The sequence below is a fragment of the Amphiura filiformis genome, chromosome 1 (assembly GCF_039555335.1).
Source record: "Amphiura filiformis chromosome 1, Afil_fr2py, whole genome shotgun sequence".
NCBI lineage: Eukaryota > Metazoa > Echinodermata > Ophiuroidea > Amphilepidida > Amphiuridae > Amphiura > Amphiura filiformis.
Window position 1 is genome coordinate 69,851,303 of NC_092628.1, and position 72,089 is coordinate 69,923,391.

General features: G+C 35.2%; 3 protein-coding genes across 4 annotated transcripts in view; 1 reads left to right on the plus strand and 2 right to left on the minus strand.

Moving 5' to 3' along the window:
* Positions 1–990: 990 nt before the first annotated feature.
* Positions 991–23,651, minus strand: LOC140152195 (uncharacterized). The gene is made up of 13 exons (XM_072174497.1): positions 23,463–23,651; positions 18,608–18,752; positions 16,942–17,107; positions 13,847–14,043; positions 13,146–13,305; positions 12,656–12,727; positions 11,863–12,030; positions 10,131–10,199; positions 9,620–9,709; positions 8,402–8,452; positions 7,325–7,375; positions 4,339–4,445; positions 991–3,058 (listed from the first exon to the last, which is right to left on the minus strand). The coding sequence occupies exons 1-13, from the start codon at positions 23,558–23,560 to the stop codon at positions 2,987–2,989; spliced, it is 1,446 nt and encodes a 481-aa protein (XP_072030598.1). The 5' UTR covers positions 23,561–23,651; the 3' UTR covers positions 991–2,986.
* Positions 23,652–24,131: 480 nt separating this feature from the next.
* LOC140152205 (uncharacterized) lies at positions 24,132–38,875 on the plus strand. The gene is made up of 6 exons (XM_072174505.1): positions 24,132–24,393; positions 29,554–29,648; positions 29,794–29,910; positions 32,120–32,224; positions 32,617–32,721; positions 33,660–38,875. Exons 2-6 carry the CDS (start codon positions 29,580–29,582, stop codon positions 34,755–34,757), a joined length of 1,494 nt encoding a protein of 497 aa, XP_072030606.1. The 5' UTR covers positions 24,132–24,393; positions 29,554–29,579; the 3' UTR covers positions 34,758–38,875.
* An 8,086-nt stretch (positions 38,876–46,961) lies between these two features.
* LOC140152225 (uncharacterized) overlaps positions 46,962–72,089 on the minus strand; it is a 36,407-nt gene continuing 11,279 nt past the window's right edge. For both annotated transcript variants that reach the window (XM_072174529.1, XM_072174537.1), the window contains 11 exons: positions 71,368–71,504; positions 70,789–70,897; positions 67,922–68,005; positions 66,467–66,647; positions 65,002–65,085; positions 63,649–63,720; positions 61,859–61,919; positions 60,168–60,230; positions 58,138–58,325; positions 53,854–54,053; positions 46,962–52,252 (listed from right to left, as the gene is read on the minus strand). In XM_072174529.1, coding sequence (XP_072030630.1) covers positions 51,863–52,252; positions 53,854–54,053; positions 58,138–58,325; positions 60,168–60,230; positions 61,859–61,919; positions 63,649–63,720; positions 65,002–65,085; positions 66,467–66,647; positions 67,922–68,005; positions 70,789–70,897; positions 71,368–71,504 — 1,569 coding nt within the window. In that variant the 3' untranslated portion in view covers positions 46,962–51,862. The remainder of the gene's footprint in view (positions 52,253–53,853; positions 54,054–58,137; positions 58,326–60,167; positions 60,231–61,858; positions 61,920–63,648; positions 63,721–65,001; positions 65,086–66,466; positions 66,648–67,921; positions 68,006–70,788; positions 70,898–71,367; positions 71,505–72,089) is intronic.

Below are 72,089 nucleotides of genomic sequence, written 5' to 3' on the forward strand. Positions count from 1 at the left end.
TACAATCGTTATCGAGTATTGTTACCCCCTCCCTCCCCTAAACGAAACTAGGCGTTTATAGGACGTCATCGATCTTTTGGTTTGTTCCCAAAATTAAGATATTTTCGCCGATGTTTTAATACACGCGTGTTAAAACTGTACGATTTCCGTCAACTTATAATTTTGTTATTCTTTATTCAAAATGTTGAAATAATATTACTAATAGGTCTAACTGCCAGAAAGTGTTGCTGTCCATTTTAAGCGGAAACAACAAGGTAAAGTGAAATAAATCTTGCTGGTTATTTTGAGAAAAAACTTTCTAGATTTGTGTCTTTAGAACACAGATATGACATTTTTGTCAATTTTGATATTTAGGGTAAGTTGTTATGGTGGACCGAAAAAAATTGGCATGGAAAATCAATTTTGGTGCTTTTCTCAAAAACTGCTAGTTGGATTTCTTGTGTCATTTCCTCAAAATTTGGATTATTGTGATCGGGCTGTTGATTAAGAGGAAGCAAAATTTACATCACCCCGAAGCAGCCACGGTACACCACTGTTCATGATGTGGTTCTTGTAGACACTAATCTGTTCTTTACATAGTACAAGTAGCTTCAAATGTGATCCCCTTCTGAAAATTTGCTATTCTGTATGCCTTCCCCCAGGCAGTCAAGTAAAATTTAAAAAAAATTGATTTTCTCAAAAAATTCCTTTTTTGCCGGAATCTGTCATGGTAGTTGGATTGCTTGCATCATTACCGTTCTGAAAAAGCATTCCAATTCCATTACAAACTTATCATCATTCCTTCTGAGATACAATAAAAACAATGTCTGAATGTCTGCCTTAAGAAAGACATACAGACTATAATTCCAGAACACTTGAAACCATGTGTTACAAATAATTTCCTACCCCATCTTGCCAATCAGGGAAGATGGATGGCTGTCTTATAACACTAAAATAATCACAAAAATGAAAAATTAACTTGATTACAATTTTTATTATATTCATCACCACACCATTTAAGCACTGTGTACCTTGCACAGATACAGATTAAACATAATATTCCTAGCCTATTACAATTATATCTTAGATCCTGTTTACACACAGAGAAGATTGTTCCTAAAGGACTAGCATTATCATTTTGTTGACAATATGTTTGCATGGTAGTTGACTTAACAAATTGTGAATTTGACTTTAACGTCATCACTTGCTCGTGCTTAAAATAACCATTATGAACTCCGCTTCTAACTGAGTGTTCATTTACACTGCAAAAATTGAGTTTGAATCAACAAAAAGTTGCTCTGGGTCATCATAAGAAGTTGATTCCTGTAGTCAAATTCAAAATGCAACACTCTTGTTATATACAAATTCAAGTTCAAATTTGAATAAAGTCAACGGTAGGCTCTGTAAACGGCGCCATATACACCCTTTTTATGTACTCTAATGGACCGAGTGTTGCTATTCAAATCTGGACAACATGCAAAGAGGACATATACCATATTATATCAAAGATGATAACATGTATTCATTGCTTTCGATGGTGAAATTGTATCTTCGCACTTCTGCCCAATGTCAGGCTTGTAAACGGTCCACAGAAAAGCACACTTAATAGGTTAAAAAACATCTGAAGTTTTGCATTCAGTATTGTAAATAACAAAGGAAATAATGTGAAAGAGTGGGAAATGCCAACATTAATTTTCCAAGATTATTTTTATGTCTAACAAGTCCCCTTAATACTCAATACATATTAGAAAGACTCTGCACTCATGATAGGGTAAAAGATGTTGTTAAAGAAATTATCCCAATTTCTGACAACAATACCCCTCAACTATTACATATTATATTTAAACACACCCATCATTTAATGATTCAAGATGAAATAAAAGTGGTATAATCATTTTCAAATCAACATCGGAAAGCATTTTTTATACACTTCATATTCACATAACTAGGGAATAACAGTGACACTCACAACGTCAAGTGCAACTAGCAAAAGTGCGGTGCACAACAACTGCATGCGGTAACCAGTAATTATAAACAACTAGCTTGGGAAAACATTGATTAATCACGTGTCGATGTAATTTGCTTGACACCTCTTTACTTACTTTCACTTCATGATAATTGTTAGCCCTTTGCTACAAGTATACATAACTACTGGACTGTATTTCCAAATAAAAGTGCAAATTTTTGAAGACAGTACAAAAAACAATCCACCTTACAATAGCATTTGTAAACAATTTTGTAATTATCATTAATAGGCCCCCCGATTAAAAATATCAATATGCAGATCCCCAATTCAAAAATGTGACAATCCATTAAAAAATCATTTGTTAAAGAAACATTTTATTCCATTTACTAAACCTAAAATTATGATGCTTGTGATATTTGAAAAACGACCCACTCCAAAATAAATCCTGGCTACAGGCCTGGAGAAGATGATCAGTTAGCTTCATTATTAACTACAATTGTCATCGTATTTAAAAACCTGAAATCTATTAAAATTAAATCTATGGCAGGTCCCGGACGGAACCAGTCATAAGCTATCTCATTAGGCAATGAAAATAATATATACGAAAAAGACAAAAATATCCAAAACTATGGAACAATTCAGAGAGATTTTTATATGCAATGAGGGCAGATTGGGGTATCCCATTTGAAATTCATACACCCCTATGGACTTGGATCTCAAACTTTTACACTGGGAGTATAGATTTCACTGCCTTTTTGGGAAGTTAAGGTAAAGTATTCCTCTTGTTTATGGATTTCAAATTGAATAGCACAATGCTGCTCCATGATTAACTGAATTTCTGTGATCATTTATTTTATAGTTAATTTATTCATACAAAAAGGTTGATTAAAACTTGTGGTTCATTATGTTACACAACACAATAGCTACAGTGAATCTCATCAATTAAAAATCCAGCATAATACAGTTTATGGAATACCAATATATCACCATTTTTACAACTTTTGTGCTGTTTTTGTGAAGTGTCAGCTACACCTGATTTCTTCACTTATTCAGACTGCTCTTTGAACCATTTTTTCTGCCTTTCAATGTGCGTCCTTTTCCTTCTGTCTTGACCTGCAATGAATATAAAAAAATAAAGTCACCGATCAACCTTGCTGCCTGTTAGCAAGAAAGTCCCTGTAATAAACAAAATATCTCTTCAATCTTATTATCACTTTCAATATTATTATTAAAGATGGAAGTTAAATTTGTATACTCTAATTCATGATAGTAGGGTAACCCATCAGAACATGCAATAAACATTAGTGTTGTACCATGTTCCATTTTAATTCAAAAGGTTTTTTGTTGTTTTGGGGTGCTACAGATTGCGTCACAGTAATACACCTAGGTAATACTTAGCTATAGCCTATGAGTTATAGGGATTATCAGTGACTTGCTTTGAAGAATATATTTATTTTCACATTTACAGTCCAAACATCCCTTGTTAGGTAAATGCAGATGAGGAATAATAAACCTAGTTCTTAATTTCCTGCAATTTCATAGGTTTGTTGTGTAATATTAGACAATTGAGTACGGTTTCAGATTATGCGTAGTATCAGACTATCTGCATAGAAACATGTGTTGCGCAACATTAAGTGTAGTACTTTGAGCCAATGAAGGCTATGTTATTGATCTATTTCAGAATGATAATTGATACAACACAAGATAGCATTTTTTTTGCATGGAACAATTCCACTTAAAAAATGCAGTTTCCTAATATATCAGGTGCTAGATTCACAGCTAGGTCTCAAGAAATACTTTGATTCTCTAAATAATTTACAGGGATGGTGTTCAAACTCAAACAGAAAATTAAAACGTGGATGAGTAGTAAAACCACTGGAGAAAATTTGAATTTGAATTTACATTTTGCAGCAAAAAATCATACACAAAGCTGCTTATGTCAGCACAAGCATAAATGGCTGCATTTGAGCATTTGCATTCATGTAGGTCATGTTTAGCCTCTTTTGAACATGAGTTTGAATAACCCACACACACTCTCTGCTTTATTCAAACTTAAGACGTCCTATTTTCTCTAATGAACTGTTTTCCGCTAAACCACTTGCAGGCTATATTAGGATACGCAAGCCTCTACAAAAATCAACAAATCTGATTCTGCTGGAACTTTTCAAGAATGCAAATCTGAACAAACTCATGATTTATTAAAACCTGAATGGCATGCTTATAAATCCCATTCCATTAATATGAAGAAACCATAAAACGGCATGTTGTTTCATTTTATCTTTAATACACCAATTTTGGCTGAACCACTTGCACATTATATTTAGTGCACCAGTGCTTCTACTAAAAATGCTCAAATCTGATATCAGCAAAACACTGATGATTCAGGAACATACCTTCTTTGCCTTTCTGTTTTGATCTTCCTCGTAGCTTTGAAGCGATTTTCCACTCGCCATAGATACCTTATCTATTCTTAAAATTGGCATCGCTGCAGCTGGAAGTGCTAAAAGTAAAAGTATTATGACATAATATTAGGATGGCCACAATGCTATGCTACTGTGTATACTCATGACATATGTTGGAAATGCAACAAAATCTGCAGTAATTGGAAAACCAATTCATTAAATTTTGTCTCCCAATAACTTCGGTGCACACCTGACCACTGAAGTGGATAGAAAATATTTTTCTTATAATTTCCATACAGCAGTTTTGTACACATCAAATAAATCTATTTTCCCAAAGTTTTATAATTATGCTGTATTAATTTTTTAAATCTCGACCCTCAGAGCAAAATACTGTGCAAAAATCAGACAATTTGGTGGTGCGGTTTGGGAAATACAAGCATTTAAAGGTCATATTTGGCACAACAGAACGCCCGCAACAGCAATAATCACACATACAGGGTGATTTAAAATGAACTGTACCCAACTTCACCCAATTTTTATATATATATTTGCGGAGATTGTACATATCAAAAAACTATCATTGAAAGCAGTAATAAGTGTTCTGTAGTAGAAATTTTGAATTTTGATAATAAGTGGTTTTAGTCAGAAGATATCGTATTTTCAAGTTATCATCCCATTTTTAGACCAACACACGGAACTAAGTTTATCCGTGTTCTCTACCGCATTAACAAAATTCAACTACCATGACTACGTACCGGTACATGTACAGCAAAACCAAGACAAATGTTATTTCGCATTATTAAATCAATAATATTGATATTCAATTACAATGTCAGGTTTGCAAAGATTACATGTTAAATAATACATGTAGAACAAAGGACCCTTTGACTTGAAATTGTAGAGGGAAATTTGAATTCAAATAGAAATTGTGCTGGTGCAATATCCCTCGTAATTGAGACCTGATTTTTTCACCAATAATAGGAAACATAACCTACTACCATATTACAGCTTGCAATATAAAATTATTTAAATGTCGGTAAGTATTTAATTTTAATTCTATTTATTTATCAATTCATCTTATTTTTTCATTTAAAAAAAAACACGTGTAATTTATGTCGAAATGAAAGTGTCTGAGGGCAGTTGAGTGAGCAAAATGCTGTAGAACAGATAGTTTGAATAAAATACTCATCCGTGTGCAACATCGTTTTTGGTGCGTTTTCTAAGAATGTACTTTTCTTCAAACCGTTAGAGGTAAAGACATGATTTTTTCACCAATAATAGGAAACATACTATCCTGTTACAGTTTTCAAACCCAAATTATTTAAATGTCGGTAAGTATTTTATTTTAATTTTTGAAATTGGGTACAGTTCATTTTAAATCACCCTGTATTACCTCCAAAAGTGTTATATTTGTGAGTTCAGCCATTTTCAAAGTGTTGTAAAATAGAAAATATCACCCTTATGACCCTGCATTATTAATATTTACATAAAATAACAGTAAATAAACAAATAACAATCATACATCTCATGTATTTTCATGTTTATTGCTTCGTTAATATGCAAATCTATGGTAAAATAGGATTTATCTTAAAAATGGGGTAAAAATTGTCAATTTTGTGGATCTTTAGAAGGCTGTATCTTTGCAAACGGATTGTCCGATTCTGGTGATTCAAACGGCTTTTTTAATCTTTTGCAGAAGAAACAATCCTGGCAAGAAAAGAAATTCCAGGGGTAGATTTCAAATTTTCACATGGCACCCTAATAATAATTATGTACATTTAGTTGTCACAAGTGGTACAAAGATAAGTCTTTGATAACTATAATTTGGATGTCATTGAACTTCAGCTTGCTAACTATTGGTTTTTCACTTCAGTGGTGTGCACATGAGTGGGGGCCAGATGCTGCTTTCCCTGACAGCACTAGCCTAAGAACTAACAGCACCCTGTGCAAAGCGGATACATTAGTATTGTATATAGCATCTAACTGCAAAGAAAAGGGTGTACAATATCAGTGTTTACTCAGAGGCTGTATGTCTCAATTTGAGGAATTACTGAGCCAAAATTGGGCCAGTTTGGGAAGGAAATGTTTCATTTGGCGCACCCATTTCCAGAGAGAGTAAACATTGCACAATATAGGTAGGGTTTGTGGTGTCCATGCCATGCACGCCCGTCATGAACAAGCCGGGGGATTTCTTAATTCTTATAATCACCCCGGGTAATCACTAAGATATCGAGCCAGGTACTGTTTTGCTATCCGACCTTTCTTTCTTTCTTCTTTCTTATAACCAGGGGAACATTTTTGGAACATTTTGCAGTGGTCAGATACCCCCAAAACACCAACATACCCCAGCTAGGTTTGTGGTCTAAGACCACCATTTGCCACTAGTTTTACTTGTAACAGATAAAATACAACTCTTCATATATCCGCCGACCTTTTCTTAATATAAACTCATTATTTTACTCTTTCCAACTCAAGTCACATGGGTCAAGATAAAAGCAAATTGACGGAAAATAATGAGTCCACAATGAGATGATGTAAAATAATGTGATTATGTGCGTGTTTGGTATCACATGCCAAGTTGTAAGAAACGTGCAACAGTTATGTTTTGGCCCATTGTCCCTGAAATTTTAAAAATATTCAAATTTGACCTACATGTATGTTACCAGTAAGAACTAACTGAAGGATTAGGATTTAGCTATGTTCCATTTGGCAAAACAAATAACATCTTTTTATTTCCCAAAATTTAGTGCTATATTTTCCTTGAATAAGAAGTACAACACTATGCAAATAAGGAATATGAAGTATTTGATCTATTTGGATTGATGTTACATTTACCAAAATCAATGATGTTTAAAATTCTAACTGAAATTGAATTCCAATACCACATAATTTGCATACATTTCTAGGACACAAGCGAGCAGTTACGATATTAGTAATCATATCAATATTTCTAAAAGGAAATCATAGAATGCATTACCTGATCCACTTGCCAAACTGTAGTTGATTCTTTCTAAAATAGTTGTTGGGTCTGTTGTTTGGAAAATTGAAACATAATTAAAAACAAAAATTAAAATCAATGTAATGTAGCATAATGGGAGCAACAACAAAAACATGTTTTATAGTTGCATACATAACCAGGTTATGCATAGGCGAGTGGGATGGCAGGAGCCTTATCTTTCCAGTTTACCATTTTCTCCCTCCCAAGAAAAATCAAATGACACAAACATTGGTTTGGTACACAAATGCTCTTCATTAAAATACATTTTCTTTCTTTTTTTAATTCTCTAACCAGTTTGGCTATACACTGTCGAAGTGATGATGTAACAGGATTAATTACCATAGCAATAGAGGAATACAATTTTTGAATAGATCGTCCAGCACTACAACCTTCACAAGGTACCTATGCATTGAACCATATAGATGTCAAAGAAAGGCTGATCACTCGCACCTGTAAGATTAGCATTTTTGCAAAGAGCGGTATTGTATTCAATCTATGTTTGCAGACATACACATGTGATTAGTGCAATCTGCTTGTAGTGCAGGGCGATCTATACAAAAATTGTGTTCCTCTATTGCTATGGTAGTTAATCTGATTATTACGTAACTTCGACAGTGTATGACAACAACTTCTAGATAACATTTTATATACATATTTATATATTTGGGACTTCTTCATAACACACACCTAAAATATGAAAAATAAAACTGCATTAGAAAAAATGAGTTACCACATTATATCTAATAAACAGTTGGGTGTTCAAGGGCTCTTCAAATTTTTCCCATCACAATGCACGCCCCTTTGGGGTCATGCTTTAATTTTGTTACAAAAATTAAAGGGCTTGTGAATTGACTTAAAATTGTCATTTTCATCACAACACAATCAGTATATGAAGGTTATGTGCAAAATTTACACACTTGAGAATATTGTACTCTGATTGTGGAACAACCTCGCAATGCACATTACAAAACATGTAACTTATTTGTATTTAACAATGCATTGCCTTTTGTTCTTGAAAGTTTAATAAACAATTTAATATCATACATAGTTACATACCTAGACTTTCAACTTGAAACTCCATATCATCTGGGTCCTGATTCTCCTCACCTAATTTAAAGAGAACACAGATATATACATTATCAAAGTGTAATATTTATTCAAAACAAAACAAAAATGGCATTTCTTCACAAACAGCAGTTACAGCACACAAGTACAGAATATTGCCAACATCATCAAGTAATTTTATTATACTTTTGAAAAAGGTACCATTTCAAACTTTACATGTAGCAATGTGTACATTGTATACCTTTGTAGATGGTATCAACCACACACGAAGTAAATGCAGGTTGCTGCCCATCAATGACATATGTTGATGGACACTCAATTGCTACAAAAAACTACTCTGGAAACAATTTTCTGTCAAATCAAGAACTTCACGTGAAAACCAAGGAAACAAAGTGGCGTAATAAAACCAAGGAGAGGCGGCTCCTTTTGTTAGGACACCTAACTAACTTGCGACTACCAGATGATACCCCAGCAAAGCTAGCTCTACAAGAAGATGAACGACACATAAACCAAAAACTATGTGGATATCAGTAATTCAAAAAGAGACCATAAAGAAAGCGACTGAACTTTTGAGAGAGAGACCTACTTGGGGAAACTTTATTGACTGCGCTATGTCAAACTGCTGACGAGAAGCGTTTATGATGACCTTTCGGGGGGAAAAATAGATCGTGTCCAGAATTCATTGAAATATCCGTAACATTTTTCCACTCGCCATATACACTAAATATAACATGCTGCGAATTCCACAACTAGCCCTTAAAGACTATCCATGGCTTTGTGGTAAAATAAACCTACTCGTGGCTTGTCTTCCTGGGAAACAATGATTTCTAATGTGGAGGTTTATAGCTCACTTTCTGGAGTCCTCCATATGGTGTTAATTTTTTTTAATGTTGCATATTGTTCTTTTTTAGTTGAATATTGTTAAAAAGAGGAAGCCCCGCTATAGAGCAGTTCATCTGGGGTGAACCAAACTTGCCTGGTTATCAAATTAATCAGTGACAAGGTTATCTCTGAATTTGACAGGTTTTAATTAGGTTTTCATATTATTGCATCAATGAGCCCCTGACAAATTTGATAACTGTATCACTGATTATTTTGATAACCAGGCAGGTTTAGTTCACCCCAGAAGAACTGCTCTGACAGGGCTTCCACTTTAAGCTGTATCAGATAAATAAAGAGAATTAATGTAAATTTAATCAGAAAACAAACCTGTGAGGTCTTCAACTTCATCTCGGCTACGTTGGGTCTCACTACTGCTAAGAGTACTGCTGTGTGGATCGTCTTCAGTAGTTGTTGAGCCTAGATGGATTGGATATCAATTAAATTGAAGTTTTTTATTTAGCAACCTCACATAATCTATACTTACTACATGTACAAGATACATAACATACTAGTTTGGTTTCCTTGAAATCCAATTAAATATGTATACTTAGAGTAGACACCAGTTGTAGTGCTACTGATGAATGGCATATTGAATGGCCTAGCAGAAAGTTAGCCCATATTTGCAAGACTATCCATGGCTTTGTGGTAAAATAAACCTACTCATGTTACCATCTGGCCATGGTATGGCTTCTGTCTTCCTGGGAAACAATGATTTCCAATGTGGAGGTACTAGGTTTATATCCCACTTTGTTGAATATTGTTCTTTTTTTAGTTGAATATTGTCAAGCTGTACCAGATAATTAAAGAGAATAAATGTAAATTTAATCAGAAAACAAACCTGTGAGGTCTTCAAATTCATAACTACTACTACTTCTGGTGCGTGGAACTTCTTCATCATTTCTTGTGACTAGATGGATTGGATATAAATTAAATATAAAGTTTTTGTTTAGTAACCTCACATATTATATGGCTATATCGAGGGCTTAGAGCAAGAACTAGCTATGTCCACAATTAAATGTTACTCATTTCGGCAACAAATGGACAGTTAATTCTACCCTCTATAATATAATTAAGTGACTTCACTTTGGGGGTATGTACATGGTCACTTGCGTCTAACTAACCATGCTAACTGTTTAACCATCCATATACCCCAAAGTCACTTGCATTTATTATGGAAGGCAGAATTAACCATCCATTTGTTGCCGAAATTAGTAACATGTAATTGTGGACATAGCTAGTTCTTACTCTAAGCCCTCGATATGTACGAGTTACACATCACATGGTACACACAGGCCTTTGCGACTCCTATACGCTCTCAATACAAAACTGTGTGGACGGTGTAATGCATACTTTGTGAATAATGCAAGGCTAGGCAGTGCATTTGAAAGGTCAAAGGTCATGAAACAGTAGAACCTGAATGTAAATGGTAACATATCTGCAGCCTTAAATTCAGACTTCCACTCTCCCCATAGTGCATTTAGAGTTGGGTAAATGAACCATGCCAGAATTCCGTCTTTGTAAGGGGATGTTAAGCAGTCGTCTCATGTATAAGACAAGGATGTAAGTAAAAATCCTGAAAATCTGGAAAAAATCCTGAAAAGGCACATGAATTTGGGCTAAGGAGCCCCCAAACCAGCTGATAATAAATAAAAGTGTGGAAATTTGGACATAAAAAAATCCTGAATTCAGGATTAACCCTACAAACTTACACCCCTGATAAGAGAGCCATACATGTACCTCAAGTAAGTTTTGAGAAGAGTAGGGTGTTAAACCCTCGCAGTGTTCAAATAGAAATATGTTTCATAAGAGACTTTCTTGGATTATCCAGGGTTGTTAAACCTGAGCAAGTCAAATCAAATCTAATTCAAAATCACATCCCCATATAAACACCATTCACACACTTGCACATGGTATATGGTGCAGTGAGACCCTTTATTACTTAAAGATGTAACAATTACATCATTTATGATGCAAAATGTAGCTTAAATAATTAGTGTCAAAATGAACCACTTTTTGTGACACAATGATAAGTTTGATTTTGGTAGTCGTGTGCCACTGAGAATGTATATCTTTACCAATTTTTCAAGAAATTTCTTAACTTTCTTGAGCACTCTGGGTGCTAATTTAGTCAAAAACGTATTCTAAGCAAGTTTTTTACTGGATCAAACTGTACAACCCAATGAAATGTGAAGCACAAAGTGCAAGCTTATCCAATGGGGAACAAGGTCACTGTTGGAGTTCAGGGCTTTTAACAAAATTAAGGTTGAAAAATTAAAAGATTTTTACAAGAAAGATCTTCCTTGATGCCTCTCCTGCTCCACCTTATCAAGAATCACTGAGAACTTGGTGTCAGTATCATGACCAATGTCTTTAAGGTGGAGGGTCAGTTGCCTGATGAAGTCTGATGTATCAGACGCAATGTAGGAAGTTGTAAAAGTAGGCTCCAATAAAGATTTAATTCAACTTAAATGACTGGTGACTGAGAATATATTCACGATATTTTTGTTATCACTATGGATCTCTGTGTACTAGTAATAAAATCATTACAATGATGTATTGAAGAGGCTTACCATGAAACTTAAGTCTGCCTTTAACAGCTACTATATCTGCCAATGTTTTGTTATTGTAGAAGCAGGGCTTCTTAAATTCCACATCGGGTGGAAAACCCTCCACTTCGACATGCACTCTTCCCTCTTGTATTGCACTATACTGCACATGCTTCTTCCCTGTGTGCTTGTCTGTGGGGAAAAAATGTACAAAAATAGAATTAGAGGGATAACATTGACAAGGTGGAACATTGGGTTGTTCCACAAGAAAATAACAAAAAAAACAAAAAAAAAACAAAAAACAGTGCTATCATGTCTTACATGTAAATTGCTTCCTACATGTTTGAGTAAAGCCAAACTTTACTTTACCATCAATTTTCATCATAAATAACTGTGTAAGGCCAAAAAAAAAGTCTGCCTCATGACCCCTGAGCGATTACAATTCCAATGCGGTATGCATTTTTATATTTTCATTTTATCAATAAATCAGGTGCTCAGGGGGGTTACCCCTTTGAAAACTAACCAGTTTTGGCCCAATATGTTTTGCCAATGGCAATTTGTCTTCATTTTTCATGTTTTTTTTAAAATAAAATAACTATGGAAAAACAGTGGCATGATCGACAGGACCCCAGGTTGAAATTCGAACCCATAAGCGGTCACTTTATTATGTTTATTTAATAAAATAACAATTGTGAAATATGAAATCATGAAATCCAATGCGTGCAGACGGTGCAGGGGACATAAGACAAATCCATTTTTTTGGCCTAACATAATTACGTATATAGTTTCTTAAAAGAACATTTCACAATGTACATACCATAATGTTCATTAAATATATCCTGCACTGACGTAATCAACTCTGCTCTCAACCCTTTACCAGATACACCTTCTGTTGAAATAATAAAAGCTATTGTAATACAAAATATTGTTGTACACCATATCATACTTCACAAATATAGCTTCATGTCATAAATGTAGCAAACTGAAATACTCATAAAAGAGTATGACCTTCATATTTAACAACATGACCATTAATTGCTTCTGACTTGCAAACATTATAAGGAACTGCAACATTATTGCAAATACATTATAGATCACCCATCATGCCCAAATGAGTTATTTTGATCCTTCAAAATACAAAATAAAATGTAGCATCATCATCTTCATGTTTAATTATGTACTTCTGTCACATCAGCAACACATGTTTCTTATAGTAGGTAGTGCAGTGAAACCAACATTTTTTTCTAAAATGCTTACCAAGTTCAAAACAATGACAGGTCTAAACAAGCTTTTCTTTTGCTACATACCTCTGCCTCCAACCTTATACTGAAACTCCCTGATCTTCCCTTTGTCATCCTCTTTCAAATACTCCAGTCCAAGCATACTTCCTGCATACGAATTCCCATCTTTCTCATGAGCCGCTATAAAGTAGGACTCATAGTCCAACTCCTCCTTTAAAAATGAGCACTGTAAGACGGGGAGAGTGGGTGTGACATGACAGGTTAATGGATAAGATAGGGTCAATTTATACAAGTTTGGTATTACGCAATCTGAACACTAATGATGACATGGTCGTCTACAGCCTGAAACCATGAAATTGTCCAATCAGATTATATGTCTTCGAACAAGGCCACTCCCACTGACTAAGAATATTATGTTATCAAGTATGTGGTATCATTTACACAGGCTTGGTTTGAAGACAAATGTTCAGTCTTTATGTGTTCATTAAGAATTTTTGTCAAAACAATCCATATATTGGGTCAATGCTTAATTTCTTGCTTAGGTCGACTCTTGTAGTCGGACTCCCATATATATATTTTACAAACTGTTTTATCCAGCAAACAATTTTTGATGTCTGGTCTTGTTAATTCTGTATCATCTGCCATTGGGTCAATGGCCAAACTTCATTACATATTTATCACCGCTCATAATTTCAACATTTCCAGCTTAGGTGTCTGACAGGGAGGGCCTTCAAACAAAACAGTATATTGACACAGTTTCTACATACCAATTTCGAAATTTGTCTTGTAACATGAATAGCAATTGTTCTTCTCCTTGAAGGATCAATTGGAGTAGGCAATTCCTCCTCTCTGTTCTGGACAGATGCCCTCAATGTTGCCATTGTGTCCAGGTCTTCTTTGGCCTCAGCCCAAGCTTCATGCATTTCTGAAAACAATTGCCTTTTGTCTTCCTCAGATTTCTGTTCTGTAATGTAAGAGATACACTATTACCAGTTATACTCTCATTCAATTAGTTTGCTGGGAAGTCTGAATTTCAAACCTAATAACATGCAAGTTTGTATGGGACCATCTCATGAAATACATAATTACAATCAAATTCCTTGCTCAACCCTTTATACTCCCTTTTCAATGTACTATTGTACTCCCTATACATGTTTGTTTCAGCCTGTGGTTCTAGTTTTTTATTCAGATACTTCAACTCCTGGGACTTAAATTGTCTGTGTGATGAAAGTCATATCCTCACCTTGTGACCCTAATATTATGTAATGGTAACACACACTTACTACAACTTTGGTTAACTTGTACTTAAATGGTGAAATAAACTGAACTGAACAAAATGATCAATGACTTTCATAAAAGTTGTAGGAATATTTTTGTTACACAGACTACGAAGAGGGGGGGGGGGCATGTTGCAACCCCCTAATTTTCAATTATAAAAGTCATATAGTACCATTATATTTGGTACCAATGTCTAGATATGGTCCTGTGTCACAACCTGGGGTACCTTTGTGTTACATAGTAAAAAAATGAAATGGTTCAAACATTTTACCTACACATCTCATTTGAAGTGGTTCATTCTTCTGAGCATTTTGACACCTTTTTTATGGAAATCGGTTAAAAAATGAGAGAGTGCGGGCAAAAACAATCACAAAGTAGGGAGGATGTAACCCCACCTCTTTTTTCCACATTTACAATCATTCTGAGCAAGTATTGGTCTTTTAAATAAACTTCTGTATTTATATACTTGGTTTAGATTTCTGGGAGTTCATTTAGACATTTTTTTACTAGATTCAAATTTTTAAAGGGAGTTTTAAGTCAAATTTACAATATGAATCCCTCCCCTAATCCTCCTCCCCCTAATCCTCAGCCACCCTTGGCACATTTCATTTCAATCTTCATAAGAAAATAATTAAAAAATATTTTAAAACAGGATAAAAACATGAGTAATATAGAATAAATTAGCCTCAATTTAAGACCTAATTGAATCTTCTAAGTGAAGGAATACTCAAGAGACAGTGTTTTGAAATCCAAACTGCACATCAAAATGTAACAAAGCCACCTTTTTGGGTACCCCAGTATATGGCACAGGATCATATGGGTCTCCTCAAATTGCTGTTGAGTGAAGTGACAATTTCGTATAAATTGTGCAATATATTTTTGTGAAGTACTTATTGTAGCAGGGTATCCAGCAGTGTCTACAGTATCCAAGCCAGGCAGCAGAGAAGGAGTTTAATATATGGTGTTTGTCAATTAAGAAGTTATGCTTTTGCTGTTGAGTGATCCAGTGCAATACATTTTTGTGATGTACCAAAAAAACTTATTATAGCAGTGTATGCATCAGTGGCTTTGTTTGCAGTATCCAAGCCAGGTAGCAGAGGAGGAGTATTTTATATTGGTCAGTGTCAGTAAAGAAGTTAAGTATTTTGCTGTCGAGTGAAGTGGCATTTCTGTGATAGTGCATCATATTTTTAGAAATGTAGCAGAGTATCCAGCGGTGACGATGTCTATGTGTAATAGCAGCAGCTAAGTTAGACAGTGGTGAACAGTATCAAATTTTTATGTTGTGGAGTATTAAAAGACTTGTATTTCGTGTAAGTGGAATATATTTTACGAGAGCAAAAGTAATCATTGTAGCAGTGGCAACGAGCAGTGTCAACGTGTGCAACATCCAGGTTAAGTGCTGGGGTAAATATTACCAAAATAGAGTGCAAAGGATGAATCTATGATTATTATTTATTTATTTTTTATGTCGGGCATATCTAGGCATTAACAGCTGAAATCTAGCAGATAACGCTGACGAAACTTCGGCCAGGCACAAGTGACCTGGTGAACGAAGGGGGTCGCCGTAGATAGCACGCTGCTCCCTTAGCTTAGGTCATTTGAGTGCAAACGTATGCCCTTTTTAATGACACATAAAAAATCTGAAAGGGGGTTGGTACTATGTGAAAAACTAAAACAAAACAAAAACAAGAATCAGTATGTCTGTCATTCATATCTTACTATAAATAGGCTAATGTTGTGACTATCTATCTATCTATCTATCTATGTATGAAAGTGAAAAGGCTACGGGAGATCGGGAATATACGGGAATATCCTGTTATTAATTTGGTGGAAAATGGTCAAGAATTGGCCTCAAAATCAGTGAAAATGTGGTCTGTTGCTATCCTAGGTAAACAAAGAAAAGCACGGATGTCCCGCTAGTTTATTTCAATTTACAAGAATGTTGCTTGTAAAGTTTTTATACAGAAGCGAATCTTTTGACTGGTATCCATGATCTATTTACTGATTAATTGGAGTAGTAAATGCCCCTACCTTCATCATGTTCATAAAAGTACAGAAGATAAATTACTGCATAAAGGTTTCAAAAGTCAATATCATAAGCCAAGTACAGACATAGACAATGCATAGTTTTAAAACAAGGCTTATTGATTTCCTACATTTTTGACTTAGGCTGAGTAAAAAAATACATGTTTCTCGTCCGCGCCCTCCTCCTTTTTTGAAGATTTTTCAAATTTTTTTTTTATTTTGTAAATTTACAGTTATAACTTGTTGAAAAAGATGTTTCAGAACGTGAAACTTATTTTACAGCTTCGTAAATACAAAATACATCATTTAAGAAGTTTTGTGATCACTAGAGGGGCCTACCTCTCAAAACAATAAATTAAAAAGGGCCTCCTCCTTTTCTCCGATATCAATCTTTATGTCGAATACCCACAATATGGTGCCAAATACCTGCATTTAGTGTCGTTTTCCAATAAAAAAAATAGAAAATAAAAAAACCCTTGTCCTCCTAATTTTCAAAAACCCGGACGAGAAACATATTTTTATTTTTACTTGGCCTTATACAAAGCAACTTTCTTACCTTTGCCATTCATGTATTTTTTTTTTTTTTCAGCATGCATCTTCTGCATTTCAGTTGGCTCTTTCCCTGCCTTCTTTTTAAGGGCATTTGTTAAATTAAAAGGTTTTGGTCGTGTAGCCCTATCTTCATCTTCCCGATGTGAGCGGTTTTTCCCTCCGATCCAATTCTAGCGATGTTATAAAATAAAATAAACAAATGAAGATGGAAAACCAGTTAAAGGTTGGTAACCGAATTTACAGCATTACCCCCTAACCTTGTTATTGGTTAAATTTTGGTATTATATGATAGTCTAATAGTAATAGTCTATCATATTTTTTCCGACTATACATGTATTCTAAAATGAGATATTGGTACATTGTATATATCTGAAGATATCATAAAAATCATTCTATGGTAATTAACCACACTTACCCGAAATCAAGCATTTTTAGGAATTCTCCTGAATTTTTTAGTAATATTTTGTGATCCTAGCATCCTTTTTATAAAAATTTCAGCTGGTATCCACACAAAAAAGCCTATTCCCGAAAAGTTCAGTTGATGCCAATTTTGCATTTCTGAGTTATGGGCGATTATGTGTATTACACTGGTCCATGATAGGCCACTGTTGAAATTTTGGAACACAATTAAAATTTGGCAATATTTTTGCTAAACGAATTAATCTGCGAGAAAATGTTTCCAGTGGTATAAAAATCTCTACTTTATTTGAGATAAGTGTGGGGAATGAGGCTACAATGTATGTATCACAAAAAGCCCTTTTAACAATATTTTCTGAGGGAATCAGAAAATCAATACCGGCACTTGCAATGATTCTTCAAAGTTTAGTTTCAGAAGATCAAACTTGGATTCTCTGAAAATCATGCATATTCTAGACCACAACACCTCTTTTGGAATTTGCAGGAGAGCATTAACGTTGATACATGCAAAGTTTAAATTGACAACCTCATCCCCAACTTTACCCTATCAAAATGCAGATTTTGGTATCAGGTGAAAGTTCATATTTTTCTCATTAACATACATATCGAAATTAGGCATTCCAAATTGGTATAGTTCTGAAGATATCGACAAAAAATTGTCGAAAAATCTCAAATGTGGCATACAACATTTTCGACTAATTCAGCAGTTTTCTGATGATATTTTCGGAAATACACACAATTTGGAACTCCTAATTTCAGTATGTTAATGATAAAAATAGGATCTTTCATTTAAATATATAAATTTATTACATGATTATGATAATTATCTTTAACAAAAACACTGTAGACTACCATTTTTATGCTGTGTTTAATGTCAGTAATTCCATAAAGAATTACGCATTTACAAGGAACATTTGCATGAATGATTGAAAGGGACAACAGTTTACGTTATACATAAGTTTTAAAGAATTTGAGTTTCCAAAAATATCAGGTCACCTTCCTTTAACATATTGTACCCATGCCAAGTGCCAACTTCCAATACTTACAATAAAATATTACATACTTGGACAGGTACATGTAGCAAACAAAACTGGAAAGGTACGTACAACATGCAATGACTATGACTTGTACATTTTAAATTATCTGGAAGTCACAATGTCTATGCATACATCAAATAAGTAAATTGAGGATAAATTATTGAAACAGGAATCACTGCAGATTATATTTTCCATATAAATTATAAGTACATGTACCTGTATCTGTTTTTTGGTCAGTTCATTGTTGGTCCTCTGTCTAGCCTCTTCCATTAACTTCTTCGCCTTGTCAGAGCTGGTGTTTGTTAATCCTTTGTTCCACAACTCTTCAAGGATTGTTTTATGATCCATCTGCAGTCGAAATCTGTATTATAAAAAGAAACATTAACACCTTTCTTCACCAAAGTTTTGCTACACAAGAAACAGCTGTTTGAGAGTTTGTTGGCGACAGTGTGCGGGGTGTGCGCACAATTACAATATGTCACACATATGCCAACCAACATATCACTCTGTTTCACACAAGTTTACACATAAAAATGTCTATAAAAACATGGCAAATATTATGTTTACATTCTAATGCAATGCAGATATATTGTTGAGTAATTAATCACATGGCTAGACTTCTCGAGCAAGTAAATGGGGGGGGGAGGAGAATCCATAAATATTTGTGAAATGCTGTTGACAAAAGTGGATTCTCGCATGGTGAACTGAAATTCTACCCCTGGCCCTGCATTATGATAAGCATGAATGTAGGCTAGCATGATTTATTTAGCTTTATACCATTTTTCAGGCTGATGTGGCAGTGACATCAACGCATCGCTCTGTTTTGCGTGTGCATCTATGTGGCATCTTTAATCCCATAACCCACATGTGACATGTACAATGGACACATGTGTTTAATTTAAGCTAGCGATTAGAAACTAAGCCCAGCATGGTTCCTACTAGGTCCAAATATTATGGGGTCCAATTTTAAAACTATGGGGGCTTTGGACCTAAATTCTGACATGCTTATAAAATCATGTTTTAGTCTCAATTGATGGGATATATATGATCCAGGTGGACCCCATAATTTTCAAAATTTGACAAAGTTAATGAAGATTCAAGATTTCAATGTGCGAAGACCCAAAGACTTGGTGAAGCGGGAACCCAGTCACTGCCACATCAGCAGCTGATCATTCAGGGTTACATTTGTTCTCTGGAATATGGTATTATACATTGTAGGCAAGACTGCGGAACTCAGTCTTCATATGATAATCAGTTGTTATGGAGGACTGAGTTCTTATGATACATCCATCTTGGTGCAGTTTGAAACAATAGCTTGGGATTATTGGGGCAGAGGTTATCTTTTGAATTCTTTCATGACCACTCGGCGTGAATTGGAAGACCATGTCACTTGCCACAAAAGAATGTCAAATGTCATAATCATAAAACACCAATTTAGTGTCTTCTGCTCCCAAGAAGGCCTACATATAATAGGCCTATTCACTTTGGTTCACCTTAGTCACTTATCCTGTTGTCCAAAAATCACTGGGGACAACTATGATTAGCTACATGTACATGTATGCACTTGTCCGATAGACAACAAGATACACATATTTTATCTCAATAATCATGATTAGTAAAAAAAAATACAGAATTTGAAGCGAATCAATGTGTACAGGAAGAGTCAAACCCTGTGAATGTTAACTTGTCATTATCAGAGCTATTTGAAAAGGGAGGCAATCCCCGGTTCGGTTCTGATAATACATGTATATGCTGTAATCTGCATTTAAACAACTCTTTGTAAGTATGCAAACGCAAGTTAGTTAACAGAAGCATGCATTAAGCATTAGCACATAAGATTTACAATGCCTGGAACTTGTGTGCATTATTACGCAATTACATATTGAATTCATTAATATTTTGGAGGAAGCGACTTGCTCGAGAAGTCTAGCCACAAATTTGCTCACTGATAGCTTCACATTCGAGGCTAGTAGAGACCTTTGCATTCAAAATCTAGTCTGATTTGCTGAAGCATGACACTGTGCAAAACAATTGAATCTCAGAAGTAAACACAGCCGATCACGATGGGCAATCACATCAAAAAAGGTACTAAAATTGCACTTCAACACAATTTTAGACTGTTCTTTTACTCAAAAGATACAGTTGACTCATGATCCAAATATCAACAATAAACAGGATAGATAACATCCGTTGCAAAAAATGTCAACACTGTCTGACCGAAAACCGAACGCAATGATAAACTCTAGCATCAAATACATAACTACTAAAAACTATTGTGTGCAAATCCGAAACTAGAGTTCTCAAGTAAGAAGCAGCTAACCCGGCCGCTATAAACATTGCCGTTATATTTTGGACTGTACTGAATACTACTGATATTGATGATATACATGCATCAGCAAAATAATCATCAATTTTCTTGTAGAGCGAATTATTAATTGTTAAATACTTAACTGGATATTTATGATAAAACTAATCATGTGAATTGGAAATGTAGACAATCTTCATCTGAAGAGCTTGTTGTCGTTGAGTTCATTTCAATCTAATGTTTCACATTTGCAATACCAATGGTTCTTTACAACCGTTTAATAACAACTCCTGTGTGTGCATGTGGTTAAAGCTGCCCTCGCAAAACCATGCTGACGATGTGGACGAATTGTTGTTTTAAAAACTGTTATGAACAATTTTGCACAACCATAAACATGATCATGATTGAATCCAAAATCTTGATTCTACTAACTATAGTTTTCAGCAGAGAAAGTTACTTCAGCGGTCTGCCACTTGACGCAGTTTATAACTTTATGGCGCATACGGAAGTGTGGTTCTGATTGTCTCATTGAATCACCTCATCATAACATCGGCACTTCATTCGCCGGTCAAGCTGTGTTTACAACGTGTGACCTCACATGTACAAGAGACAAGAGAATTATAGTCAGCATGACATTTATTCGAGAACTCTAGCTTCAAATTTGCACACGGTAGTTACGCATTTGATAGAGTGCGTTGCTTTTATTGCTTTTCGGTAGGACACCGGTGCAATTTTTTTGCACCAGAGGTCATTTTATTTATTCTGTTAATGTGGAAATTTGGATAACAGTTATTTCGATGAGTCAACTGTATCTTTTGAGGAAGATTTGCCTTATAGTATTTTCTGTGATCGGCTGTGTTAACTTCTGAACTTCCATTGCCATTTTTGACACAAAAGATATAGGATGATGATGCTGTGTGACACTCACTGTCATGAATGTGCATGATGTATTAATAGTCCGAATAATCAGACCCAGAACAAAATATTAATTTCTGACATGATCGTGTACTGGGTCTGAACTGTTTCCATATGTGAAATCTTGATGGCAAATTGGACAATAGAAGCACATGGTTCTACATGACAGGTTTTTAATCTCTATTCATGTTACGTGAATCACGCTAATATTGTGGACCATCCTTCTGATACTTGAGTGTTTGGACAAGCGGAACGGTCTTTTGTCTACCTCTCTGTTTGTAAACAAACCAGTAGGTCGAAATCCCGGAGGGGGTTCTCCCTGGTTGAAGGTGTACGGGGATGTGCCACGGTTTTGGGGTACCTTTTCAGCAATTTTGGTAGACCAATGCGCCCACTTGGGCGCATTTGGGCAAAAATGCCCCTAAAAGCGATCAATTAGGGCAAATTTTGGGTGCTTTTTGGGTGTATTTTGCGAAAAATTGGTATACTGATGGGTGGCAAAAACAGCAAAAAGTAGGTATAGAGAAAGTCAGCATCCGAAAATCTGCGTGGCACATCCCCGTAAATTTTTTCGAAGAACCCCCCCGGGGTCGAAATCGTCCTCCTCGCCGAATACAAAAGTCCGCAGCGTAATAGTACGGCACTACATGATGTACACGGTGTCATCACCAGGCCAGGGTTCGAATTCGGCTGTATCGCATAGCAGGCAGATTTTGAAGTAACTGCTACCCAGTTTTGCATTTGTATAGATAGCACTTTTTATAGTGCTTTTTTAAATAGTACCCGGTATTGAAAGTTTCGTATCCTGATTATGATGAATTAGCCAAAAACTGCTACACAAATTTTTTAAACGAATTCGAACCCTGGGGCCCTGGTCATCACTCATGCTTCAGCGAATCCAACTCTACATGTAGACTGCGGAACTCAGTCCTCAATGATAGTCAGTCATTTATCTTTTGGTCGTTACTTATATGACTATCATTTGAGGGACTGAGTTGTTATAATATATCTTCCGAGGTGCAATTTCAGACAATAGCTGGGGATTAGTGGGGCAGAGGTTATCTATTGAATCCTTTCATGACCACTGAAGCATAGTCAAGACTGCCAAGGACACTCGGCACAAATTGAAAGACCATCACAAAAGAATGCATGCATGTCAGGTCATCGACACCAATTTGGTGTTTGTTATGTGACAAATTTTGTGTCTGTTATGCACCTCGAAATATGTACCTTAAAGTCTGTATCTACTCTACATGTAGCCCCGGGCTCTAGCCTATTTGAAGCTATGGTGAGCCAGGCCTGCGGCTGCGGTGAGCAAATGAAATTCTGACTTGGCTAGACTTCTCGAGCAACATCTGACTTGAACATGCATGCATGATAATCACAAAAAATAACAATGAATTGACATGAACTTTGATGCAACGCATGTATTCCATAAACATGATAAATGCACCTGAATGAACATGATGAACATGATGAATGACATGTTGAGTGATTTCATGGATTTATCACATGATCATGTATATAATTAGTGCCGTACTATTACGCTGACTTTCGTATTCGGCGAGGAGGACGATTTCGACCTCCTGGTTTGTTTACAAACAGAGAGGTAGACAAAAGACCGTTCCGCTTGTCCAAACACTCAAGTATCAGAAGGATGGTCCACAATAGCGTGATTCACGTAACATGAATAGGGATTAAAAAGCTGTCACGTAGAACCATGTGCTTCTATTGTCCAATTTGCCATCAAGATTTCATATGGAAACAGTTCAGACCCAGTACATGATCATGTCAGAAATTAATATTTTGTTCTGGGTCTGATTATTCGGACTAGTATATAATAATATTTACCGTGAAGTTCCAACTTGAGCTTCCGCTTGAAGATGTTGGCTTTGAGTTTGACCTTCTTCGTCGTCAGTGACAGTAGTACCACGATCAGTAGACATCATGAACACACACACACACGTAACGTGTCAAAATTGTTGTCAACGCCACAACGGTGCAAGAAAGATAGAAATTAGATGACTTTCTTTTCGGTCGGGAGCCTGGGAGGCAAGAAATCAGAACTAAAATCAGTACGTAGTTATCAATACAATGTACAATACCAGAATACCAATCAATATGTGCCATCATATGCATGATGGGATATGCCTATTTGTGAGTCTGTGTTCTGATTGGCCCAAATCACAAAGCCGCACAAGTTGGTGGCTCCCGATAAAAGTTTTTTGCCCGAACGCAATCAGGTTTACCAAATCCGTGGTTTGGTATCACAATTGGGCTACTTTTGAAGATTTTATAGCGTCTTTTAACAACTTCTTTCAGTTATTGATTCATAGAAAAGAAGTTGTTTAAAAACAATTTACGTCTTCTGACTTGTCAACTTTGGCTACTACGATTTCAGTAGTTTCCTGTATCCATAGCATAGTAGTTTATGAGTTCAGAGAAAATTTGGGCTTGTTTTTGTTTACTTGACCCGCCATTCGGGCTGAAATTATTTGGTAACCCTGAGCAAAATTTATCACAAATTCATGAACATATGACAGAACTTGGATCTTGGATTCAATCAGGAATCAGAACCGGATCCGGAATCAGAAAAATACTGCTGATGCCCGCTCATTTCCAATTTCTCCCGGCAATTTCTATGAAACGAATTTGTTCGTTTTCACGATTTAATTTCATGGGTTTGGATAACCGCAGACTGATCTGACATCACGAGATTCAATACTAATCCGTCAGGAGTGTGATCCCTGAGTGAAAACCGTGGTGATACTGCAGCGTGTGTGTGAGTACTTTTTAAATAAATTTAAATCTAAATACATCATGTTCATGATGTTGTGTACACATCACATGTACATGATGTACATGAAATAAGCTTACTGTAGACAACAGTAATGTACCGTACTAAAAACACAAGCGGCTAGGGGACGCAGGGGTAACCTTGTCAATCAGTGGTTATTCTATTGTCCGCCAAAGTTTATAGCCAGTGACATATCACCGATAGGTATATAATTATAAATAAATACCTCGACCATGGTAGGGACAGGCATAAAAATTTAAAATTAATTCTATTAACATGAATTGTTGTTTATTGGAAGAGAGAACTTCTCGGAAACAATTTGACACCAAAACCAATCTTCTACTGTATTCCTAAGTGAAGTTATGATGAAATTACTGTCGGAACATTGGGTCGCATGTCATGAGGTGGTCCATTTTGTGTTACATGGTCAAAATGGTCCAAAAAATTATTTTTTAATATGTTATAGATATTGTAAAACTGCAACATCTCATACCATTTTTACTTCAAAAATGTTTATCGTTTTGGCGTAATTGCCTAATTAATAACTAATTAGCCCATAGGCCGCAATGTAAATCAAAATGTTCAAATGCGTTTTTCTCAAATTGGACCTTATTCACATAAAATACCCCACAACAAATGTCTGAAGTTGGATTTTGTCCAATGTTCCAGGATATGTTCACAACATAGTGATGCATCAGTCTCACCCTTTAAAAAAATTTTATGTAATCGCGTTCACGATATACAGGGTGCGTCAAAAAAGTTTATATTTTTTAATTAAAATTTAATTAATCATTCATATTTTCCCAACACTACTTCCTACCATTTTCATAATGCAAAAATTAGTTTCCTTGTGCAATTTCCTTTCAGAAAATGCATACATTTATCATGATACAATGAATATTAAAGGAGATATGGACCTTTGCAGTTTTTGCACGTGATTGCATTGACTTCTGTGCATTTAGAGGCAACCTGTGATACAAAATGTAATGAGAAACTAATATGGAATATGAAATTGATCAATTTTGAAGTCAATCTTGTTTCTTTGAGTAATTGCCTCTAAAATGAGACATTGAAAAGCTCAATATGACAAGGAGTTATGAAGATACAATAATTTATTCAAACCAACACTATGGAAATCTTACATTTTCCTATGCTAATACATACTCCTCACCCACCTGCTCCTCACCCACCTGCTCCTCCACCCCATCAATTTTCAATTCCAGCTGATGCCATTTATTTAGTTTGACTCACTTTTCAGTACTAGTTTACACAGTTTTAGCCCTGTTCTTTAGCTTTAAAATGAGACCCAAAGTAGCTCAATAGGACAAGGGGTTGGTTCAAAATGACATAAATCATTCACCTACATTCGAAAAATTGTAACACCTCCACCTTTTTGGGGTACCAACTTGTGACATGCGACCATTGGCCAATTGGGCCATTTTCTCTGATAAACTTAATACCATAGGAGTGCATGGGGGGACTTGATAATTTTTGTGCCCCCCTGTCAATTTTTTGTTTAAAAAAAAAAAAAAAAATAAATGTTGTTTGATTTAACGTGCGCTTCAGCTAGGCATACCCCAATTATCAGCACACTTCAACAATTATTCCGCTGCCATAAGGATATATCAGAATCATTTCCGCTTCACCAAGTCCGCAACTGATGCGCAGGTACTCTCAGCGACTTAGATTGTAATTACCCCCAGCAGCTCCCCATTTTACACCTGTCCTGGGTGGAGTGAAGCAATTGGGAATTAAGCTATCTTGCTCAAGGACGCAACACACTGGCCGTGGTGGGGCTCGAACCCGCAACCTTCCGATCATGAAGCTCGCGCCCTAACCAATGGGCCACCGTGCTTCCCACTGTGCTCGTGCTCGCGCCCTAACCATTAATATTGGGCCACCGTGTTTTCACTGTAATTTAATCTAATTTTTGTTGAATATTATGTATGTTATCATTTTCAACACATCTGTGAAATTTTGTATGAAAATTCAAATTTTAAGGTGGTAAAAAGTGATTTTGTGCTAATTTTGGTCAAATTTTGCCATTTTTCGCCATTTTGGGCCCATTTTAGGCAAAAACAATGATTTTTCCCAGCGATAACAAAAAGTGCTTTCTCCCAGCAAATAAGTAAACTGGAATTGTTATGTGAAAAGGATGAAAGTTTTTTTTATACTATGTTTCCCTTTTGTCAGAAGATGAATTTTGGGTCAAAATAGAATTTTTTCCCAAAAATGCCCCTTTTTGACCCCTTTTTGACTAAAACGGTGATTTTCACCAAGGAATAAATAAAAAAAAAAAATATTCTGCTTCCTAAAGCATTGAATCTGTTGTCAATGCAAACTAGAGCATCTGAAACAGATTAATTTTGGTTTTATTCATCATTTTCTCCAAAAATGGTGTTTTCAGTGGCACAAAATGGCACAGATTTACATAGGGCTTTATTATCAAGTAAAATAAATAGCACCCTCGCTCAGATGTGCCTGTCCCTAACCATGGTTCATGGGTTTATCCATCATAATCAATCCAATCGATAGGCAATTATCCCACCAAAGTATATTAGTACTCGAGAATCCTTGGTTAAATCGACTGCATCACCGTCACGGTAGAGCACGACTGTGCAAAATTGACCAAGTTTAACTCGTGCGCACATAACATAAACTTGCATGGAATAAAAGTTAAATATAAAATATTACAATTTGAAATGAAATAAAAAATTAATAATGATAACAATGAAAAATGTAAAGTTTAAAAAAAAAGCATGCCGCCATAGCTCATCCACGATCTTGACCCTATTTTTATCGATATACATCGATCACTTATCGGGTTAAGTACAATGAGTATTGGACACAATAGATGAAATATTTGATTGACAAGGACGGTTACCCCTTCGCCCGGCCCCTGCGTCCCCTAGCCGCTTGTCTAAAAACATGACCATGTGACTTGTCTTGTGTTGCAAGTTGGTCAACTCAAATAGGAAATTTGTAAAAAATTTAGGCGTCAAGTGTTCAGATTTTCAAGTTATGCCAGAAATGTGTCTATAATGATGTACATTGGTGATTGTATGTCTGTAACAGTGTATGTCCAATTTTTCGGAGAGGACACATTTTGACGATGACTGAACTATTCCAACTTTCAAACATGTCATGCATGGATGATGTGATTTGATTGTGAATTTATTGCAGAGATGTAGACTTGAGCTGAGTCGTGTCTGTGTTCATACATACACGCTATTAGGAATGTATATGTAACAGCGCGCGTGATTGGTCGAGAGCCGGGCATAAATAGCGTTTATGCCCGGTGTCCCGGATGTTAGATCGCCGGGTAGGGAAAGTGCAAGAAAATCGTGTATTTTAGTAACTTTTTTGTTATTATTTTGATGAAATAAGAATCACAAAATGTTCTGGTATGTATGAACAGGTTTCATTCATATATTTTCATGACTAAACGGTTGTTTATGCCCTCGCCCTCGGGCATAAACAACCGTTTAGTCATGAAAATAAATCATATGAATGACCCCTAATCCTCATTCACAAACTGATACTATCTGTCCATCGTATAAGACTATTACCGACTTTTCCGTACGGCAGCCGGCAGCGTGGTGAAGGAATTATATACACAGTCAAGTATATGCTCTGTCATTTTTTATTTGGATCCCTCCCAGGCTCCCAAAACATCAAAACATCAAAAGCGTTGCACGTACATGTATACTTAATTAAGACTGTCCTTTTTCACATAATGCAGACAAAGTAGGGCCAACTTGCCTAGAAATTTCAAATTTTGGCAAGAAATATCTCTGTGTAAAGTCCCTTATCACATCGTTATCGGCCATCGTGTTTTTTTTCTTCTGAAGTTTGGCTGTTGCTGGTACCCACCAGCGTCATGCATGGAAATCAGGAATCATTAAAACGTCAACAAATTTCAAAACACAGAAATCAGTCAACTTAATGGCGAGCGGTCCGAATTTTGAACCATACAAGTTTACGTGGTGAACTAGATTTTTGGGACTTGTGACTTGACTTGCAACTTTTGCAAAATGACTTGACTTACTTAGACAAGATGACTTGTTTAACCCATATTTTAATTATTTCTTTATTTTTGCAAAGTCCACTGACATTTTTTAGTGCTGAAATTGTCTATACAGAGGACCTTTATAATATACCATACCACAAACAAAAAAATACTATATTTTGTGATCATTAGAAGGGGCCTATCTTTCAGAACAACAAATAAAAAGAGGCCTACTTCTTTTTCTAGGCATTATTGTGTGCGCTAACACAGCTCTAATTATGGGTATTTACACAGATTTAGCGATAAAAAATAAAAGCCCCCTCTTCCTCCTTTTTTTTTCAGAAGGACGTGAAACATGTAAATTGTTTTTCATTTCACTTGGCCTTAGTGTTTTTCAAGAAAATATAATTTTTTAGTCTTGGGTCAATTTCGGAGAGGACATTTTTTGATCGAATTTTCAACATAAATTTCTTCAATCTTACATGGTTCTCAATTTTGAACAATCATGTTTCAAACATTATTTCTGAACTGTCAAAATATGTTTTTATATGTTAATGCTGGCAGTGATACCATATTGCAAAGTTCACAAAGGTCAAATGAGATGGCTATTTTGTCCCAAAATCATACAGAAATGTATATTTTCAACTGAAGGTCCTGTACAAACCATGGTACATGTAAGTACTTTTAGTGCACATAAATGGAACAACCTGACCGAGCAAATGAGGTTATTCAATTAGCCAATCAGAACCCAACCACAAATGATACTGATACATGTTGAAATCATAGTTGTCTTCCAATTAAAACTTAGATATACACCACACGCTGTCCTCTGGACACTGAAAGTTTTGTATACAAACCGAATCAATTATACCAACTATAATTATATTGAAGCAAGTACTTTGAAGCATGAATATTGAACTTTAGAAAACACAAAAAAATTGAAAAATATATATATAAAAAACTATTAAAAAAGGTTTTATTTTATCGATGTTACATTTTTTACAAACATAATCGGACTTTCTGACCCCCTAACGAAAGGACTCTCGTTTATAGGGCTTCATAGAACTTTTGGGTTGTTCCCTAAGATAAAATAGTGTTGTGATACCAAATATTTGTGTTTTTTACTTGCATTTTAGGTTGATGTTGTTATGTGACCATCATTATGTCATCATCTTCTGACTGTGATATATTTCCACCTACACCAAACAATGACTCGAATGAGCAAGTGCATGTAAGTATTTCTTAGATAAATACTAAATAGAAATTTGATATATTTTGCTTCAAATACTGCTCATCACTGCTGAAATGTTGATTACCGATACATTGATGTACCATTTTACACATCTGAATTTATTATTTTTGTTTTCCCATTTAAGGAAGGTGTCAGCATGCAAAAGAAGAGGAAGAAGAAGAAGAATGACTCCTACAAAAGAAAGAGTAAGAATTGGAAGACTGAAAAACGTAGGCAAGCAAGACAGAAGGAGAGGGAAGAGGTAGGTCTATAGATTTATAATGTTGTGAATGTGAGTGACAACAAATCATTGTGCATAGCTTATAACATAGCATTAACCAACTATAAAAGCAACAGTAGGCCTACATGTATAAGAGACCTGTACAAATTAAATAAAATTGATCACAAAATTCTGTTCGGCCACATTATGGTACTTTTGCCGCTCAGGCCAAATATAAAGGAACGGTGCTCAACAGAGGATGATTTAAGCACTTCCCAGCAAGTCTTGCGGTTAGCACAGCTGTGTGAGTGAACATGACACCACTGCCATGCGTGCATGGTTAAATTTGAATTTGGACAGATATATTTACAATAAAAACACCTTCAAAAAGTTGGTCGATTTCACATTTTATGTTATCTACAGAAGGTGTGAATTATCCTTCATGCATACATCACTTTAAATCTGAAATCGACCAAGTAATAATGACACACGGGCAATTCTAAAACAACATCTTTTGCACAGAGTTCAATGGGATTTGAAAAGTAAAGTGGCAGTTGAAACTCTAGTGATAACACTTTTACAGTGCATGATGGGGCTTCCTTAAATCATCCTCTGGGTGCTCAATGAGCTACATGTACTGTATGGCCATTAAAATACTCAATATTAAATTAATATCTATATTCTCTGGTACCGGTACATGTACAGCAGGTGCAACTGTATACGAGTAGAGAATCCATGTAAAAAGTTAATCCCTAAATGTGTTTGCGAGTTATGCAAATAAAATGCATATTGCTCCATACGTGTTGGCCAATATGCTGTAATTTTGTTCTGTTTAACGCGGCTGTGTACTCTAGACATTGTTTCTATCGCGAAATTAAGCTGTTTGGAAATGTATTTACTTTGTCATGTTTTTTATAAATACAAGGAAAGAAAATCCAGATTTGTTAACTCTAACTGCTCTATTTCATGGATTTTGTTTCACTATTTCACTCGTTTCCGCAATTTTAAAGGAAAAAATCTTTGTTGTACCATCGGGGTACACGTGCGCTAAAACACATCGTGTTTTGTAGTCGCACAATTTGTTAACTCACAGATACGGTCAAATGGCTCCGTTTTAGCTGATAAAATGTGAATTTTTTCAAGTTCTTTCCTAGATTTAAACATCAAGATCAGCTGCATGATCTAGAAAGTATGCACCCTCGATACCTAATATGTGTACATCCATATCAAAACGATGCACTTGCCGGCTGCTACATGTGTCTCATTTCAAAGAATAGCTACAATGTAGGAATAAATACCAGACTCATCTCAAGTGGAGGTCACTTCAAATCATCCCCAAGTCACATGTTTAAGGAATGTTCTCTGTATTCATAAACCATGTGACTTGGGATGATTTGACGTGACCTCCACTTGAGATGAGTCTGGTATTTATTCCTAGCTATTCTTTGAAATGAGACACATAGGAGCCGACAAGTGCATCGTTTTGATATGGATGTACACATATGGATACCTTTCAGGTAGTAGGGTAGTAGGACACCCGAAAACCTTTTGGGACAGCGAATAACTTTTGTTGATGCTAGCTGGATATAACTCTGGAAAGGCATTGTTTGGAATTTCACAAAATGTTTGTCCTGAAACGTGTCTGTTACAAATGCCACGCATTGAATTAACGGAAGACGTACATGCATCATATTTATGAATCGTAAAAAAAATGTAACACTTGGGATTTTTTTACTTGTTTTTTGATACATAGAAGCGTAACCAGCATGAGCCATCTACTAGTACATCAAATAATGACCTTTCCCAGACAGAGATCAATGATGAGGGAAACAAAAGAAGTTGCAGTGGAAAAAACAAGGTTAGTATATGGATGTTCATGTTGATTTTCAGTCTGAAAGTATCAACCCACAAAACTTGTGACTTAAATGCCAACCTTGAGGTCCCCACTGAAATGAGATTGTCCTATATTAGAAACAAAACAATAACACATTGGCCGATATAGAACATCAACTTTTCAACCACATTTTGGGACAAGGCTTTGACTCGTTTTCATATATATACTTGAAGCATGTTGAAGAAACATCTCTTTGATCTCACAGTTTGCAAAGATGATGAGCTTTCTGTTAGTATCATCTCAATTTGATGTGTAAAGTGTGTCGGGTCTATGTCAATCTAAAATCCTGAATCAAAATAAAATATGCAAGTATAAAATATGTAACACTTGGTTTTTTCATTTGTTTTTGATACATAGAAGCGTAACCTGCATGAGCCATCTACTAGTACATCAAATAATGACCTTTCCCAGACAGAGATCAATGATGAGGGAAACAAAGAAGTTGCAGTGGAAAAAAACAAGGTTAGTATATGGATGTTCATGTTGATTTTCAGTCTGAAAGTATCAACCCACAAAACTTGTGACTTAAATGCCAACCTTGAGGTCCCCACTGAAATGAGATTGTCCTATATTAGAAACAAAACAATAACACATTGGCCGATATAGAACATCAACTTTTCAACCACATTTTGGGACAAGGCTTTGACTCGTTTTCATATATACTTGAAGCATGTTGAAGAAACATCTCTTTGATCTCACAGTTTGCAAAGATGATGAGCTTTCTGTTAGTATCATCTCAATTTGATGTGTAAAGTGTGTCGGGTCTATGTCAATCTAAAATCCTGAATCAAAATAAAATATGCAAGTATAAAATATGTAACACTTGGTTTTTTTCACTTGTTTTTGATACATAGAAGCGTAACCTGCATGAGCCATCTACTAGTACATCAAATAATGACCTTTCCCAGACAGAGATCAATGATAAGGGAAACAAAGAAGTTGCAGTGGAAAAAAACAAGGTTAGTAAATGGATGGGAAAGAATGCCAAACTTTGAGTTCCCCCTTCGTGCAACTGCTTTTTGTACTCACAAAAGTAGCCACCAAATCCATATGGTCATGTGCTAGTGATTTTTTAGCTGTACGAGGACAAGATGTTGATTAAGTTATCAACTAGAGAATTTTGACCAAGGCCTCATACTTTTTAATCTATAGCGGCATTTTTCAAACTGTATACTTTATTTAGATAACACCCTGTGTATCACTCTTAAGGTGGTACTACACCCCCTGATAAATTATGTGACTAATTTTGCATTTTTCTCACAAAATAACTACACACTGGTAACAAAAGTTATGTATATTATAGGGGCAAGGAATCCAATTACTTCACTGAAATATCAGTGATTCAAGACAAGTGGTTCATTATATGTTAATTTGAATGACTTATCCTTCACTTTTAAGCAATCTATAAATAATTTTATACACTTGTGCTGGGATCACTGAATGGATCTTTAAGGATGATGTGACCAGTTTGGAAATTCCTTTTCCAAAAAGCAATAGTGCCATTGACGGGCAATCTTCACCTTAGACAGAAAGTAAACATATGTATGAGACCATTATTTTTCGCACTATAATGAGCATAAGGACCAGTGATTAATATATACAGACAAAATTTCATTAATATATAACTGCTTCACTTCTGGGTGATTTAAAAAAAAAAATTCAAACCCCATTATTTTTCGCATCATAATGAGCATAAGGACCAGTGATTAATATACACAGAACAAATTTCATTAATATATAACTGCTTCACTTCTGGGTGATTAAAAAAAAATTCAAACCCCCTCATGCATGTATATCGGTATTCACCAGATCTGGTGAATATACAGGTGTCTAGAAAATTTCATCTCTAGAGTACTATAAGCATGTAATTCAAAGCATATTTTTTATTGCATTTCAGCAAAGTCAGTTTATGTGGCCTCATCAAAAGATAACAACAGCAAAACAAGCCCCACCACAGACCAATCCACAGGAAAAGATGGAGACATATTTAAAAAAAGAGCAAGAACACAACCAAGTACTACAGAGGCAACTGTCAACTGTCACTGCAGACTTGGTTGACCTGAAGGAACGGCATGCCCACTGTGTGCATGAAAGAATAAGGCCGGCAGTGTTGAGCAGGACCATGACCATGGTTGAAGCAGTAACTATATTAAGTTCTGGGTACTGCTACATGCAGCCAGAACTTGATGAGGTAGACCATGAAGGGGTTGCTGATTTAGATGTAGATTTTAGAAAGAAACAATTATTTAGAAGTAGTGATGATAGTAGTGTATATATAATACCTAGTAATAATCCCACATTGTATGTTATAGATTACACCAACCGGTTCAACAAAGCGACACTGGAATTCAAAGTTCTAAAAATGAACACGGATGTTGAAGGTATTCAGAGGCCGGTTGGTTTATACAGAAAGGAGGATGCGTGCCATGTTCATTGCTTGGTGACAACTTCACCAAATATTCCAATGAAAGATGACACGATGGTTACAGCCTCCAACATTTCGGCACAGAAGGGTATTGATGTATCTAAGGAACAATGGTTGCAGATTTTTATGGATACTGCCAAAGCCCTTCAAGGGCTTCATGACAATGGTTTTATCCACAATCAAGTGCGACCTGACAATATCCAGCTTGTGTATAAGAGAAGAGGTAACAAGAAGAAAATTCGTGCAGAGCTTATAGACATGTCTTTGTCTTGCATGGAGAAGTACTCACGCAAGCTAACAGAGATTCAGGTATTTTCTCTCAGTTCACTAGAACATAACTTCTTAGACCCTGTACTACTAAAGCGAGCAACTCATCCAAGCAAAGTTACTGATGTGTATGCATTTGGTCAAACCATCCAACATGTGGCTGTGCAGAATGATATCTCGTCCAGAGTCCGAAGTCTTGCAGATCAATGCATGCAAGACTCTTTTTTAAGTAGACCAAACATGTATGATATATGCAGACAAATTTACCTTATTGGTCAAGATATGCAATTTACCGTTGTTTAAGAGTTTAGTGTAATTTCTGCACCTCAGTTATTAATTTTAAGGGTTTTGTGAAATATCTAAACATTGTGCTTTGGAACCGAGGAATATCCCGATATTCTGAGGTCCAATCTTTATATATTTCACAATATCCGAAAAATAACTGATGGAAAGTCATTAACCGACGATTAACCTCATTCATAACCGTCACTTTTTTTTAAATTCAATTTATGGCACATTTTCTTCTTTTAATTTGAAAATAAAACCATTTGAACTGTATCTTTCATTTCCAAAATAAATCAAATAGCCAAGTAAGGAAATACCACTAGCGGGCAATCATGCAATGTCCATTGCAGTCAGCGTCTGCTTAAATAACATGTCACATAACACGGTCGTTGTAAAGCGTACTTTTGGCTACGGCAAAAAACACGCTCATAAACTTTTCAAGAACCTGCATTTGTGTCTGCGTATGTAACAGTTATTGATTAAACACATCCCACCTCAGGTTTGCTAGTAGCTTCAAACAGTGCCTCTACATATAACCAGGTTCCGTGTATGAAGGGACTGGAAATGACTTTAATTCATTGTACTATATGCAAGTTGCTGGTGTACAAATTATCCTCGGTTGAGCAAGCACATATAAAATGTAGAGCTAGAGGCTCTGGAAATGCCAACATAAATCATCATAGAACGTTATTTGAAGAATTATTTCAGTAACAAAATCGATAGGAACAGATAGTGTCCAGGAAAATGATTAATTTGTTTGTTCTAGCATTCTATATTTCCCTAAAATTTGAACATTTTGTCTCCAAAATCCTATATGATTCTCGCTACACAGAAATTTTGTGTGAAAAATCAGGGATTTTTTACACAATTTGGCATAACTTGAGAAAATATTGGAATATCTTGATGATTCTTTTGGCATTTGAAGGTCAACATGAGTAAATATTAAGAAATCAAATATAATCCGATAACAATGGTCGTCAATAAGTCATTTCAAGTCCCTTCAATACACGGTCCCGGCCAGTGTTTTTATGTTTTTACCTTTACATGTACGCAATTAAGTTTCTTATTCTGATTAAAAAAGAGAAAAGGAAAAGGGTGGCATAAACCGCATTCTGGGACCGTATTGCACTCTTCATGCGGTGATGGAAGCAATTTTTCTGCCCTATAATGTAGTTTGTATCTGAAATTATGGTGTGAAAAATGTAATTTGTGTGCATATCAGTAACAGTAGTGAGTCAAAATATGCTAACATGTTATGAAAGTGAACGCATAAGTAAATGTTTCAAAAAACTATTAAGACTGTAAATTGAGTTAAGTAGAACCTGTGAGGGTAATTAATTAAATTTAACTATGTGCGTCAAGACATAACATACGCAAAATGTCCATCAAATACAATATATGAATTGAAAAGTCAGCTAAAACATCACATTGATGAACATCATTAGCCAGAGCATAAACCAGGTTGTAAACTACTAAAATCCACTTTTACTATCACAATAATACAAACATTAACTGAATTCTTTATCTTTTAAATACATTTTGTCCGTCAGAACTAACATAATGACATACGCAAGGATTAGATTGTTTAACGGAGAGTCGGACACTACTTGACTACTTCACAATTAATTATTCCATCCAAATTCCTTCTCCTCACAAAGTGACTTACTGACTTTGTAACAAAGGTGGATGTTGGTGAATGCTGTCTTAAGTTGCATAATATAAGCTGTATCAACTTACATGTAGTTCAGCAGGAATTAAGCTACATCTTGCGCATGTCATTGTTTGACAGACATTTCTGATCCATGTTTTTGAATTGGTATTAAATACATGATGACAGGTAAATAGACATAGTAATATATAATTATGCAAAGATAGTCATTAGCTACAAATTCACACTTAGGAATGACAGATATATAGACATATGTAAGATTATATTACAAGAGTGTCTTGTTGCATGTATTTCAGATTGCTCTTTTTTTACTGTTTTTTTAATTGGTTTACTGTTTACCTTTATTGGTATGAATATGAAACGTTACAGGCTTTTGTAAATGAAGGCTCTAGTCTGAGCATGTTCAAAAATAATGGTTTGAAAACATGTAGTATTTTAAAAAAAATTAACAGTTAAGGGGTTAGATTTAATCTGTATGTATTGTGTCTTTCCTGTGAAGTAGCAAAAAACTCATTTCTACCGTACAATGTGTTTTTCAACGTAACGCCAGACTCTACTATATGTGTTCCATGAAAGTGTACTTTGTATCAACGTGTAATTAAGAACAGATATGAGGGAACAATCAGAGGGGAACAATATAGAAATACTACATGTTTGGAGGGGAAACCATTATTCCCTCAGTACTGACAAGCTCTGACTGCAGGTCGCGGTATTTTGTAGTACAATGTAGGTCATATTTGTAATGCATGTGGTAATTGATTTTTCAGTCAATCTTTCTCCTTTTTTCCGTGAGTTTTGCTTTATTTTGGTTAAAAGTTATGAAAAACAGAGAAAAATAAACATTTACAAATTCATATGAAGTACAAATAATATCACCTGCAGGCCTAAAACTCGAAATCGGAGGTTAAAAGGGCATTTCGTTATCCACAGCCTCATCTCCCACTTTTCTCAAAAAAAGTTGAGATTTTTATACCACTGGAAACCTCTGGCTACATAATGTTTATGTACCCAAAATTTCTTGCAGATTAATTCATTTAGCAAAAATATTGTCAAATTTGAATTTTGTTCTGGTATACCAGAACGAAATTACAACAGTGGCCTATGGAGCAGTGTAATACACATTATCATGCATAACTTGCAAACGCAAAATCAAATCAACTGAAATTTTGGGAATAAGCTTTTTTCATGGATATCTAATGAAAAATGTCATAAAAAGAGGATGCTAGGATCACAAAATCCTCCTTTAAAGCCATATAACATTTTCCATGAAATGTTAGCTTTTAATGTCAGATATGTCCACTTTTACTTTTGAGTCGAACAAGTGAGGTAAAGCGAAGAAAATTGGAATTTACTACTAGCGCCAATGCATGTTACTCCGGCTGTTGTAATAAGGCGCGATCCTCTGATGTACGTACACGGCGTGCGGGACACACATACACACACTGTGTTATGAACACCGCATACGTGTTCGACTAATATTTCCATCGTAATAATAAAATGACGGTTCCGGCGTTTTATTCAAAATCTCGGATTTTGACAAAACTACAGCACCTAAGGCTTAAGTTTTTGCAGATTATCTTTGTTTACTAAAGTACATTACATTCATGTAAAAACCAGAATTTAAAAAAAATTTTGAGGGCGTTCTTCTCAGCAAATGTTATAAAATGGCTTTAAGGGATGGTAGGCCTGTACCCAGTACCGAGGGTGAAAAGCGACACTACGATGAAAATACCATAATTAGTAACATATTTGTTTTATTACATCTCGTACATAAATTTATGAGTGACACAATTCGAAACATTGAATTTCAAAGATCGCCATTAGCTGGAGTGGAATTTGCACTTTCAGGCTGCATACTCTGGGTTTGGCCATCCTTTTGAGAAATTAGCTCTTTGATTTCTGTTTCGGTCAGTGCCTGCGAGGAGTTATTTTTGTGGAATCTGCCATTAATGTAAGTTGTTATGAATGTGCACCATGCAACATAATAATTAACATACTACCTCCATTCGCCAATTCCATGTACGACAAACCCTTACAAGTGGATATGGATGATGATATACTAGGGAATAGTATCGACAAGTAAGGGATGAAATCAAAAGTCAACCTGTGGTCGACTGCCGATTCTAGGCAGTTCTGTCTAGTTCGAGATGGTTTCTATTGTTCTAAACAATAAAACATGGTTCAACCACTCGTATCCGCCAGTCAACCGGCGATTGAGTTTTGATTTCATCCCTAAGATAGGCCATACAAGTAGTTCTGCCAAGTTGTTGGAATAATTCTCAGATTAATATGTATAAGGTGTAAGAAAACAAACTTGTGAACACATGAGAGGTATACATGTAGAATGAAATATTTTGTATAATAGTATTCCAAATTTTTAAGATGGTACTTTAATGTACAATGTGATATTGCTGTATGCTTATAAATATACAACATATGTAAACAAATAAAAGAAATAAACACTTTGCAGTAGCTTGATGAAAATAACATTGTGTGATTTTTTTTCCCAGTTTGAATTGAATAAGGGGCCATGCTTCTATCCATGTATCAACATGAAAAGTGATTACCTTATTGTAATTATGTACTGAACCTGGTAGCTCTTGACGGCCTGGTTTCAATGGAGCATGCATAAACCTCTGGATGATATCGGATTTTAAAACGGGAACTCTAAACTCAAATTGAGACCTGGTTGACTTAAGGTGGCCCTATACTGAAGCTGGGAGCCTGGTTGACTTCAGTTTAACAGTGGTTCTAAACTGAAGTTGGGAGCCTGGTTGACTTGGGTTTAACAGTGGCTCTAAACTGAAGTTGGGGGGCCTGGTTGACTTAAGTTTAACAGCGGCTCTAAACTGAAGTTGGGAGCCTGGTTGACTTAAGTTTAACAGTGGTTCTAAACTGAAGTTGGGAGCCTGGTTGACTTGGGTTTAACAGTGGCTCTAAACTGAAGTTGGGGGGCCTGGTTGACTTAAGTTTAACATCGGCTCTAAACTGAAGTTGGGAGCCTGGTTGACTTGGGTTTAACAGTGGCTCTAAACTGAAGTTGGGGGGCCTGGTTGACTTAAGTTTAACAGCGGCTCTAAACTGAAGTTGGGAGCCTGGTTGACTTCAGTTTAACAGTGGTTCTAAACTGAAGTTGGGAGCCTGGTTGACTTGGGTTTAACAGTGGCTCTAAACTGAAGTTGGGGGGCCTGGTTGACTTATGTTTTACAAGGGCCCTAAACTGAAGTTGGGGGGGGCCTGGTTGACTTAGGTTTTACAAGGACTCTAAACTGAAGTTGGGGGGGGGCTGGTTGAGTTCGGTTTTACAAGAGCTCTAAAATGAAGTTGTGGGCCTGGTTGACTTTGGTTTAACAATGACAGCTGAACCTGATGGCTTGGTTGACTTATGGGGTGCAAAGTTTGGGAAAGGCAACTTTCAATATCAGGGGGGAAGCATCCTTGGCGGAAAGACTTCTCCAGGGGAAGCTGCCCCTTTCTCCAGACTACTCCACTGTTTTTAAGGTATGCAGTGCTGCTGTGTTTAGAGAGGTTATCCACGTTACTCATGTGTGACTTATAACAAAAGGCGCATGTTCCCGTAGTATTCCCCCGGAGTATTCCTCATTCAAACCAATTCAATGCACGACATCGGAGTTACCTACATGACTTTGGCGGGCTATTTTGAAGCAGTCATGGTTGCCCATATAGGTACTTCATTTGAAAGTCAGTCCTAAACAAGGTATAGCAGTCGCTATATGCCTATAGGATATGCAGCTTATAAGAACACGGATAACCTCTAGGTATTATCATCCATCAAGTTAGGTAACAGTACTGCATATATTATAGTAATGCTGTTCAGATGGTCATTGGGTTTTTAGAAGAAAGGTAGCCTTAAGAAAGGATAAACAACCAAAGGAACAAGCGAGAAAGAAAGATATGTAGTATAATTAGGTAAGTATAATACTATAGGTATGGGAAAAGAGACATCGAGAGAGTGGTTGTATGTGTATATTATTATCAAGTTAGGTAAGTGATGTTAGCTAGCTAGCTACGGTATATCGTCAAGTTATACCTACGTGCTGCTAGATAGGTAGCTATGCTGCTGCATGCCGTGTTAGGTTTAGAAAAAGAAATGAAAAAAGAAATAGGTATATGTATGTGTATATGTTAGTTGTTAGGTAGAGTAGGTCTGAGAAAGAGACATAATTTTGGAGCCTCGTTTGATCAGGACATTTGATCAGATTCAGATGATGGGTTTTACTCTGAAAGAAAAGAAAGTTTGCCCAAGGGAAGGAAGGAAGTTCAAGGAACGATAAGAAAGAAAGAAATACAGGAAGTAGGGGCCTACTATAATAAGTCATAGATATAGGTAAGTATAGTATATAGGTATGTGAAAATAGAAAAGGGGCATCGAGAGTGCAGTGTGGTAGTATAGGATATCGTCAAGATAATGTATAATAGTATGCTATTGCATGTTGTGACAGCTCTGTGAATGTGATCATCAGTTTTAGAAAGAAAGAAAGTAGGAGAGAAGTATATAATAAGTAGGCCTATAGACCTAAACACATAGGTGGCATCGAAAGGAGGTGTGTGAGTGGTAGTATATATAGCAAATGTGTAGTGAAGGTGTATGTGATAAATATAGCTACAGTACTAGCTATATATGTAATATTATACAGGCCTTCTGCTTGCTGTGATTATCAGGTTTAAGAAAGAAAGAAGCTGAAAGATAGATTACCTTATGAAGAAAGAAATTAGTAGGCCTAGTATAATTGGTATAGGTAAGTATAGCAAGTAGGCCCCTACATATAGGAAAATACAAAGGGACATATAGAGAGAGAGGGGGCAGACAGAGTGTGGTATCGTCAAGTTACTGTGCTGCTAGCCATGCTATGATCATTAGGCATGTTAGGGTTAAAGCAAGATGTCTAAAGAAAGAAAGAAAATGAAGGAAAGAAAGAAACTGAAAATAATAATAATAATAATAATAATAATCTTTCTCTATTGAGGGGAATTCCACTTCAGTGTCAAGCACTGCTTTCCAAGCAGGCCCTCATACAATTATAAATACTGAAAAGAAAGAAAGAGATGTGAGAAAAGAAAGTTTGCCCAAGGGAAGGAAGGAACGATAAAAAAGAAATACAGGTAGTTCAAAGTTCAAAGTTCAAATTTATTTTATCAATCAATATCATACATAGCATAGCATATATAATAATAACATTGAGTACAGTAGATATAGTTTAATAAATATAATAACAATTAATAATAAGAGTAAATTGCAATAATATTAACAAAAAGATATATTGATAATAATTTGTGATGGTTAATATAACTTGAATACATAATCTATGTAATATATAATATTACTGTTCATGACGTTAATATACAATATATAATAATATGTTTATATGTGGATATAGTACTATAATAAGTCATAGATATAGGTAAGTATAGTATATAGGTATGTGAAAATAAAAAAGGGGCATCGAGAGTGCAGTGTGGTAGTAGGGTATCGTCAAGATAATGTATAATAGTACATGCTATTGCATGTTGTGATAGCTCTGTGAATGTGATCATTAGTTTTAGAAAGAAAGAAAGTAGGAGAGAAGGATATAATAAGTATATGCCTAAACATAGGTAAGTACGGTATATTGTATTATTATTATGTAGGCCTATTGGAAAATAGAAAAGGGGCATCGAAAGGAGGTGTGTGAGTGGTATAGGTGTATGTGATATATAGCTACAGTACTAGCTACCGTATATATGATTGTGATTATAATAGGCCTTTTGCGTGCTGTGATTATTAGGTTTTAGAAAGAAAGATAGATAGATTACCATATGAAAGAAACACTGAAAGAAAAAAATGCAGACAGAAAGAAATGAAGAAAGAAAGCTAAGTAGTATAATTGGTATAGGTAAGTAGGCCTATAGCAAGTAGGACCCTACATGATCATTAGGTTTTAGAAAGAAAGATTGCCTAAAGAAAGAAAGAAAATGAAGGAAAGAAAGAAACTGAAAAGAAAGAAAGATAAATGTGTGGGGCCATGGGGCTGGGGTGTGTGGGGGGTGTGTGTGTGTGTGTGTGGGGGGGTAAGAAAGAAAAAAAAAGAAAGATGCATCGAGAGAGAATGTGAGTGTGGTAGTGGGTGGGTGTGTGATGGGGTTGTAAGAAAGAATGAACTCAATGAAGGAAAAAAGAAAGAACGAAAAAAGGTAGGCCTACGTGTATAGGCCTACGTGTATGTATATATCGCAAGTTACTATGCTGCTATAGGCCTAGCTATGATCTGTGATTAGGTTTTACAAAAGAAAAAGAAATGAAGGAAGAAATATAGTGTAGTGTTAGTCACGGGTCGGTAGAAAAGGTTCATAGGCCTAGCGTCAGTAGAGTAATAATAATAATAATAATAATAATAATAAACAAAGATTTAATATAGCGCCCTATGCAGAAAAGCCTCAAGGCGCTTTACAGAGAAAACAATGCAAAACCTTAAAAAACTACCAAAAATAACTTAAACTTACACATAATACAACATGATAATTATACACAAAATACAATAATATTACTATAACATGATAATATAGAAAGCAATTAAGTATAGGCAAATTGTTTTTGTTTTGCCTATGTAGGCTATGTAGCATATGTTTGAATGTGATATCGACCTACGTTTATAGGCCTATTATCATCACTAACGTTTTTAGCAGTACCAAATTAGGCCTTTCGTGTTTTCCATTAATGCTCTTTTTCTTCGATCACTTCTGGAAAAGACTAGTTTACCAAAAACAATTCAGGAAAATCCTCTGGACAACGACCAAAAACTGCATTTTGTGTGCCCTTATATTCCTTAACACTTTTATTTTGGATGACACATTAGGCCCCAAGAACAAAAAGAACATAAACAGAGCATTGCATTTTATCTCGGTATTAAAACGACTGGCAATATAAATACTGCGGCATGCGGGAAATTCCCATAATAGCCTACGTACCGTCGAAACCTATTATAAGTTGTTATGATTCATCGTGAAGTGTTAACTTTGCGTACTAATTGCATCGTACAATGCTTTTGTTGGCGAATCGTAGGAATTAGGATTGGGCGGTATATAATGGATATGGTGTAGTAAATAGTTGACTAAATTATAATTCTATTCAACTGGACTTACTATTTATGATGGCTACGGTATCACGTCATATCCATGACGCATCATGTAGTAAATAATTATAATTTTTATAATCCCTTAACACTTTTATTTTGGATGACACCCGGGGGATGACACATTAGGCCCTATGTCAAGAACAAAAACAGATCATTGCATTTTAGCTCGGTATTAAAACGACTGGCAATATAAATACTGCGGCATGCGGGAAATTCCCATAATAGCCTACGTACCGTCGAAACCTATTAGAAGTTGTTATGATTCATCGTGAAGTGTTAACTTTGCGTACTAATTGCATCGTACAATGCTTCTTGTTAGCGAATCGTGGGAATTAGGATTGGGCGGTATATAATGGATATGGTGTAGTAAATTATAATTTTATAATCCCTTCTAAGGCCGTGTAAAATTAATATTTTGGTTCTCGTCCCCTCCCTCATCAATTTCTGGGATTTGTCAGATTTTTTTTTTTTTTTTTAGATTTTTCAATTTTTTTAGACTTGATATGAAATCTTCATACATATAAATAAGTTTATTAGAGAACAAGCATCACTTCCAAGTCTTTTTGTGGTACTCTAGGGGGTTTATCCCTCAGAATCTCACATTTGAAAAAAAAAAAAAAGGGCCTCATCGTTTCCTCGAGCACTGTTGGAGAAGACCGAAAACTACTGACAATGCTAATTTTACATTGAAAAAAAAAAAAAAAAAAAAACACCTCCCTCCCTCATCAATTCATGAAAATCCTCTGGACGAGAACCAAAACATTAATTTTATACGGCCTAACATGTACTGGACAAGCCCGGTGGACAAGTTGCTCACAATGAGTGAAGTTTATCATATTTCTTCAATAAAGTTGTCAAGATTGTTTGTAATTGTCCCGCCATGCCATATGCATGCTAACCACTAACTAGTCTAGAGGCAAAATTGAGTCATCGTAATCGCTCCTGAAGCAGTGGCACGGGATATAAATAATGTACGGTATCAATCAGCCAAGGGCCGGGACAAGATAGTCAAATGACAACACAAAATTGACGAATTTGACCTTACCCCCCAGTAGATGTAGGCCTAGCTGAAATAAAATGAATGTCATGGCGCTTCATGGATCACCAAATAAGCTCCACTCCAGGAGCATTAAGGGTCTATTATAACAACTTTAACTGGTGAGCCTAAAGTCCAATGTAAAATGTACACAGTACCTCAACAGTATTAATACACTTTGAAATAAATCGAAAAATATTATTTTTTGTTTTGCACACATGGATCAAATTAGGGGCTGTGCAATAATTATAAACCCGGGGGTAAAATTTCCAAACGGCTTGCCAAAAATCGCTTGCCCCCCCTCTCGCCCACCAAAATCGCTTTCCCCCTCCTCTCAGCCTGCCAAAAATTCTTTGCCCCCCCCCCTCCCCTTGCACATGCCAAATTTTTGGGATCCCAATTTACAAACCTTGAATGGACTTGATACATGTTGCGACTACAGCGAGCATGAACATTTGCATATTTAAGGGTTTCCGTACCGTTTTCCTAAGCCTTTTTTGCATGTTTTATTCAAAAAGTCCCCCCATAAATGTGTGACAAAAATTGCTTTTCACCCCTCTCGGCTTGCCAAAAATTGCCCCCCCCCCCCCTTCGGCTTGCCAAAAAATTTCTCACCCCCTCAATTGTACCCTCCCCCAGCACAGCCCCATAGCATCATAAATCACTGCGTTCAGTCACTATATGGTAAAATTGTGTCTGTACGTAGCAGTCTTAACAATGGCACACAAAGCCATGTGAATAGGCCTGGTCTATATACTGTATTATATGAGCCGGGTTGACTTTTGTGGCTTTGTGGACCCAGGACTCGGATGCAACTCACACTGTTTAAAACAGTCTCTCTATTTTTTTTTACATAAATGAAGCATTGTGACTGAATGCAATGACATGTGACGTCATGTACGGTGTAAAACAAATAAGGTTCTTGACGAATCCATGTTCACGCATTCCTACACCTCATCAATGGCAGCCATAGCTGGGTCCCCACTTAGGTCTATCCCACCTAAAATGTGAAATGATGTGGCCTTGACGGGGATATTAAACTGCATTCCATCACGTAGACAAAAGAATGAAAGTTTACAACACAATACAATTCAACATTGATTTTTAAGCGAATTTAATCCACCCAAATCAGCATGCAGTAACAACACCAGTTTGGTACAGATGAGATCCAGTAATGGCCGACTGAATCCAGTAATGGCCGACTGAATTCTGACCATAACTTGGCTCATTGGATTCGTTTATAAACACTACACATACCTTTTTATACTATTTTACATTACGTAAAATATTTTTTGATTTATTGAAAAAAGTATTAGGAGAGGCACTTACAATACTGTTGTGGACCATATACAATCATGTATAGAATCAGAATTTATTGACATTCACCATGGTCAAAATACAAAACAACACTAAATACTACAACTACCGGTAATACAAATTTTTAAAGTAGCACAATAATAACGTAACATTGAAAACTAATTACTTAAAAATACGAGAAGCAAAAAATTGAAAGTTTCAGTGTGTCATCAAAAGAAACCGCTCTATGTGAACAAGAAATGAAAACACTTGAAAAACTAAATCAATTTATTGATGATCATAGATCAACTGCAGATTTAACATAATTAGCAACAACATGAACTGTATCATGATCGTTAACATTCATAATTAAATGAAATTTGTTATTAACAAACATTGAATTGAAATCAAATATAGCACTAAATTTATCAAACAAATTAACATGCAAGTTTATTCAGTTATTATAAACGAACAACGCATAACAAAATGGAATTCATCTTCAACCTCGTGAAGCTCACAAAAAGTACAAAGACGATCTTCAGGAGGATTTTTTGGTGAGGAATAACGGTGACATCCCGCTATCTCTAAGGTCCGCTATCTCTAAGGTTCGCTATCTCTAAGGTTCGCTATCACTAACGTGTAAAGTCTATGGAGATCAGAATCCGCTATCTCTAATAGAGAAAAAGGTTCGCTATACCTAAAAAAAGGTCCGCTACTTCTAAGGTTCGATATCACTAATTTAGAATAAGGTTCGCTAGTTCTAAGGTTCGATATCACTAATTTTAAATAAGGTTCGCTATCACTAATTTAAAATAAGGTTCGCTATCACTAATTTTGAATAAGGTCCGCTATCACTAATTTATTGAAGGTTCGCTATCTCTAAGGTTAGTTATCACTAATTCCAATAAAGGTCCGCTATACCTAAGGTTCGCTATCACTAATTTTGTTTAAGGTTAGCTATCCTAATTAATTAAGGTTCGCTATCTCTAAGGTTCGTTATCACTAATTTGGGACCGCTATAGCTTAACCTTATTTGAAGAGATAGAGATAGCGAACCTTATTTAAAATTAGAGATAGCGAACCTTATTTAAAATTAGAGATAGCGAACCTTATTTGAAATTAGTGATAGCGAACCTTAGAGATAGCGAACCTTCAATAAATTAGTGATAGCGGACCTTATTTAAAATTAGAGATAGCGAACCTTAGAGATAGCGAACCTTCAATAAATTAGTGATAGCGGACCTTATTTAAAATTAGAGATAGCGAACCTTATTTAAAATTAGTGATATCGAACCTTAGAAATACCGAACCTTTTTCAAAATTAGTGATATCGAACCTTAGGTATAGCGGACCTTTTTCGTAATTAGTGATAACGAACCTTAGAGATAGCGAACCTTAGAGATAGCGAACCGTAACCGGAATAACAACCCTTTTCAATCATGAGCTGATGAGCGCTGATACGAAGTTTTTACAGAAAGCAGATCTTGCAGAGCAGTTAAAGAACATTGTAACATAATTCTCCATTGAAAATGTATCTTGATTTGAAGCTAGCATCTGGAGAACTTCATAAAATCCACAACTCACATGGTAATAATAATAAATATGTGCAATTATGAAGTGTCTTATATAGCACAAAACAACAAAATTCTTTACAAGATAAACAAAGATACTAATCTAAAATTGTAATTAATTAAGCTACAGTAAAAAAACCTGAATTTAAGGAGGACCATTCTTGGTGATGTGTGCGACATAACTATGGTATTTCACAGCAATTTTCTGGCAATTCTCCTGTGCCTGCTTTATAAATATAACACCATTATCTTTGGTGTGCAAAGCAAGATTTTCTAACATTTGTGAGGGCAAAACCACAAAATGATATCATTGCAGTAAGGTGTGGAGAATGTTGGAACTTATTTTGGTGTCAGTGGATAGAGGAGACCCGTTATATCTATATATATTGATAACAAAATTCAACATAAATAGGGTGCATTTTATGGAATTCCATGGGGGACTTGTATGTCACATACCCTACCAAACTTGTCACACACATTAATTACTGAAAATTAACCAGAATAAATGACATTTAGGAAGGTTTAATGGATGATTTAATCAGTATGCAAATGATAGTAATTGGCAATTAATTTTGCATGAACTGTACTTCTCACAAAAATGATAACTAGAATTTGATATTTTACAAAATAGTGTCATTTTCTGCAGAATGGCCAAAGAGCATAAAAATAGCACTTCTTAGCAAAATATACAATGAAATGTATACAATGGTAAAATAATAAGGTACAACAGATTGAAAAAAAAGACACATCATTCCAAGCTCATACTGTGCAATTTGCCAGGAGCAACCATGAAGAAAATTATCACAAACCAAGCAAAGAACAAAGGAACAAATAGACAGCATGTAATTAATTGCACATGATACTATTTGTACTCCAGAAAAAAACCAAAAAGTTTTCAAAAAGTAGGTAAAAAACAAAACATTAAATTTAAACAAAAATATTCAGTTTTTTTGAAAAAGATAAAAAAATGCACTTTTGGCCCAATTTTTTTTGGTAATAACATGCACAAAAATCAGTCTGGAGTAAAAAAAATCATTTAGCATTCAAGGGATCGGATAACAATGTTTGCACGTTTTTTTTGTGGGTCATGAGAGCACATTGGACATATTGAATTGCATTCTGAATACTAGGAATGTTCTTCTGGTATCGAATACTAATTTTATGTCAAATTATCAAAAATGTATATTTTCTTATTTGTGATATTTAACAGTCCTTGAAGTAAACTTAACAAATCAAATGATATGTACTTAAAGTAAATATGTAGCTGGGATGAGAGGTCGGCCACCATTTGTTGACTTTTCTTATTGAAGACCTAAAATTTTTTTACATCTTTTGGGGGCAAATATATCTTGAACACAAAATGTCAAGGAACATTAATTAACACCCCTTGCATCTTTGCAATGCTACTTCCCATCTTCTCTGAGAACTTGCAATCATAATTTAATTATGTTGTTACCAAATTTGTTGATGTGCACTACCATGTGTTAGAACTTGTCAGGAAAATCACCTTTGTGCATGGCACTGAAATTTATGCGTGTTTCATGTTTTGAATTATTGTGAAATAGTTTGCAATTTCACTCTTCAACCTGATCTACAAGAGGGTGTTTGCAAAAAATAGATCTTATATAGTGCAAATTTGAAACATTTCTCATAGATGGGTAATAAATAGTATATCACTTTCACTTACGGCCTTGGCCATGTTGATTATGAAGCACTAACGGAAGATCGACTGCTCAGTGCCAGAAGTGGGTAAGTGCAGTAGTTGCCCTGGGAACATTTGTCAATTTACACACAGTATTGTACTCATCTACACATGGCAACTACACATGGATGCTATTGCACTAACCCACTTCTGGTACTGAGCAGTCAAGATGTGATTTTCTATTATAACTTAAGAACATGCAATTTTGATGCAAAAGATATTGATTATCTTCCAATGTGCTTGTACTTGCTAAAAAAAAGAAAGCTATAAAAGAAAGACCTAGACTTTCATTCTCAACTATCAATTAGACAAGGAGCACCTCGACATAACTATTTAACCTGCAAAGTCCACTCTTTTGATGTGCTGCATATGTGACCTGTTCTGACAAAACCAGGAACAAATTGACATTTCATAATTTGAATAAAAATGCAAGCACTAGACAATAAGCTTTAAACTGATACCGGAATTATATACATAGCATCCACACTTTTCAGGGTATGGATGATTTTATAAATGATACCTTCATATTTGTGCCAAATTGCTACTCTAAGTAATGGGCAAAATAGTTTCCTGCCTTACACAGGATTGAATAGGGATGATCATAGTTCAATTGTTAATTATTGAATAAATAAACCTTGTTTTAATAAGTACTTTCAAGGATTTTAAAGTCTTCTTAGTCCCGCATTCAAATACCATTAAATTAAAATTTTCAAAATTTGATTTTTTTAAATTTTATTGGAAAGTCATCTTTAAAGGCTATAACTCAAAAACATGCCTGGCGACTTGTTCCGGGTTTTGTTGGAGCTGGTCACATATTATTATAAAGTAAACTGGCTCAAATTTGAATTGAATGAAATGAGCAAAGGCGATAAGACAAAGCATGTATTTTGTCTATGCTCTCTGAAAATAAACCATCTGGTTGACAATATCTGCTTCTACTCTACATGGACTTGAGCCCAGACCTTTAGTGAGACCGATGCTTTTAGCACTGAGTAACACAGATGATGAGCCTGATAAACAGGTCTCGAGTCTGATAATTATGCATTATGCACCCTTACAAGGCAGATGTGTCAGGAGTTTTTTCTCTGGCTTATCAGCCTTTGCATGTAATGTTTCCATTTGCATAAAATTTAATGTTTAAATACATGTTAGGCCCTTCGCACTTGATTATTACCGGTAGTTTCCTGTTAAAGATTTTGAAAAAGGGACGAGGTGACTTTTAATTATTAATTATCTTTTATTTTCTTTATTTAGTTATTACAATTATAACTATTACAAGTAACTATTGACTTGTTTTGACTAGAGCGGGCATTTAATTAGTTCACAACAAAATTTGTTGTAGTTGAAAGTTATTTTAAACGAGAAAATTAGATATAAAAATAAAATAATTAAGGGATCTGGAATGAGCGTTTCGACAGTATTTTTTGTGGATCATGAGAGCACATCAGACATATCGAATTGCATTCTGAATACGAAGAATGTCTTTCTGATATCAAATAATTTTCATTTTTTGAAAATCACGATTATAATACAAATTCTATGACAAATTATTAAAATTTGATATTTTTCACATTTTTGATATATGTGACCGTCCACGGCGAATGAGCCGTAAATTCCTCCCCCCGGTCAATTTGGTTTTATTTCGTGTTTAAAAAATAAACATCATAAACTTAAAAATGGTATATCATTTGACTTCAAACGATATCCAGAAGCGGAGTTATGGTTAGTTAAACTTTGCTCCTTCAACAAAATTACAGCTTTTTTGGTTTCTATGTGTGTCTCTTTTTCCACATTGCTGGCAATAAATATCAAACAGTCATAATTGGCGGTCATTTCAAATCATCCCCAAGTCAACGAGGTCTAAGAAGGTTCTCTCATTGTTAATTGTTGGTTATGCATACCTATACAAATAACCCACCACTTGAAAAGGATTTATCAAAAGCAAACAAAGACCAGAGCTATTAAAAGTTCTATAGCCATCTAAGGTAGAAGCTTATTATCCACTTCAATAATAGGATTATTGATTGGTGTTGTGACTATCCAAATAAGACAGATATCGCGCCAGCTTAAGTGACCGATGAATACGACCTTCGTACACATTTTACACCATAACTCGAATACAATTTAGGGAATTTACGGCTCGTTTGTGCTGCCGGGTCACATATAACAGTCCATTTCATAAATCTAATGACATATTCTTAAAGTGTATGTAGCTTGGAGGAAAAGCCGACGATCAATTGAAAATGTTGACCTTTCATATTGAAGATATGGAGTTTTGGGGAAAAAATCCATATCTTCAATACGAAAGGTCAAAATTTTCAATTGATCGTCGGCTTTTCATCCCACCTACATACACTCTAAGTATAAATCATCAGATTTATCAAGTTTACTTCGAGTATTGTTAAATATCAAAAATATCAATTTTTAATCATTTGCAATCAAATGTGTATTACATTGCGAATTTCAAAAAATCAAAATTATTTGATATCAGAAGGACATTCTTCGTATTCAGAATACAATGTCTGATGTGCTCTAATGTCCCACAATAAATACTGTCCAAACGTTCATTCCCCACCCCTTAATTATTTTGAGATTTTCAATTTTGGATGCGGGCGGCAAACAGGAAACTAATAATCAAGTGCGAAGGGCCTTATAGATGCATGGGGTACTTCTTTCCTTGTGTATGACTACAAAACAGATCTTGGTACAAAAGCAGTTATTCATCATCAATTTCATCATTATCTGCATCCATGTCCATTATCACATACTCATTCACTATGGAAGTTTCATCAATGGCTGTCTGTAAATCTCCAGTTCTTATAACTTGTGGTACTGGAGGAGATTGTATGTATTTTGTAAAAATCTTGTGAGCTTGAACATACACTTCTCTTGCCGCTTCTGTTTTTTCCCTTAGTGCTATAAGCACACCTTCACTGTGTTGTTTGTTCAAGGCCTCTTCAGCAAGCTTGTTGTGCTGCCAAGCCAAGAACTGAAGTGCTGACTGCATTTCAACTGCAACCAGATCCTTCTCCTCTTGTGCTCTGTTGTTCATATTTCTGACATTAACCAATCGCTGCTTTTCAGTATGTGGTACTTGCTCACCAATCTAAATATTATACAAAAAAGTAAGAAATAAAAGTAATAGAAATTGCTCCTTTTAGATTTCATAATAGTATTTCTTAATACTTGCTACCGGTCACAATGAAAATATTTTCAAATAGCAAGATTAATACTGTAGGAATTTTCTTCTGAGGTCAGAGCATGGAATAAAAAATAAGCATTTTGATCCTTTCTGAAATATGACTCCACCTCTTAAAAATAGCACCTTGTTCACTAGATAATCACAGGACCACAAGCCACTTTTTTCCAAATGTGTAGCTCATAGACCAGTACCCTTTATTTTCAGGCTTGCATGTATATAGTTAGAAAATGTAAGTTTTAGTTGTATTCCTGTGAGCTTTTCCCAAGGGTGCTATACTACTAAGCCATGTTGTCAAATTTTCAACAACCTTGTTGATTTAAAATGAAGTAAATTCAAGTTTGTGACGCTATTGTTAGAAATCTAGAAGGAATCTGCTGTAAATGAAAATATTATCAAAAAGAGCAGAATCAGAACATCTAAATTAAAAAATGTATTGTTGTATTTGCTTAGACCTGAGCAAACCTACTCATTTGAATTAAACCACCCATTTTTGTATTTGCATACGGTTTCTCTTCCCAAGCATATGTCATGATCATGGTAGTGTGTTGACTGGTATAGCGCGATATTCAAATGCAAAATAAAGTTTGTGTGGCATGAGTGGTTTCGATCAAAAATGATGGGCCTCAAGAGTTCTTTTTAATTTTTCAATTTCAATTTCATCATATTGCACTGCAAACAAAGAAACAAGTCAAGTACAATAAATTATGGCACTTCAATTATGGCGTCAAAGTTTCATGAAACTAGTATTCCATGTGAAGTTCATCGTCTCTTTCATCTTCAGTTTCTTACAGCTGATCGAATATCAAGTACGTGTAAGTAAGCAAAATAAGAATGTAGGCAAGCTTTGAAGCATGTGACTGTAATGATCCGACAGTCTGAAGCCTCATGGTCTGGATGGAAGCCAGCAAACTCCAAGATCACAAGTAAACATTGCTCAAGTTAGGCATGCGTTGCAAATAAAAAAGTAAACCCAAAGATAAGCAGCTCAAGGCGCAATTCCGCGCAAACGCCTTCAACAATTCCCAAGCGGACCATCTAGAAGACTATGAATTACACAAGTTATAAGAGTTATCATAGCAATACAAGGAGATATCCATACAAACTGCAGCACCATCGTGGATTTTGCATTTGAACATAAAAGGTACATGTAGTGCCATACCAATCAATACACTACACACATGGTTAAGTGAAACCAAATTATGGTTAGTAAAAGTCAGATTTGGTGTAAGCAAATACAACAATTCTTTTTTTAATACTTAGACTTCAGAATCTGTTCCTTTCAAAGATATTTTCATTTACAGCAGTTTGCTTCTACATTTTGTTACAAAAGCCTCACAAACATGAGTTTACTTCATTCTGAATCACCCTGTATAAATTATGTGCTTGAAATTACAAAAAGGAAATCTATTTTGCAAAGTGAATCATAAGGAAATCAGATGGACACATTCCGACTATTACAAGAAATACACAGGATGAACAACATGGCTACTGAAATACTTGCTTACATCTGAATTTTCCGCAGGTGCATCTATGTTCTTAAAGATTCCACAGGAGGGATCTGCCACCTCAGTCCATGTAAGAACATTAGGGAGCCCTCCAGAGTTGTTTTCAAACCCGGCATTGTTATACTGTCCCAATGTCGTCTTCATGCCCTTTGTAACACGTTGCAAAGATTTGGACAGTCTTGCTGCCACTGATTGGCCATCTAAAATTTAAAAGAAACATCAGATACCATATATGAAAAATAATATACTGTAAGCTTATATTTTGCATTTAGCATTCACATATTGATTCAAGGAAGAGGTTAACATGCATAGAGGCAAATCCTGCTATTCTGAGTGTCCGATTGTTTCATGACATCCAAATGAAAAAGTAGCCTATCTTTCTCCTTGCAATGGCTGTTCTCACCAAATTTCATGAAAATCAAACAATCTATGGAAATTTGACATTGAATGAACTGACTTTGACATTTTTCTCTTGTGTCAGTAGTTTTTTCCCAACAAATTTCATGAAAATCAAACAATTCCTGGCAAGTTGATCTTGGGTGATGCCAATTGAGCTAGAAATGGCCTCCTCAGCATTTCTTGTTTTGTTTCAGTGGTTGCATGTTCTCATCAAATTTCTTTCAAATCGAACAATCTATGACGATTTCATCTTGAATGACCCTAGGATAGATATCCTTACTGACTGAGCTGAAAATTTAATCAGGTGGAACCCATAGTAATTATGCTATCCCAACCAAATCTCATCATCATAGCCCTTAGTGACCACAATAAGGAAGTTGGGTCCAATACATTGTACACAAGAAATAAGGTACCAGTTACATCTGACCATGTATTTTCTGAAAGGAAACAGATAATGTTAATATTCAAGGAAGCTGAAAATTCAAAAGTTGCAGATTGCTCCATTTTTTATACTGGGATGCTGTATGATTAATTAAGATACAAAGCCTGCTAGAACAAGTGAACTAGCATTGGCTTTCCATTGATTAGGACAATAATGCAACTTTTGATTTTGTACCCACTTTTCAGGTTTTGATCACCGTTTCAAGCTATTTAAAAATATTAGGTGTTAAATCAGATACAGATATCAGCTGAAAACAGAAACGTCTGAAAAAATCTGTAATTTGAAATGCTCATATAGTTTTGTACAGTGCAAGTGGCCATACATGTCATGAATTGGTGACATCAAAAAAGGTGGAATAGTTACACAATAATGTATTTTTTTTTGTATTAAGACATCAATTTAATTTGGAAGTACTTTTGCACCTATTGACAGAAAGAAGGTACCATTTTATTGTTATTACTATCTTCTTTTAAATAATTTTTTTTAAAGTTCATTTGGACGACCAATAAAAAAGCAGTCAGTGGTGGAGCAGCCATACAGATTAAATACCAATTGGTCCAAATGATGCCTCTTTTAAAGAGTCATATCTGGAAAGGTTTAACTATTGGGGGTCTCATAGGTATTGCAATCAATAACACATTTAACTAATGAAATATTTGTACCCATAGATCTCATTAATTAATTTTGTAGGTCAAAGTGCTAATTAGTGCTAATCACCCATAGAGTTTACACACAAAGCAGCCATCTATTACTCGAGGAGCTAAAGGCACATCCTGTGCATCCCCCAGGACGAAACCAAACCAACTTTTTAGGTTCCTGAGATGACCCCAAAACATAATCAGGATGTTCCCAAAAATATAAACTGGCCCAAGTGGGTTTTTCCGAGATGGCATCCAAAATGGCCCACAAATGCAGGTAATCACTATAAATGACCATATATGACTACTATTTCTGAATCAAACTAAAACCTTTTTAGCTTAATTAAAGAGCCCAGCATAAACTCAGTTGCTATAAAGAATTAAAAGAAAAAGAATTCCCAACAGTCAGTGGTGCCCAAAATAGCCACCAAATACTGAAAAAAGACTAAGTTATCATGTAACAGGATTTTTCTGAACCAAACTATAACTTTTTGGCTTGATTTAGGGCCTAATATTTGAGCATACCGTATTGTTTGTAATAAACGCTCCCCCTCTAATAAACGCCCCCTCCAATGTTTCTGTGAAAAATTGACAAAAATGCGAACATTTCCATGACATATCGTGTAGGTAAGCTTAAAACTTGCATCAGTCATGTCAGTCACGATCGCTAAATTGAATGGACAAAACCTATTATGACTCAACTCCCATCCATTTCATTGCCTAATTATGGTAGAATTTCACTAATTCCATGCACTTACAGGTGTAATTTAGTTGTATTCCCCACGAAAATATCATTTTCCGTGGGCGCCGCCATCATGTATAGTGTAAATCCCTCCTTTTAATAGGAGCACCATCGGGAAACTGAACATGATTTTTAAGCTTTTTTCACTGACAATTCACTTCCAATAAACGCCCCCCTTTTGGAAAAATGCAACGCCCCAAGGCGTTTATTACAAACAATACGGTATAACCATAAGTAATTTCAAATATTCTGGCATGTAAGGTAACAGAAATGTGACGATGGAGGTAGAACTTTTTAAATGACACTCCTATCGGGAAAGTCCAACTCTTTGGTCAAAAGCCACAGGTATTGCAATCAATAACACATTAAATTAATGAAACATTATTGTGACCAAAGATCTAATTAAATCATTAATTAGGTGCCAATTAATTAAACCCTTCTTTTCCATTATTTAATACACATGATTTTGGCTGCCCTGTATATTTTTTTAAGAGGGATGATTGGAAGGCTGTTCTGTTTTTAAATACTCATAACCCTATATCATGCCTTCTTACTGCAATCAAATACGTCCAGAGAAAAAAATAACCTGAGTATGTTCAAATTAGAAAAAAATGTGATTTTTATATGTTACACCCTGTATACGAGGAACTGTCAATAAGTTCGTAGAACAAGGTGCTTGAAAGAGTATTAGTCAAATTATTTATATCCGACTCTTGAATATAGTCACTGCATACCTTAATGTACCCTTCGCATTTTTTTAAAAAACTTTCTATTTCAACAAAATGATTGCTCCATGAGCCACTCTTCCGTAAAGGCTCACCAGCATATATCACCAGCAAACCTGATATTATGAGGGTAGGACTTATAATTTTAAAATAGGTTTCACTAACTGGAGGCCATGCCTGGACCACAATATGGTTGCTTTAGTTATTTGGCCCATCGATTGTGAATGGCAGCTTGACAAACTAAGAATAGTGTACAGAACAACATCCAAGAACAGTCACATTCCTACCACCAAGTTCCAACCTTCTTTACTTGATGGCTTGCCTCAATTTTGCTATCAAAATTGTATTATATAAGCCTGTGGTTGAACTTTCATTTGCCAAATGTCATCAACACTCTTCCTGAATCTAAAAAAAACAGCGGAAAAAGACCATGCACTAAGGTGTACACATGATGATCTTCTTAGGAGTGGAAGTGTCAGATGCTTCCACTGAATGGACTCATAATTCTAGGGATTAATTTATGTCTTATCACCTTTAGCTAAAAATGGATAAAACGTGCCTTGTTCCTCATTCTAAGTGTATAGAAGGTGTGGACCACATTGTGTCAACTGGTACCAATTTTGTACATGAAGATTTGGGGACCCCATCTGAAAACAGAGTTGCCATATTTTGTGGCTATCTCATCTTCCTTGTTTGGTTCTTTATTCATTATCAATGTCACTGTGCCAGCACGTAATTATCATTGGTGGTGACATGAGCAAGCCTTTTGGACCATGGATGATCTTCCAGGATGTCTATTCGAAGGACCATTCCATTTACAGCAACTGTATATTCTTAAATTTCATTTGAGTTTTTACCACCACCGGGGGCAATTTACACATGGCCCTGTGTTAACTTCTGGTCGTACCTGTGAATTCAAGGAGATCGGCTTCCTCTGCATTGTGTCCTACCCATTATACAGTGATGCAAAAATAAAATATTTTTGCAGTTATGTTTTGAAGGAGTAAGCTTTCATATGAGACCATATTCATTACCGTGCGACAAAGTAGCATACCTTGTTCTACAAACTTTTTGACCGCTCCTCGTAATTCATACCATACACCCTGTATAATAACATTTGGTGTTAACATATTTTTTCTTCTTATAGAGTATAGCTTTTTAAATGTGTACTCCATGTCAAGTGGATGTATAGAATAAAAGTTATGTTCATTTGAAGGAGAATTGGTGACTTTTCTTTTAATTTGCAAAGTGTAGCTGGTTTCATATCAACAAGTGCAGAAAGAGCTGAAAATCAAAATTAATATTTTAGATATACATGTACATAATTATATTACTTACCACTGTACTTCTTTTGCAAGTTCTGAATAAACTTGTATTCCATAGCTTGCTTATGTAGCCGACCAATTAAAAATGTCTTTTTCTTCCTTTCAATGGACGCCTTGCACCTTTTGAATTTTGCATCTGTTTTTCTCCATCTTTTCTTGATTTTTTGAGTGCCCTGAATGTCCTTGGCTTCCTTCTCCAATCTACAATGTGTATAAAACAAATGATTAATGGTGTCATCAAATACTTTAACGTCAAACAGAAGGTCTTAACTCACTTTTTGGCCATGTTGAGATTTTGGTACCAAAATAATCTGTAATACCCACAGATTCTTAAAATCACAAGCCTTAACTCAAGTCAACTTCCTATTGCATCTATAGCACAATAATACTTGGTCACATCTCAATGCAAAAATATTATTTTACTCATTTTTCTCAAAAAGGCATTTTTGAGTTAAGGCCTTCTCTTTGTCAACCCTTGAATTGTACTCATAGTATCTAAAATCGAATAAATGGTGTGGCAATTTAATGTATACTGCACACAAAATGTATAAAAACACTGCAAAAGCAAATATCTTAAAGACACTCAATGACAAAATTAAGTAATCAACAGATGGATAAATTTGTTCTGCGTATTTTGACACCTCATTTAAAACAATGCAACTTTGTTTCCCCAAAGTCGCACCAAATTGAATGGAAGAGAGAGCATTTCAAAAGTAACAAATATGGACTATATTCCTCCTTCAGGGCAATTCCTACCAGCTATTCTAACAGGCTCATTATAGTATGAATGATTAACACTCACTCCCCCGCTCATCATATTAGCGTGTGTGGAGAGAAAAGTCTATGTAAATTTTGTCACTTTTGACATGCTCTTTTCTAATTCAAATTGGCATAATTTAGGAAAATAACCATGCCGAATGAGGAAGCAAAATACACAGAACATAATTTACCATGTATTGTATTGCCTAATGTGCCCAGTATATAATGGATACATTTTACTATTAAAACAATCACATTCCTTGTCTTAAATGTTAGTGAACTGGCCTGTCTAACTTTATTTACCACGAAGACCACACCATGCAAGAGCAAGACCAAGATGAGACCTTTCCATGAAAATTAAGATCACCCCTTTCCTAAAACCATTGTTTCAATTCACAGGAAAATAAATTGTAAATGTATAAAAATATTGAATGGCTTTGAATGCAATACAAGGATATATTGCACGAAATAGAAAGATGCTGCACAAGTCGAAGATGAGTGCAATATTTTTCTATCGAGTGCAATATATTTTTTACCCTTTAGTTGATAAAAAAAATCTGTATTTGTCAAATACCACTTGGATACAAATCCGTATACGTAATGTACTCTTCATTAATAATATACACACATGTAATATCTCCTGTATTACCTGTGTGGTCCTAACATGTGCGTATCTGCGCAACTTGACTTGCGCGATATCCCATGACTTGCGCACATACTTCACCCCCGGCATGGCTGCACTATTAAAAAGCAAGGAAGAAACTGGTCTTCATTTCATAAGATTACCAAAGTAAATTCCTTCAGTAAAGTTTATCTGAATATAATTGAATCATGTTCACTAAAGGACAAAAATTGTTACCCCTTTTGTTCTCACAAAAAAGGCAAGCGGACAACATAGACTACAGGATTTTTGTAGCGAGTATGTTTGATGCTAAAAACTGTATGTTTACTTCTTGAAATACCACAAAACTTTGAAATTCTGAAATAATCCTAGTAGTGTAAAAATTGCAGCTAGAGCTGCGGAAACATGATTGTTTTTGGACAATCTCGTAGTGTTTATATGAACCTGGTAATGCTATAGTAATTATAGCAAACTGTTCTGAGTAGAACTCATCGACTTCTACAGAATAATAAAAATGAATACATGAATTAGAAAGTTGTAGTATGTTTTCATATACCAAAGAACTGTAAATACACTATTGGACCTGTATTTTGGATTATTGCCCATATGATTGTAATGGTGTTGAATGCTAAGTACATTACAAATACAACCGTTTATCTCACCTTGAGTGTTGGATTCGCAATTTTGCTTGAGCTTCCAGGTCATCGCACATAGAAAAGGTATCACTATATTATATATATGAAAAAAAGAAAGAAAAGCTTTAGTTCATACAGCATTTACTTTCCTCATTATTGCAGAATACAGTAGAAACTTGGTTACATAAATTCAAGGCAACATACAATACCAGATAACTTGAATTGTTTTTATAGTATATTATACTTATTTTATAATAACCTCATAACACACTAAAATAATATCCCTGGATGACTTTTTATTGAGGTTCTACTGTATTTTCTACTTTAACATTTTTAATTGAAATTCATTACAACAGTCAACAGATTCACACAAGTGTTTCTGTTTCTTCAATTTGATTCATTTTCCATTTCAACCTAAATCATCACATCTAAATAATTGATATTGATTCTTCAGAACACTGAACCCTCAAAATATCCTATAAGGCCCATTGAAGGTGTGAGACTCGCCACTTCCCAAGTCCCCCCTCCCCTTGAACTGTTCCATTTACATTTAAGAAATGAAAAAGTAATAGTACCATTCCCCACCATGGTTCTGTGTCCTTTACATGGAAGAATCAAATATAATACCTAAATTGCGGATGTTATCAGATGGATTGATTAACATATCACCAACACAGAATGACACAGGACCCACAATATGTTTCAAGTGGGACGGAGTGGCTACAAAGAACTCTGTCTTGCTGTCATTGAGCTTAAGCATATTCTTCCGCATCCATTTTCTGAGCGCATCAACACAGCAAGACAGGTTATTCAGAGCAACCACAATGGAAGAAGGGTCCTTGGGGTTAAAATTTGTGTACAATTGTATGTCATCTGCATACATGTGAAAATTCAAATCAAAAGATCTAACTATACGACCAAGTGGCAGAACATACAAAGTAAAGCCAAGTGGTCCTAAAATAGACCCTTGTGGTAAACCAAACTCTAAAGACATATTAATATTATTAATAGACTGTCGATGAAAGCCTCTTCAAATAATCGCCTCGCAAGCTCAAAGCTGCTTTTATTGGTCAGGCTAAGTAGCCGTTTACATTAAGTAGCAAAGGCAAAACAGTGAGAAAACGGATGTGATTAAATAAAATAAGAGAACTTCCCTTGAACTTATGGGAAGTGGACGGTAAAATGTCTACATTTTCAAAAAAGTCCATGTTCGGGGTTGAGAAATAATGGTATAGCCTACATTAACAGTCATTATACATGGACCCAATGGAGAGTCTAGCATTTTATCAAAATTATAGCACTTTTGATTTTCATGTTGATCATAGTTTAAACCATTGCTTATCAATGTGCACTGCATTCATTTGAAAAATAACAATTTGAGAATATGATATCACTTTTATCAGAAATTTGTTGTGACTTGGAAAAATGCTCAAATTACTTGGAAAGAGGGACTTAATATTTAAGAAGCAAAGGTAATGCAATAAATAAAGTAAATAATTGAGTACCTGTTACTTAAATATCTGTTTAAAAACATTACCTGGGTTAAAATTGGCAAAACGAGCAATTTCTATCTGAACCCTGCATAAACAGAAAAATTTTATGGGAAAATGAATGCAATGCCATATTGAAAAAAAGCTAAAACTGATTTGAAATCAAGGAAAACGGCACACATCTTGGATTTTGCAGTCAACCACCCGTAATAAAATAAAATTACTTACATGACATTGTCTAATGCAAGAAGCACCTGGACATACTTTTCTTCTTCAGTAATTGTGTTGTCTGCAAAAAAAATGAAGATAGATATTGTTCATTTATAACACAAAATGTGTTTTCTTGATTTTACCTCTTTGTTACTTTTCCAAAGTCCATGTGACCGTCAAATTTTATTTATTTATTTTAGCATTTTTGTTAACAACAGTTTATTTCTACTGAGTAGTCTTGTCAGTACAAATGAGAGCTATATTTCTACTGAGTAGTCTTGTCAGTACAAATGTACTGCTTTTGATGAGAGCCCTATAACAATAAACTCTAATGAATACCAGTTACATAAAATTGGCAAACACTGAAAACATTTTAGACATTAACATAAATAAGTTTCAACATTGATAGACGATTTAATGAAACATGGAAGTGTAACATAGTTATATTTGATCTGCATTGAATAACACTGCTTTAAATTTGTGTTCAAAGCTTAAAGAGGCATTATGTGATCCACAGCCTCGTCGCCCCACTTTTGAGGTTTTGATACCACTGGAAATCTCTGGCTACCATAATGTTCATCTGCACAAAAATTTCTGGCAGATTAATTTGTTTAGCAAAAATATTGTCATATTTGAATGATGTTATAGTGTACCAGAACAAAATTACAACACTGACCTATGAAGCAGTGTCATACACATAATCATGCATAACTTGCCAATGCAAAATTGGAATCAACTAGACATTTGAGAAAAAGTTCTTTTTTTTTAATATCTACTGAAAAATGAAATAAAAAGAGGATGCTAGGATCACAAAATACTCCTTTAAAAAATGTACTATATTCAGTAAGACTTTTCAGTGCACTTTTCTCAAAAACTGCTCCTTTTTGCATTAACCTGCTATGCTAGTTAGATAGCTTGCATATTTCCTTTCTGAAAATGTATACTTTTATATACTCACAAAAACCCACAGTACTGGGTTATGCCAAAGTTTTAAAAATAAGAATTACAAATTAAATCAAATGAAGAAATCCACCATGAAAAGTTGAGCAATGCGACCTGGGTTATTAACAAATATAATTCCAAATATACAAATACAGATCGGGGACGCCGGCGGGAACTGGGGATGGATTGGAGGGGCGGTCTGGATCGGGAGGCAAGGGTGGGGCGCCATGAGGGGATACAGGGGGGACTTGTTTCTTGCCGCATATTTTTCTAGCGTCGCTGCCTGCAGGGGTTTCGGGAAGGAAGAGGAAGTAGGGTTGCTGGTCTGATGTAGTGCTACATGGCAGCATGAGGCTGTAACAAGGTATGTCAACATGGATTTGATAGTATGAATTCCCATCAATAGTGTTGACAATCCCAACGAACCTAATACAACATTTTTAACCTATTGAATTTGTTGATCCTTTCTTCGAATCTATTCATTTTTATTTTTGCTGTTTGTGTTAGTCCTGCAAAAACTGGCTAAAATGCACGTCGCATCAGGTGATATATCGATATTAGATTTACTTGGCTAACTGAACCTAACCTTTACCAAGGAGGAATATAGAATAATTTTTAAAGATTAGTCATTGCTTCCTTTTGTCATGACAGAGAAGTTTATGTAAAAATATAGGAATAACAGGAAAAATACAGGCGCTTAATGAAGCACTGTATTTTAGAAAAAACATTGTAAATTGATACTATGAACATGAACCTAGAAGAATCAATGCTTTTTGCGCAAATTGTTTTGAAAATACATATAAAACTTTCACTTTATACCATAGAAATTTAATGTAACAAAACAAAAATGAAGTAGTTAAACTTACCATCTGATGTGGCAGTGAACTTTTCCTTCTCTTCTTGTACCCATTTATCAATATCACCAATGCTCACACCTACTGTAACACCAAATATCATAATATAACAATAACATCACTTTAAAAAACGCACAGCTGATGTGTTGAAACAGGGAACTTACTACCTATCGAGAAATGCTTCTGACTCAAGGTCAAACAAACTCTTTTATACATAGGATGCTTCAGTTTTGACACAAAAATAATTGAAAACCCTTTCACTCGGCTATTTCAAAAAGGTAACCACGCTTCCCTAGAATGTGCAATAAATTAGCATTAAAAATGTTCTTATTTTAACAGCATTCTAGAAACTCTTTGCATTTGGCGAAGAGGAGTGGGCCAGCATACGGCAATATCCTTCCTTCCATGCTTAGTAGCCAAGTCCGTAGATGATATTATTCTTGTGATCCGCACACTATTTACACACATACATTTGCTCAAATTTTATTATACGATAAATATAAATTTAGTAAACATGGTATAACAAGTATTCTATAGCAAATTGGTTATACGATGGGACTGGTAGGCATATTGTAAATATGGTATATTAAATATCTTGATGAGCCAGAATATGGTATGGGTGGAGTCGATTGACAGGTATCAAGCATGTCAATCATTATATCTGCGCAGACCACAGACCGTCCGACTGGGATTAGTTAGAACAGGAACCATTCGTTATAATGAACAAAATGGCTGTTGGTGGTATATCGTGAATATGCATGACTGTGAACTTTAGTCCCTGACATCACCTTTGTGAACTCTCATCCTCCTGGTTGAAAGCTCACATAAGTGAACAAATTTAGCTGTGCGCAATGTTTTAAACTAGCTACCAATATCTCTCAATATACTTTGTGTGTGTCCTAACAACTACAAAACATACTACACCGTTTCCATTTTAGAAATGTTGTTTTAAGTATCGACATAGAGTTGATGTAGGCACATGATACCAACATATTTCTCTCAAATTTGGACTTGCAACATATTTGCAACCAGTAGTGATCTGGCAGAAATGCTGATATTTATGGATCGTTCATTTGGTATACAAATCCACAGTTTGTTTTAATCGATACTGTGGCTATACAGCTTATAAAGTGGGTAATGTCACAAGTTTATCTACATTTGCAGAACAACTGAATGGTATCACTTTCTCTATTGAAGTTTGCAAATATTTACAGATTATATAGTACATACAAATGAAAAATAGCACACATATGCTACAGATTTATGATGATGCAGAAAGTTAAGATCTAAGCTTAAAATCAATTGAAATTTCAAAGCTGACAATCAATTTGATCTACATTAACCCTAAAACCTGAATCTACTTACACTGCTTACAGGCTTCTTGAAGATCACTTTGTGTACTTCCTAAAACAAAATTTGCCTTTTCCATATTTCTGGCTAGGTTACAATCTGTGTATGTGATATGAAAAAAAGTATGTTAAACAAAAAGAAATTCTATCCATGCATCTCTAGTTTTAACCAAGTGCAATAAATAACATATGTGAAAAACATCATCTTGAATTAAATAGTAAAATGTGTGAAGAACAAAAATCATTTGAACAAGGGATAAGCAGCAAAACAATTCATGTATATTTGATTGCACAAGTGCCATAAAGTACTTACGTAGGTTGGAGATAACAAATAATCTAGGCAGGTAAGCCTACATTTTGTTTGAAATTTGATGTAGGGTGGAATGTTTTCAATTTTCTGTGTCTCACTTGAGTTCCGTTGTAGGTCCATACAGACCCTAGAAAGGCTTCTATTTGATTCATAACCTCATGAATAAATGTGATACATGCAACCCAATCAGGCCCGTACGCAGGATTTCATTTAGGGGTGCTGATTTTGAAAATGAAGTGAACTTTTTCCCCAAGGGGGGGGGGACAATTTTGTGAAAAGTGGACTTTTATTTTTGCTCGCTGCACTCGCAAATTCTGGAATTTTGGGACTTTTTGTGTACTTTTCTATACAGACCTGAATCCAAACACTTTTGTTTATTTGTCAAAACACAAACACAGTTACTAATATTCAACAGTGGATCTCCGGACCGTCAGCGTAAATATTAGAAACCCATGCGCATGCTGTGTTGTGTGTCAAAACAAACAGTGTGCCCTGGCCGCCATATCTGGATTGCACGCTACCATATTTACATAGATTGTGATTCGCACTTCTGTTATTGGTAGTTAAAATCAATCAAAGTTCATTAAACTTAAACATCATTAAATACAAAATACAGATAACGAGCCTTTATTTAAAGTTAAAGCACGTTAAAGAGGTGTAGTCCAATTTGTCATTTTCTGTTTTCTATCTTAGATTGAGGCTTAAAACAATGATTCCCAATTTGGAGTTATACATGTATTGCTCCAGCAGTTTTGATATGATGTCCCATAGGATACACTTCCGGTGTGATTACCACAAAGCACTACATATTTGGTCACACCATTTAAATGAAAAAATATCTCAGTGTTAAATTTCTCTGGGATAATGAGAAAAAATACAAGCTTTATGCTTGAACCAAAATCTACATTTTGATGATGAAAAATGGGTGATGAGGTTGTCAATCGGGTCAAGGACCTTTAATTGAGGAAAAATAAATTTGCTTTTTTGACCAGGTTAACATGGATTTTATGAAGGAAAAAATATATGGTTCGAAAGATATAGCAAGGTATGATTTTCCGCAAACATATATACGTATCACCACATATTTACTTAAAAATCATTGCTCATGAAAATAAAAATAAAAAAACATTTTTCTTCACCACATGTTGACACTTAAAAATATAATACACACCCATGTCTTGGATTTTTTTCCTTTTATAGTGAAGAAGGCCATCTGTTAGGAGGTCGATGCGGTGAGATGGGGTCATTTCCTTTGTGATGAAAGAGAAACGCCGCAAGTAAGCCCATATTCTTTCCATCTCTTCTCCATCAGTCAATCCTAGGCCAGGTAGCCATCTGGTACTGTACTTTACCTGGATTGATAAAAAGGTGGAAAATTTGCTCCTGTCAATTGTTTTAATGAATTGACATTAAGAAGCAATTATGAGGAAAATATGAAATGTGATCGAACTAAACTATTAAATTAACTATCTTAAAATCTTTATAGTCAATTAATATAACTTACACTAGTAGATATTGTCCAAGAGTATAAGGTCCGTATGCATAAACAAGTTATACTGGGTCTAAATTTACACCTGGTATAAGTGGACTTTAGTCCCAGGAGAAAGGACATTTTCCTTACATTTGTATTATTTTTGAACTTTGGATTTAAATCTTTAGAATTTGCTAGCTACTCTAAGAAGGAAATAAGAGTACAGACTATTCCTGATGGATCTAAATTCCACTTAGACCGTGTGCATACGGACCTCAGAGTTTTGAATAATTCTAGCCAATTTAATATATCAACACATTTTGATATCAAACTTAATAAAAACCTACAGAAATAATACAATTACAATGACAAAGTTACACTACATACTCTCAACGTTTATACCAATTTCCCCCATTCCGTTCGATGCCAAATTGAAGTAGTGCCTATTTTATAATAATACACATCTACCTCTATGTGATAGACTACATCCAAGGAATGTGCATGTATGGTTTGTTTTGATGAAGAGATCAAATCAGTAAAGCTTTCTTTGCAGAATTTGGGGCTCATGGAAGATCAGGAACTACTTGATAACTGTAATCTTGCAATATACCGAGTTACACTACATATTCACCTCATTTTTCAATCATATCAAATTAAGTAAAAAAATAAGCAAAAACAGCCCAAAATATAAATCCAGGTTCCAAACAATCAAGTCAAGTCAAGTCAAGTCAAGTAAAACTTTATTAAATCCACAAGGGAAATTACAATACTATACGCACACTAAGCTATCTGACCAGCGATCTGTTTGCCTATTTATGAGATTACTGTAAGTCAGTATTAATTGCACAATAATGCTTGAAAAACGCTTTTTGACCAAAAACTATTGTGCTCAGGTGGACGCAATAATGTAACATGTTGTAAAGCCAATGCGCCACTGCCATCAAAATGCAGCTGTGATGCAGTGACGCACTTAAGCGTGAACAGTACTTCCAGAACACACATGCACCTTACATGTAAAACCAGGATACAGTATAGGAGCCATGCCCATGGCTATGACTGTGAATGGCATATATTACATTCATTTATGTTCCATCCATGAAATTCAGTTCAACAGCATGCTCAACCTGATAATAATTAATATATAAATATACATACCTGGCATGACATCTTGTGTCCATACGCATGGAAAATCGGTACAGCAAGCACTATGTTCTCATATTTGTGCGCAATATTTTTGCACTGAAAACAAATCATATAAACATAGTGAATTTCAAAGACAATATTACACAATTAAAAATCAAAGTAGATATTATTGGGAATGATTAAAATCAAAATAGATAATAAGCTAGTTGCCTAAACTATGTATACAAATACTATGTATTTGTTTAGTGACCATGGAACCCATTCAAATGGACATTTTAAAATCAAGTTTGAAATCATAGCCTAGGCTACTCCACTTCAAATTGGGTTGTTATTTCCAAAACGTTTTCTCCTACATGTGTGTGGTCAGCTTTAAACACTTCATCAGGGAAGGGTTTCACTACAATGTTTACCAAATGTTTCCAAATTACCACCAACTTACATTCACTCTTTCTTCTTCAAAATAGAGTTACTTGAACATGCACCTATAATTATAATTCCTTATTTGACTTGATCCTCCCTTTTCCTCTCTTCTTACTAATTCATTGAGCATAGCTTCAAATTGTTAGCATTCACTCAAAGCACTGGTATACACAGGCACCCCCAAAACTTACATGTGTGCATGAAACAGCTGCCTCAATGCGTTGACATCATTGCCACATCAGGGCAATAATGGTATTGAACTGAAGGCCTATACATAATAACTACTCATCTGAGTCATCTCCATCTAACTCAGTGGCTCAGTTGGTTAGAGTATCGGTTCGGTGATCCAGTGAAATGTTTTCACCGGCTCTCATTTATGTATGTGGAAACTTTCATAATTCCATCTTAATAATAGTAGACTTTAGGCCAAACCCGGGGCCAAACAAAATAACAGTTTTGCCTCAGGAGTTTGAAATCTAATGCAGTATGTGATTTATATTTCATTTTTTATCAATTGAACAACACCAATTTTGGGTATTTTATAATATCAAAATATTTGTAAATACAATTCTATATCATGGCTATGTTTAGCTGAAATACATGCGGCATCTAGCATTACAATTTCAGATCGAGTTGCAGTGCAAACAGTAACAAAATGAAAACGAACATTGATTTTACAGCCGATTTGACTCAAATTTTGTTAAAATGCAACAAATACAAAATAAAATTTCTGCAATTTTGCTTGAGCAAACGCGTAGCATAAATCAAATGCACAAAGGGAATATGAGAAAAAACTTTTTTTTGCCTTATAAATGTCTGTGCAGATTTTTTCTCTGTATCAGTGATCACTCAATTATTTGTCCATACATTGGTACATAATTTAATGTAGGCTGTTACTAAAGTAATGAAATCAAATGTGAACCCAATTTGGCCTAATATAACGGGTTACCATAAGTAATTATTTTTATGTTGACCATTCTTGAGGACCACGGAAATAGTCATGTTCTGCTGAAATAGGCCTATGCATGTGTTCCGTATTGAAACAAGCCTATTGGTGCGATGAGATACACCTATTAGTCACAATGTAATCCTGTAATGCTTTCCGATGCGTGCACTGCACCCACGCTCCTCACACACGCTCGTTGACACTCAGCGATAGCACTCCATGTGCATGCGATAGCGCGCGGACAGATGGACGGACGGACACTCTATAAATACAGTATGTATCAAAATGATTCGTACCGAAGATTTCTCATTTTTTTCCAAATTTTTGCCATTTTTTTGTGTCAGTTTGGGGTTAATTGTTTAAATATTTGTAATTATAGTAGTTTTATCTTCTCTAAGAATTTTAGATCATAAAGATAGCACATTCTGTTCAGAAGTTACATGATTCTAAAGGAAAGTAGAATCACTTTCAAAGCTATATTTTACTGTAAATACCTTGTGAGAATGATATGTTGAAAATCATGGAAATGTTTAATACTTTCCTTGCCTATTTTTTCATTAATAATATAATAATGTTCGAATCAATATTTATTGGTTGGGAGTAATATTATTAACTTGCATATTTTAGGTGGGGTGAAAGAAGTTTGTGTATTAACACATTCCAGGGCGGTAATTTAAATTGTAATATTGAGATTACTAAGTAGATGGTGTGGTAGAATGGCCATAGACTGCAGACAGTGTTGGTTAGTTTAGAACAAGGTAAAAGTTATTGGAATGGCTCCACAGTATTCCACACTTCAGTGTGCATTCATAGTTAAGAATCACTGGTTGACACGAAGCTATGGAGAAGTGCAGGGAAGATTTAGAAGACAGTTCCAAGAGCAAGGCGTATCCCATGCAAACATGCTATAACTTGCAATGTTTCAACATTTGATATGGGCAGTTACAGAATGGATTCATCCCAGGTGTTCAGTTCTTCCAAGATAGGGCTTCACCTCACACTGCCAGAGTCGTAAGGCAGGGACTTGAGGAACTATCTTTCTAAAAGCATGTGTAAAGCGAACATGTTCTGACATGACATATCCTGTTTTTCTATCCGATTCCTCTTCTTTCTTTACCAAATACTTTCAAAATGCTGCTGCTCCCGTAAATTACATAGTAGGCCTACAATGTCGTCACCACCATGAACCATAGGCTGGTGGTATAAATGTCGCATGAACAACTCTAGGTCAAAGGTCATAAAAAGATCAATATCACTGGCTAAGGGCTGTGCTCTGTGAGCACAATGTCTAGTTAATGTTCTTGTTTTTTTACATTATTTTGTTTTAAAAGCTGCATGTGTCAAATGTAATTTGATAATCATTGATACAATAATATATGAATGAATGAATGAATGAATGAATGAATGAATGAATGAATGAATGAATGAATGTATGAATAAACTAGTCTTAAAATGTTTGAGTACACATTAACTTTGTTCTTTTAAACAATTAATGTATGCCAAGCAAACTCACCACAATGTGCCTGTCAAGCATACATGCAATGTCATACAAGACGTGAAGTTTTACACCACTCTCTGTGCCTCCTAAAAGTGTGTCCAGTACATGGATAGCATAGCAAAGTCTGAAAACAAAAATGGTTATGTCACTTTATTAGTATTACACATGGCTCACATCCACAGCACACTAACATAATGCACACAACAACTCACTTGCACAAGGAATACAATATTGCCATGTTTTTTGGCCTTTACACACACAAATATAATAAAGGAGCACTTTGTGATCAACAGTATCATCCCCACTTTTCTCAAAAAAAATATTGTGATTTTAATTCCACTAGAAATCCTCTGGCTGCATAATGTTTCATTGAATATGTATTGAAAATTTCACAAAAAGGGGATGGTAGAATCACAAAATACTCATTTAGGATTTGCTTTTCATTGCTAGTTAGTGCTAACAAAACTAAGCTTGGGCAAACACAATAATACTGTATTTCACTTAATGAAATATTCTTATCATTGTACTCATAAACATTAATTTTTTGTATACCATTCCTGCAATATGCCTAAGTGATCAATAAAATTTACTTACTTTTCCCCTCTATCTATGTTCAGAAACGTGTGCGGCACCCCATGCCTACAACAGCTTCCGAAGACACCAGTGACATCTAAATTAGCAGTCTTGTTTTTAGACCTCACTGCATTCCCAGCCTGAAAATTGCTGCATTCCTGTGATGTATTAGAAACACATTGCATCATTATAAAGAGAATATGTTAAAAATGCTTTTAACTTACAATGCTTTATTTACCTTGCAAGGAATGGGAGGGGTCGGGGTGAATGAAAAACATTTAAATCACAATTATTATTAGAGAGCAAAATGAATACAAAATCATGTAATGACTTCAAGCTGCATCACATTGAACTCTTATTCTCAAATACTTATTGTAGATACCAATTTCCAACTATAACTTGGCTGGTATGTTATTGTCTTTATCTACTATCATGGTGTGAATGAAACAACCAAATAGTTTTCAAAATTGCATACATGTAATGAGAGTTTCAGGGAGTTACCGTCATATAACTTTCGGCTTAAGGTAACTTCATATTTTGTGTCAGAATGAATGTGACTTATCATCTTGTTATGTGTTTTGACAAAAGCTTATATTCAACTTTTAGCTGCTAAAAGTATGACCTGAATGTAGCATCTACACAATAATTTTGGTGTTTTTAAATTATCTCTGAGACCTAATGAATCAAAATCAGTTGTGTACCACCATGGAACCTTTGGGCATTTTGAAATGAATGTTCCGATA

Excerpts from the sequence above, each read along its gene's own strand:
- LOC140152195 (XM_072174497.1), bottom strand. The coding sequence starts at position 23,560 with ATGATGTCTACTGATCGTGGTACTACTGTCACTGACGACGAAGAAGGT. Across the intron at positions 10,200-11,862 it reads AGGCAGACTTAAGTTTCATG|TCACAAGAAATGATGAAGAA; the intron begins GTAAGCCTCTTC and ends CAATCCATCTAG. Across the intron at positions 3,059-4,338 it reads AAAACAGAAAGGCAAAGAAG|GTCAAGACAGAAGGAAAAGG; the intron begins GTATGTTCCTGA and ends TATTCATTGCAG.
- LOC140152205 (XM_072174505.1), top strand. The coding sequence starts at position 29,580 with ATGTCATCATCTTCTGACTGTGATATATTTCCACCTACACCAAACAAT. Across the intron at positions 29,649-29,793 it reads ACTCGAATGAGCAAGTGCAT|GAAGGTGTCAGCATGCAAAA; the intron begins GTAAGTATTTCT and ends TTCCCATTTAAG. Across the intron at positions 32,225-32,616 it reads TTGCAGTGGAAAAAAACAAG|AAGCGTAACCTGCATGAGCC; the intron begins GTTAGTATATGG and ends TTTGATACATAG.